Raw genomic sequence first — 72089 nt, 5'->3', positions numbered from 1 at the left:
TTCCAGTGAATTATCCCACCTCATGATGTGTCCAAAGTATGACAGGCTAAGTTTTGTCTTCTTGGCTTCCATGAAGATTTCTGGTTTGATCTGACCTAGTACCCATTTGTTTGTCTTTTTGACTGTCCATGGGATACTCTTCTCCAGCACTGTATCTTGAATGAATTGATTTTCTTCTTATCTTCTTTCTTAACTGGCCAGCTCTCACATCTGTACATGGTAATAGGGAAAACAATAGCTTGTGTGAGTCTAACTTTTGTGTTCAGTTGTACAGTATATCTTTGCATTTCACAATCTTTTCTAGTTCTTACATAGCCACCCTTCTCATTCTTAATCTTTTGATTTCCTTACTGAGTCCCCGTGTCTATCAGTGTTTGATCCCAGGTATGAGAACGCTTTTCCTAATTCTGTTTCTACATTGTCTAGGTTGAATTTGTCTAAAATCTTCATGGCCGTTATTTTTGTTTTCTTTATATTTAACAGTAGTCCTGCCTTTGCACTTTCTTCCATGATCTTCCTTAGAAAACATTCCAGGACTGGGAAGTTTGGTCCTGGTATTATAGTATCATCTGCATACCTTAGATTGTTGATATTCCTTCCTCCTGTTTTCACTCTTCCTTCTTCTGTATCCAATGGATAAAACAGACTGCCTAAAATGCTAGATTGGGGCTGCCATGGAACCGTGCGCCATGGCACTGCAGCAACCAGACATCGTGACCCCAGTCTGGCTAGCTTCCAACCCAAATAGCAGTGGGAAAAGTCTGCTCCTATTTAGGGTGGAAAAAAGCCACCCCTTTGCTGCTGGAGTGATTCTATGGTGTGAATGCCATATAAACGCCATGGCCCCGATTCGCCCAGAAGCCAGCCAACGCATAATTACCAGCATGGCTTCTGGGCAACTCGACGGCATGGCATGTTTAAATGGCATGCCCTAAAGCCAGCTAGAAGCCAGCTTTACTGGGTCATTTATTTTTGTCCTAAACCTGTTTTTCTTAGAATATGTTCAGCATTATAAGTTAAACAGGTAGAGTGATAAGATGCAGGAATAAGTTGAAGGCATACGACAGCAGCAGCAACAACAACGTTTTAGCAATATGACTCAGACCAACAAATGAACACATTTTCTTCTATTATTATACATCAGACCATTTGTAGTGAAATATGCCTGCATAGATTAAAAGCACTTGTTTTTTTCACAATCTTTAGCCAATTAAGACACATATAGGTAAAGTATATATTTGGTATTTTTTTAAGTCCTGGAAGCCCTGCTATCAATTTTAAGAGGAATGTTGGATGTACCATTTGCACAGGAAAATGGTCATTTTCTTTAAACCAGTAATAAGTGGTACAACAGACAGATGTTTTACAAATCAACAGTGACTGGAACTCTAGGGATCTTGAACACCAGGGTATGGTCTATTAAGCTTTCTAACCAAAAGTTGACTAGACATCTGAATTTCATCCAATAAAACACAATAAACTCAATTAGGAAATTAATATTGTTAAGAAATACCAAGTTTACTATGTTAAGCAGTAACTGGGGAAAAAGAGAGTAATCATTTGTGGTCTTAAAATCAGCTAACAAGGAAAGACTTTCTTTTCATACTTACATGGTTAAATATAGTCATCCCTCCATATTTGCGGCTTTGATATTTGCGGATTTGATTATTCACGGATTTCATTAATATGTTCTCTCTAGGACTGTCTAGGTCCTCCAGTGCAACTCTGTGGTCAACTTTAACTAAAAGTTGTACTGAAAGACCATTTGTAGCTACTCCAGTGCCATTCTATGGTCAGTGTATGTTGGACATTGACCATAGAGTTGCACTGGAGGACCTAGAGATTCCTAGAGAGGTGTCCTCTCAGCTAAAAACAGTGTTTTTGTTATTTGCGGTTTTTCCATATTCATGGGGGTCTTGTTCCCCTAACCCTAGTGAATATGGAGGGACTGTACTAGCATTCCAGGGATTTAACAACCTAAACACACCTTCCTTCCTTCCTTCCTTCCTTCCTTCCTTCCTTCCTTCCTTCCTCCTTTTCTATTGCATACATGTATTTTGAATCTCTAAGAGATGAAGCATTTTGTGTCATCCAGCAAAAAGTTGTATATGTGGTGTTTATACAACCTGAATACTGAGAAGGAGGGGGAACTATTGTAGAAGACGAATGCAATTCATTTGGATGAACAAGAGAGAGAAGGAACATATATTAGTCCATTCCTTAGGATTTGGGGGCAGGAGAGGAGAGAAGGAGAAAGAGGACAAGAAAAGAATAGAGGAGGAAGGGAGACGATAAATCTAGGCAGGGGTTCTGATGGAAGAAAGGGAGAAAAGTAGGTTATGGCATGGGTCGTTATCACACCACAAAACTTCCAGTCTATTCCAAAGTCATCCCGGAGTCAATCATGGGTATTCACGTTATCACACACAACCACTGTCATTGTGGAGTCATTCCGAGCCTGATCCAAAGTGAACCCCAGAATAGCTAAATCTGGTGAACTACTGACTTCACAAATCCTTCTCCCAGGCTGATTCACATTCAGTTCAAGGTTGTATTGGTGTAGAATGCATGTTTGCTTCGATCCTGGTATTTCCCCCCCCCCCCCAACTTAGAAGCTACTACAATTCCCATGAAGCTTCACTGCAATATTGCTTCCACTTCTAGTGCTGGTGAGGGGGAAAAGCAGATGTTTCTGATGGTATGGGCGGAGAACTAGTGGAAAATGCATATGTGCTCATTTTAACATGAACACAGCAGTGTATTGTTTGTGTCTCCTGCCCCCCCCCCCAGATCTGCAAATGGGGGTTTCCTTTGAGTAATCATATTCTTATCTCCCCGGGCGCATTGCCCAGCCAGTGTGATGGGGAGGGATGTGTCTTATTTTGCCAACACATGTCATGTTTGCGATATATATATATATATATATATATATGAGCGATGTATGCATGTGTGCATGCACGCATGCACACACACACACATATACATATACATGTGCATATGTACATACATACTCGTACACACACACACACACACACACATAAATATGTACATGTATATATACATATGCACGGCCATGCCCATGGCACACCCATGGGGGAAGTAATGTGTATATGTGTGTGTATATATATATATATATATATATGTGCGTACATATATACATTGTTGTGTATATGTGTGTGTATACACACACACACATATGTATACATATATGCATCTGGAGAAGCTGAAGCACACACATTCTATTTACAACTACATGTGCTCGGAGCATAGAGTGGCATACTTGCTGACACTTTTCCTGGTGACACATCTGTGCATATATGCGTAGGTACGTCCATCTATATGTGCAGATATACATGTATAAAGTGCACATAATTTATTTTGCACTCACTCCGCTTTGCATTTGTAATGTCCACAGTGTCGCTCTTCACATGTGGTAATTAATCACGTAATTTGTCTTATTTTCGAATTGGCCCTGCTTGGCATTTCCTTCAGAATAGGGGCACATATCCCATGTTTGATAAAGGCCATGGAAAGATGTTTTGCCGGGAAAGGGAAAGAGAAAAGAAAGGATTCAAATCAAAGAGAAAGAGACAGAAGTAAAATCAACAATTAAAAGAGAAAGGAATTTGGTGCCTAAGCAGAGCTGCACAAGAAAGAAATTCAGAGCATGATTTTTGCTAACAATAGTGCAACCCACATGCACCTTAGACCAAGAGAAACAAATTCTACTACAGCTCAATCTATTGAGAGCAGGATGTAAAGAGTAGGGAGAGAACTGGAAAAATGAATAATAAGAAAGGAAAGACCACAAAGCAGAAATCTTGTAGGACTACATACAGTGATTATACCTTTGTAATTTGAGTTATATTTATTTATACTTGCATTACTGAAAAAGGGATACATTCCTTCTTGCTATTTGTAACTTTCTAGTTCCAAGCTCTGGGAAGGCCCTCTCTTTTATTCAAGGCCAGTAACACAGGCAAAGCAACTAAATCCTATGATATAATATTGTTGTCAATGTGGGATCCTTACTTGGCCTTAAAGGCTCCCATGTCCCTCATTGCCTATGGAATCCTCTGGATGACTAAGCCTCTTTGGGGCTTAAGTATCTTTAGGATTTTAGTATCTTTCCACCTGCCTTACAGAGTGCCTGTGAGCATAACAACAAAGATGAGTACTATGTATATCATCTTGAGATCCCTGGAGAAATGGAGAGATATGAGCAAGTAATAACAATGCCAGTAAAATAACCTTGCTTTCATAAGTAAATCACTTTTCATGGCTACATTCTGGAGAAGAAGGAAACCATCAGCTTCACCTGATTTTTCTGCAAAAATACTTTGACTCATACCCTTCAACATTTCACAGAAGGAAACTGAGGCACATGTGGCTTAGCAATGTCAAAGTATGGTCAAGATTGCAAAGTGTATTAATGAGGAAGCTAGGAGAGGCTGCAGATGCTTGCTTTTACCTCAGCCTACAGGGAAAGACAAAATTTCACCCCTACCTCTTCTCCCCACCCTGCTGAATTCATCGAGTGCAAACTACTTTTGCACACTGAACTCAGTTTGCAGAAATTCAAATATGGCAAGGATGAGGGGGGACATGGTGGTGTGTGGACAGAGAAACCTGGGCATTTAAGAAGCAGTTGAAAAAGTGGTACAACAGAGGATTAATCGGAACTCTCATTGGTAAATCAGGATGACTAAAGGATATGTTTGAACTGGGATCATCTCAGAGTTTCAGATGAAAAGAGAAAGAACAGTTGCTTCCATACATGTTCATGAGATCAGTGAACTGGCCACAGGACATATGCTTTTAGTTAATGCAAGAAATGTGTGTGTGTGCGCGCGTGCGCATGCACGCTTCCAACAGCCAGAAGCTGCAGAAGCTAGAACATGGAATATTTGGTTCTGTGGGCAACTGCCCTGAGTAGAGAATTATCTGGCAGTGAAGTATCATTCTCAGGTTCCGGATGGGCCTTGCCCACCCAGGTTGGCTACTGGGCACTCCTTAGACAGGAAGACCTATAAAAAGCTTCCTGTTTGGATGAAGACCTTGCCCAAGCAATGAAATCTTCCTGGCTCTGATTCCCAGCTTCTGATTTCATGGTTCAGTCCCTGACTCAACTCTGATTGTTACCAGCAGCTGTCTTTTGATGGCACTTACCCATGACATGTGTCAAAATCTATATCAATGGCTTTTCTGAGGTAACCTTTTAATATTTATTTAATGCAATAGAGCAGGATTTGGAGGCATAGGTCCAGGGGGCTCTACTAAACACAATGGAGGGCCCCAAGATGCAGGAAGTCTAGCTTACCATAATTTAAAGCAATTGAAGTAATATATATTGCCATCAAAAAATAGCACCACCATAATACTGGAGTATTATGACTGGAGTAAAAACATTTTCCAGTTGTGCCACTGCTTTCATGAACTACTTTATTATGTAGGAGTAGGCTTTACCTGTGAAAGCTAGAGTGGTGTAGAGATTTGAGCACTGGACTATGACTCTGGAGATCAGGGTTTGATTTCCTGTTTACCCATGAAAATTCACTGGGTAACCTTGGCGAGTTACATACTCTCAGCCAGAAAATCCCATAATAGGTCTACTTTAGAGTTGGCATAAATTGGAAATGACTTGAAAGCACAGAACAATCTTTACAATGGGAACTATTACAGCAATGAGTGGAGGTTAAGAACTGAGACATATAGAAGGAGTCTCTGGCACTTTACAGACCGCCCAAAAGGGTGGTTCTCTGGCGCCGGTGTTTGCTGCACCAGGGAAATGCAGCGGACAAACTGCGCGGTTCCCTGGTGCAGCAAAAACAAGCCACAAAAAGCGGCTTCTTTTTGCAGCGCGCTTATGACACCGCAAGGCACCAATGGCACACTTGCGGCGTCATTTCTGTTCCGCGACGTGTGGACGCTAAACTTCTGCTACGTCAAAATGGTGGCGCCCATGTAGAATGGGTGCCGCCATTTTGTACGTGCTCGGCATGTACTAGGGTTCGGGGCATCCAGAAAGGACGCCCCTTCCTAACCCTAGTACGTGCTGAGCACGTACTTTTTGGCGGTGTGTAACCCACCTCTGTAATAAACTGTATAATTCCCATGATGAATGTGCTAATCACCATTCCCTCAACCTCAGCTCCAATGCAAGGGTAATAGGATGCTATAAAGCAAGACAACATAACTTTCTGGGTTATGGGGCAATATTCGAAACCCCCACCACATCCATCATGCACTACAGTACAGGTCACTTCTGAAATATAGTATCCACTGCTGAAATTTGCAACTGTAATATTGTCAGTACACAAAGGAACTATTTCGCACATTGGGATTCAATGACATCATGGCCTGACATGACCTGGACCCTCTTATCCTTAGGACCCTCAGGTTTTGGGGCCTGGACCCTCTTATGCAGTCTTCAGGGAGAGAAGGAGAAATATCAGGTGAGAGAGCTGCTTTGAAGAGGGTACATGTATTTTTCCTCATTTTTTAGACCTAGTGTTTCTGATTTTGAAGGTATTCTTTGGTAAAATGTGGTTGGTGCTTAAAGTATCGTGCTTAATGACATCACAAAGTCACTGATATCACAAGGGGTCGTCCTTTGGATTCAAACTTTGTCCCTGAAATATCAGGGCCTAGGATAATCCTAACCTAGCAATCCTGTGCACCATATTCATGCATGCACAGTTATCCTTTAAGGCAGAGTATCTCCTTACCCTCTGTAAGGAAAGAAAAGACCCAGTTTGGTTTGGTTTTGTACTACACCGCTGCCAATTTTCATGAGTTTTGTTGTGACAATAGCAAATCAGTGAACAGCAGCAGCAGAATTATCAAAAATAGCTAGGGGACACACATGGTCTTCTGTTGCATGTTACTCACTTACCAGGGGAACAGTTAACATTATCTCCACATAGGCAGAAAATATCCAGAGTGAACGGAGTAACAGGGAAAGATATGAGTAGTTATGAGTGGGGAAAACTAGTAAAGGTGGTGTCATTTTTATAACCTGCAAGGAATTTATAGATCATTTTGGTATAGATTAAGTTAAGATCAAGAAGATTTTACATGGGTGGCCACCCAGAAAGGTTTTTTTTGTTTGTTTGTTTGTTTTTTACTGTAACAAGTATCCTAAATTTTATACAGGTATGCACAATAGAAGTATTTGAACGTTACTCCAAAACTGCATTGTCCATGAAATTTACTTGCTGGAGAATATCTATAATGTTATACATATCTTATGCATGTGTCTTATGCATATGTCTTGTGGGGCATGTATATTAGACTAAGCAGTTTATCACACAGGGGAAAGCCCATGCAAAAACGGGATTTAAAAGGTAGGAAAAACCCACAAAAGCGGGTTGATTTTCACACATGTTGCTGTTAAATTTGTGTTAACCTGAATGGAAAGTAAACAAAAGCCGCTCCTCTTTACTTTCAGGATTTTGCGAAATTAAAAAGGTGAGGCTTTTGTCTACTTTCTCTCCACTTTCTGTTCATTGTATGCTTCCTCTCTGTACCATACAGATGCTGCTATTGAAGAAGTCCTATTACTAGGCTTCCACCAGCTGCAGAAGGCCTGTGTCCCACATTCACCTATGACCAGGAGGTATAGAGTTTATGATGGAAGCACCATTTCTTCCAGAAGCTGTCCCCCTGAGAAGTTCACATAGCCCAAGCATGGTTTATACTTTGCTGTTCACTAAAGATGTTACCTTTACAAGAAAAAGTGAGTGGTGCTTGTCTGTTGCCTATCCTTTGTTGCTAATAAAGTGTTATTTCCCAAAATTTTCTTCTGTTCATAATAATCTATTAATATTATTATTTGTGTTGTTGTTGTCATTTTAAGACTGTGTTGTTAGCCTCAATGAGATTTCTTATGACAGAAAGATGGATTGACCACCATGAGAATGTAAGAAAAGTCATGCTGAATAAGACTAAATACATGTCTAGAATCCTACAGCTACATATGGGAAGTCCATAAAGAGAATATAAGGGAAATGGTCATCCCCACTGTTATTCTAGAGAAATAGGTACTGAGAGGCATGCTCCCCTGAAGGTGGGGGTATTAGATACGATTCCTGGCTATTTGTTGTTAATCTGTTAATCTGACTATTTGTTGTTGTTGTGTGCCTTTTAGTCATTTCTGAATTATGGCAACCCTAAGGTGAACACGACATTGGGTTTTCTTGGCAAGATTATTCAAAGGAGAATTGCCACTGCCTTTCCCTGAGGCTGAGAGCATGTAACTCCCAAAGGTCACCCAGTGAAAAATTACATCCCACCTTTCTTCCAGCACAAGATTCAAGGCAATTTATCCTCCAGGAAATTGTCTAATCCTTAAAAGCCATCTATGTTGGGAGCCATCACTTCATCTTATTGTGGTTGTGAATTCCATTGTTTTAGTATGCATTATGTGGTGAAGTACTTCCTTTTATTAGTACCTGTACTTAATGCTTCACCTTCAGCCTCATTGCATGACCTTACATTCTAGTATTATTTAGCATGGGAATTGTCAAATAAAGAAGATATTTGACTTATGGTTACAAGGTGCATCTATGTCATCTGCTTCCAGGTGTGGCCATTATCTGGCACCTACTTACTCTTATTCTTGGTAGTTCTTTTGAAGATATTGTTCTCATTATAACCTTTGAAAAAATATGGCATTGTTTATCCTCTGTTCCATATCTCCCAGCCATAGATGGCACTAAATGAATTTCCTGTTAAACATAACCATGGAAGCTTCAAAATAAGTCTTCATAAAAATGAACTAAGAGATACAAGTGAAATATAACAAAATACAATATTTAATGAAGCTGGCAGCTAATGTTACATTAAGCCTGGTAGACTAGTTTGCCAATCCAATGATGAGCCAACCATAATAAGAAAAACTAACCTTATATCAATATGCCAAGGTATACAGTTGAAGCTGTTACAAGGTTTCCATTCAATATTTTATATGACTCCTCACTGTCCTCTTTGCCCATATATAAACAGTTTTCTTCCCAAACACGAGGAACATTACATTCAAGCTATTGAACTGGGCAGGTACTTTCTTGGCTTTGGGAAGCAACATCTTGTGTTCCATCGACCTGTTAAAACTGTCCCTGTGCCATTTGAGGCCTAAGAGTAGTTAGTATTTTTCCCATCTATTTTTAATTAAACTGTGGGTCTACCCTTGAAAGTACGTGAGGAGTGCCACTGTAAAATTCCATATTTACTTATCACTTCTTATTTGTATTTGTTATGTTAGTCATATAACCAAGCACAAGGAATTGCTGAATTAAGATGTATATCAACATATTGTAACCGAAGTTTAATTCACAGACTGGAACAGAGCACCTAATGCATTCAAGCATAGGTTTATAGAAACGGTTGTGGAAAAGATGGATAAGGAGTGATTAATTGACCAACTAACTAACATAATCTACCCTGACTTCCTAACCGTCATCTGTCCTGCTTCAGCTGGGACAGAAATTATTTGTTTCTTTAAATTGTGTGCTCTCCTATGTAAACCCTGACTTCTGGTAGTCTCTTACGTTCTCCTTCCAAAGCATTTGAATGTGGATTGTGTTGGCTTGGATCACCACTGTCCACCATCCCAGGCCTTTAGGCTGCCATGGTTCAATGTTAGTCCCAGCCATTCATGCACCTGACTGTTTCCAAAGAACAAAAACAATGAGGGGTCCATAATTCACAATTAGGGGTAATTCTTCACTAAAGCGCTGTACAGACCAGTGCTTTATGCCGGCCTGCATGCGTACTAGAGTTACCTTGGGGCATCCTTTCCAGATGCCCTGTAACCCTAGTATGTTGTAATGGCGGTGTCCTTTCTACATGGGCGCTGCCATTATGATATCACGGCCACGCCGCCTCCAAATGGGGTGGTACAGACATGATGTCTTGGTGCTGCGGAAGGGCGCCTATGGCACCCTTTCCGCGGCGCCGGAAGGAGCTCCATTTTGGAGCTCCTTCCTGGGTTTGTGTTGCTGGTGCAGCCTTTACATGGCTGCGCCAGCAACACAAAGGAGAAAGGGGCCTGAGTCGAGCCTGAGCCCTGACTGGTACTGAACCCACAACTGTATGGTTTGTGAATGAGTGACAGCAGTACAGGCATTTAACCACTGTGCCACTAGGGCTCTTTTGAGAAGTACTGCCAAGGAAAATAGAATTATATGGGGAATGTATGGGATTCTGGATGCGTCAGAGTGGGGGATATTTTTGTTTGTTTTCATACTTTTCATTAGCTTTCTGTATAAGAGGGTTGCAGTGGCAGGGGCTTTAAAGACCACAAAAGTAGGATGCATGCAACCCATGAGCTCTTCTATACCCACCTCTGAAAAAAAAAAAAGAGAGAGAGAGAGTCTCACAGATAGAGGCACAAAGATTGGGAACAGTAGAAACCCAGTCACCAAAAGGGATATGTATCGGTTTTTTGTTTTTGTTTGCAGTGGAAAGGAAGCTGAAAATAAAATATGGTTCCTGGATAGTCAGCCTACTGTACGTGGAGGATGCGGAGGAACTAAATGAACTCCTTTCACAGTAGGTTACAGTTGGCCACAGAAGTAGCTGACATTGGAAGCTTACTAGAGAGGTGATGTTGTTGGCAGTTTGTTGACAGCTTCCCAAACAGCAGGGATAAACAGAGCACTAGGTTTTAATTTTAGGGTGTATTTGCACTAGAGACACCAAATGATGTTCATCTATGGCAAACTTTTTTTTTTTTAAAAAAAGCATTGTTGCTAAAAGTTCACTTAAAACAAAATAAGTATACATTATAGTATGTATTCTATTACACAGAGACTCTGTCAGCAACCACCAAAAATCAGACAGCAGTGACGTTTTGTATTTATTTGCCCTACATTTGGATGTTATTTAAACAAAAGATGTGTGTATGACACTATATTAACTGCACATTTGTATTTTATGAACCAGTTTCTGTAGTACACTAAAAACTTTTGTATAAAGTAAAATATTCCTTGACTGAGTGGAAAATCCCATGGATTTATTCTTCTGCCCCCGCTCTGACGATGGACAACAGAAATCCTACAGGCTGCTGATTTGGCAGCCATCATTGTTGTATCCTCAACCCAGTTTGATAAAACAACTCAGTGCCCCACACCATATTTTCTGGACTGGCTGATTTAATTATTTATTTAAAGATATTTTAATCTCACGTTTTCATTTTTTTAAAAAAATGTTTTTAAGATGGTTTGCAACCTTAATCAACAATAAGAAATAGGAAGAGACAACATGGAAAGGGAGAAGAGGCAGCCATAAACACTTCAACTAACAAATTGTAGAGATCAGATGAACTGTTGGGCAAGATAAATGCTTGTCAAAAAATAAAAAGTCCTTGTCCAAAAGAAGACAGAGACTGGCCATCAGAGAAAGGGACTGAAATCTCAGAGTCTAGTACAGCAACAGAAAAAGGCCATTTCTTGTTCCCAACCAGAACCCTTATTTTGATGGGGTAGGATACAAAGGAAGGCCTCCATTTAATATCTCAAAGGGTGAGCAGGTCTGTTTGGAACAAAACATTTCTAAAATATCCAGCTTTCTATTTGTTTAGAGCTTTAAATGTCATACTCAGCATTTTGATTTGGAAACTATATTGGAAGTTAATGGTGTTGTTATAATAAAGAAGTTACATGCTCTCAACAGCAGCACCATTCAGCAGTTTGGCTATGACATTCTGGGTTGACTGACATTTTGGGACACTTTTCAAAGGAAGTTACAGATTCATTGGATAACAGTAATCCAAGTTTAAGCCAGATCGCTCTGGCAACCTATGTTGTGCAAAGTCAGTTCTGTACCTAGCCACAGCCATCCAGATTCTGTGCCCAAGACAATCTAGTACATGGCAGAGCTCCTTTGAGTCAGATCAAGGTCTTACATTTGTATAGCAGAAACTCAGTACTCTCTTCATTACTTACATTTGTCTAACCACGGCATTGCGCTGGCTCCTGCTAGTCTAAGAGCTTTAAATAAGCTGCCAAACCAGGGGCACCAGCAAACGTTTTTTTGTAAATTCAGAAGTAGTAGGCTTGAATATTTTTTTCCTAAACATGTCTTTTCATGATTGATATTACAGTTCTGTTAGTCTGTGGGCTCTGCTTTAAAGTTACAATCATAAAATCATAGAATCATAGAGTTGACAGAGACCACAAGGGCCATCCAGTCCAACCCCCTGCCATGCAGGAACTCACAGTCAAAGCAACCCCAACAGATGGCCATCCAGCCTCTGTTTGAAGACCTCCAAAGAAAAAGACTCCACCACATTCCAAGGGAGTGTGTTCCACTGACAAACAGCTCTTACTGTCAGGAGGTTCTTCCTCATGTTGAGCTGGAATCTCTTTTCGTGTAGTTTGAATTCATTACTCCGTGTCCTGTTCTCTGGAGCAGCAGAAAACAAGTTTGCACCATACTCAATATGAAAACTCCTTCAAATATTTAAACAGGGCTATCATATCACCTCTTAACCTCCTCTTCCCTAGGCTAAACATACCCAGCTCTCTAAGACTCTCCTCATAGGGCATGGCTTCCAGACCCTTCACCATTTTGATCACCCTCCTCTGGACACACTCCAACTTGTCAACATCTTTTTTTGAATTGTTGTGCTCAGAACCAGACACAGTATTCCAGGTGAGGTCTGACCAAAGCAGAATAGAGTGGCACTTCTCTTGATCTAGACACATAAACTACAACAGAAAAGAATTATAGCATGACGTATTCCCAGACCATTCACTAAGAATTTTGTCTGCTAGGTTATGCACTGTCTCATAAAACTCTGCAATCCATTCCTGACTTTCACCATCACTATAGATTTTATAGTGTTCCAGAAGAAACCAGAGTTCGATCTGGATTATGATTTACAATACAGAGTATGAATATACAATAATTTGACTTTGCAGGAACATAAAAGAAATGCATATGCCTAAAGAAAAAGCTGCATGCTTTCAGTATATTAAAGGTTTTTTTTATGTGGCAAAGACACAGCAGACTGGTTTTTATACTAAATGAGATTTCAGTACAAAATTTACTCTCTCGGCATCTAGCCAAAGGTACATTTTTGGAATGTCAAAGTGAATGAAAGAGGTTGAAAAGCTTTGTGGGATTAAGCATGCACAGGGGAAAGGTGCTTTTGTGGTGCGCTTTAAGCTTTGACTGTGCCATTTAATATTCTATTGAAGACACACACAAAACCTATGGAGAAATTGTTTCAAGACAAGAATTTATGAAAACATACTGCCCTAAGATAAGCATTGTTGTTGTTGGGTTTTTTAAAAAAAAAACACACAAAGTGGAGGAAGGGGAAACTAAAAGACAATAACTGCATAAATTATGTTATGGGTATCTTGGCCTGGTCTAGATGTTTTTGATTAGGCCTCTCTGGTTTTCATTCACTTTGCTCCTCAATAAATACAATTAACAATATCTTTGATAGCATGTAGGGATTCAGGATTGTCTATAGAAGAATATAGCAGGCTAGGATTTCCCTTTATTATATGGGATTGATACAGCATCTTCAACCCTGTTGGGAAACATTAGACCCTTCCTCAGTTATTCATGCACTGGTTGCATCCTGACTATACTCTTGCAGTGGTCTTTGCAAAGGGTTATCTTTGAAGAGAGTCATCTGGATATTGGTAAAGCCTGAGCATTCACATTACCTCAATTCTGCATCAACTATACTGACTATCTTCTGGGTCCAGTTCAAAGCACTTAAGAAACTTTAAAATGCTAAGGGTTTGGATACCAAGGGCTGTACATACAGGCGGCTCAGCGCTGCCTCTTTGTGCCCCCGATGGAGGTTGCAGCAACCGCATGCTTTGGCCTCTGGGGGAAGCAAAAAGAAGCCCTGAAAAGGGGCTTCTTTTTGCATCCTGGAAGGGCATCATAAGTGCCACATCATGGCATCATGATGCCCCTTCTGCACAGTGTCATTTGGGCATTGCGCCTGGTGTGTATCAGCACGGCACATGCCATGTGGACAGGTGTGCATCATAATGGTGACTGGGCAGCATGGTAAAGACTTCAAGTATGCAGACGCTTAGCCCTCACCGTGCGTACAGGCCGGCACAAAGTGTAACCCCCCCAAGTCACTACAATACTCCTGTCAGAGTGCTCATCTGGAGGAATTAGGTTGGGAGGCAGAAGAGATAAATTATCTCTGTGGTAGCCTCTAGGTTATGGAACTCCCTCCCTTAGGATATCGTTTTATCCTTTCTAATTGTCTTTTAGACAAATTCTACAAACATTTTTGTTCCAGGCCTCTTGAATTAATGGTTTATTATATTGTTCACCTTGACACTGTTTTTGGATTTATGGAAACAGGAAATGGTTTTATATTATTCTAGACCATTGGTCCATTTAACTCAGTATTATCAAATTTGTTTATCTATGACTTTCCAGAATTTCAGGCAGGATTCTTTCCTAGGTAAAACCCTGAAGTTTGGTCTACAATCCAAATTTAACCAGACCTGATCCTGCTTAGCTTCTGACATCAGATGAGATCAGGTGAATTAGGAGTGGTATTGAAGTAAGTCATTCCTACCAACTTAACTAAGAGGTATACATTCTACCTTTGGTCTAACCAACTATTTCCTTCTCATTTCAGCCCAGACATATCATATTCTCAAACTGTCACCATTTAACCAAGGACAATCTCTATTTCCCATTACCAGATTATGCACATCCAACCTTTTGCTTAACATGGCAACATGAATTCATTAGGCAGTAAGATTGGGCTCCTTAATAACAAATTTGTAGGGGGGAAATTCCTCCTGGTGAAGGATTTGAAGAAGAGATGTGGCATCATCCAAATGTCCTGGGAGCAGGTCCAGTCATATGGGGCAGCAAGGGAGAAAGGGTAACTTTGAAGGAAACAAGAGGCTTCATAATCTGAATTTTGAGGGAGCTAGAAGGCTGAAGATAACAGGCAGGGACTTTTTTGGATATAAGAGAAGAGGTACAGAAGACAAAGCCTTAGAGCTCTGAAATGGATAGATCTCACTTTATGTACTTGTGGAATCTATCTCTTACCTGTATTTTTAAAGATATCTGAATGCCTGGGGCAGTAAGCACTCCCAGCATAATTATCCTGCTTTCTAACAGTATTCAGAATCTTCCACCTTAATTCTGGATACAAATAAAGTCCTTCATATATCCAGGGGTTCACAACAGGCTTGCAAGGTTCTCAGCTGGAATTGTATATGCCATGGTATTCCTTCACCTAAGAACCAGTGTAGTGTAGTCGTTTGAGTATTGAACTAGGATATTGAGAGATAAGGGCTCAAATTCCCATTCAACCATGGAACCGTACTGTGTGACTTGTTAGAGGAAGGCAATGGCAAACTCCTTCTGAACAAACCTTACCATGAAAATCTCATGATTGCTTTGCCTTAGGGTCACCATAATATTGAAACAGCTACAACAAATTCTTTCACCCAAAAGTTTCATCTATCTATCTATCTATCTATCTATCTATCTATCTATCTATCTATCCACCCATCCTGAATTAAAATTTATATGTAACTACAGATTTCTCACTGATTTACAAGGGAATTTTCATCTCCTTTGAAAATTTGTACATTCAGACCAAATTGTACAAAACACTGGAAGTATTTTAGCCAATTCCTTCTCTCCTATCTCATGGAAAGCCTGGTGCAGATTAAAAACTATACAATGCCATAGAGACAGTATTACTGAAAGTCCAAAGCCTTGCAACTGAACAGCACAGTTCTTAACCAGCTTGACATTTTTATGTGGGCAGGAGATCTTTTTACATTTGAAAAACAAATATTGCTTTAATCACACATTACAGATATTCTAACCACAGCTTTCTGAACAGCACATCTGTTCCTATATGCCACAGTGACGCAGCATGTGGTGACATGTCCCTTCTATTTATGTCAATCAGGTAGGTCATTTTGCATTAGTAAGGCACAGTATGCAGCAAAACAGATTTTAATAGGGATGGCTGCCTCTCTGTGGAGTTGTATAGGGCAGTTATGGCTTTAAAACACATGCTTTGCATGCCAATAGCCTTGGGTTCAGTCCCCGGTCATTTCAAGTTGAAAGGACATCAGGTAGCATGTCTGTAAACAGTCCTTTACAAAGAAAGTAGAGCCATAGCCTACCAGTGATTTAAAATCCTGTCTTTCATGCTACTTTTTGTTTTTAAACAAATCCAGGATTGTGATTTAGGTAATCATGGCCACACTAGAATCCTGTAAACCTGATTCTTGCTTTTGTTTTATGGAGCAGCTGTCATTGCCAGAGAGAGAGGGACGGGAGTAGGCTATCTATTGCTATGATCCTATTCATTGGCTAAGAAAACTGGAAGGTGAGAGTAGGTTAGTTACTTACATAATGACTGAGCACAATACCGGTTGATTATTTTGCCTCATATCAGAGCTTCTGTAGGAATTAGTGGCTTGCCCTTTTTTAAAAAAAAAGAAGAAAAAGAAAAAGAAAGCTTGTCATCTTAGAATTCTACTGGATCTGACAAAATTGTTCCCTTGACCTCATTCTGGGTGCCTATCACTAGATTTATCGAGCATAATGAAATTCAGTACACACTTCCAGTGATTGTTTCATTAATGTAGACAGCTGTTATAGGATTGCCAGTTTCAATAACAGTAAGAGCTGTTCAACAGTGGAACATACTCCCTTGGAGTGTAGTGGAGTCTCCTTCCTTGGAGGTCTTCAAGCAGAGGCTGGATGGCCATCTGTCAGGTATACTTTGATTGAGATTTCCTGCATGGCAGAATGGGGTTGGACTGGATGGCCCTTGTGGTCTCTTCCAACTCTATGATTTTATGATTCTGTGGCCCGTTCCGCACGGGCGTAAAGTACATCCCCAGGACGTACTAGGGTTAGGAAAGGGCATCCTTTACGCACACCCCTAACCCTAGTACATCCTGGGGATGTACAAAATGGCGCCGCTTGTTCTACACAGGCGCTGCCATCTTGACGTCGCAGACGCCTAGTGTCCGCACGTCCCACAACAGAAGTGACATCGCGAGTGCGCCATTGGCCACTTGCGGTGTCACTTCCGGGGTGCAAAAAGAAGCCGCTTTTTGCAGCTTCTTTTTGTTGCATCCAGGAACCGCGTGTTTTCAGGCGGTCTGTAATGCGCCTATGATTCTAATAAAAAGACAGACCTTCTTTTGCTTTAAGACTTGGCAGATCTTTAATCAGGAAGCCTTATGCTAAACTTCCATTAGGTGAAGCTATGGCACATTTCCTTCCTCTCCCCTCCCAATTACACCATTAGCTGATGGAACACTCATAGCATGCTTATTTATATATTTGTTTATTTAATTTATACCTTGTCTTTTTCCCAAAATGGGATGGGGTCATTAAAGGATTTGTTAAATGTTAAAGCAAAAGAAGGACTGCCTTGTATTGAACCTGGCAAATCTATAACAGCTGTCTATTGTTTTATCCAGAATGTTCACTGGAAATCTGTATTTACTGGCTAGTGGAACTTAGAGAGACAGTGAAGGTGAAACAGGCATCTCTGTTCTTATTGCTAGATGCACAGTAATGACATCAGCCTGCAGGACCTCCTGAGAACTGCTTGGGAGTCATGGAGAGTATCTCTTGCTGTGCCATGTTGCAGCCCTACCCTGGCTTTGTAGATAGTAGGTAGATGACTAAAGGTATGTAACAAATGGCAGTTTGCCTCCCATGCAGATCTCCATCAGGTAAAACTGTGATTAATTAATTATAGGTGCTAAATTATTTATATTTGCTTCTGAGATTGAACTGTTGCTGTTGTTGGGTCCTGGCATTGGTGGCACTGGAGCACTTTGAGGATATTTCTAAAGAAAACTCTTCATTTTGTTTTTCCTTTCCCAGCTTTTCAATTCACTTTCCATATTATTCTATTTATTTTCCAAACTTCAAGTAGAGTTTGGGATTCTAAAGTTGGGAACAAAGTGAAAAGGAGTTTCCTCTCCAGCCATAATTGTAAAGACCTACACTATATTATGGAAACTTTAAAGCTAAATAGTCACTTAATGTTTGTAGACCTTGGCTATTACTGACTACCTGCAACCAAAATTATTATTATTATTCTGCCAAATCAGGCTCTGTGTCAATAGCATATGGCTTTCATGTGATTCTTCTTCAGTCTACCAGCTAAACCAGGTGAAAGAGCAGCAGTCTGAAGGAATGTAAAGGGCCAGTGAACTCTCAACCAGTTACGTTTCATATAAAAATATAGCCATTTGGGGGGGGGGGGGGGGATAGAAAAAAAAACTATGGCAGGTGGGTGTGCATACTCATGTTGGGGAGAGGGTTGATGAAACAGATGGCACATTAAGGCCCACTTCTGGGCATCTTGGGAGTGTGGCATTTACAGGCTGCATGCTCCAAAGATGCCCAGAAGCTACCTGGCTGCCCAGAGGTAGGTGGCTTCAAAACACTTCAGCAGAGCAGTGTTTGCACACTCCATGCCACCAGAGCATCTTGAAGCTATCCTGGGGCTGTGGTGGAGCCAGAAAAGGCAAATCCTTTCCACTCCTATTTGGGCTGACTCCAGGGCAAATTGGGGCCCACAGTATGTGGTTGCTGTGGTTCCAGAGTGACTGGCTCTGGGATGGCCCCAACGTGCTTTTTTCAGGCAGTCTGTTCAGCCCCATCAGACTTTGGAAAGGGCAGTGGTTTGGGGTTCATTTGGACTCCCAATGTACCAAGAATGTCAGTCTAAAGCTTCATCTACGCTTTAAATGCCATGACCCAATGCTATGAATTTCTGGGATTTGTAGTTCTGTGAGTCATTTAGCCTTCTCCATCAGAGAGCTCTGATGCCACAACAAATGAGAAATCCCAGGATTTCATAGGATGGAGTCATGACAGTGGTGTCAAACGACATTAATTCTATAATGTAACAGCAGCCTAGGTTTTCCAAGCTCTGCATCAGGCAGAGGAAAGGCAGTCTGCTTTAATCTATGAGGTAGGAAATCAATGGTTAAAACAGAAAATGCTTCCTTAATGACACTTGGAGCACTGAGTTACATTTTGATTTCCCACCGCTAAGGTCAATGACCAGAGTTAATATGAAACAAACCCTTATTAAAACATGCTGAGAGAGAGTTAGTGCTGTCTCAAGTCTGGGGCTTTCTACTTCTCATTGGAATGTAAACAAATCAGCATGCCTGCCTCTTGATCCTTCTCTGTACAGATCAGAGACCAGGCACCATGTCACCAACTGGAAAATAAAGCTGGATCATCTCCAAAGTTTTTGAATTCATAAATACAGGCTGCCTTAGCAGGCAAATGTGGGGGACTAATTCCTGTCAAAATTATCGTTTGTAACAGTGTGGAAGCTGAACTGCAATGACTTCACCTTTGTACAAAACAAATGAGGTTTTTCCAAAATGTAACATTGCTAGCAAAACTATGGCTGATGAAAATGCTTAGTTCTTGTGAAGGCTGAAACTTCACAAACTTCATTTTTGTTAAGTATGCAAAGGGATCTTGCAACTCCTTTGTGACTTACTGAAAGAAAGAAGCCAGTAGCATAAGCTTTCTTTGGCGGGGTACAGATGGCAGAAAAGGGGTGGTCTGCAGCCGCTCCTTTTCCTGCCGGGTTGGAGGCAGGGTAGCCTCACCGGCAGCCCCTGCGGTTCCAACCCGGCACTTTTCCAGGCCATGGGGAAGCGGCAAAATGCTGCTTCCCCGTGGCCTGGAAAGGGGTGTCCATGGGGCATCATGCCCCACGGACACCCTGACAGGCACAACCAGAGGAGAAAGGGGCCACTCGGTCCCTTTCTCCCTGGCTTCATTTCCGCACCAATCCAATTGCCGCGGGAACTAGGCGCCCTCCCAGAAGGAGTTCCGATGTCAAGCGCGAGCCGGTCCATTTGGACGCGGCGCACATATGACAGCATCATCACATGCTGCATATGGAGGGCGCCATGCCTAGATGGCGCCCTCCATACCTAGTAGGGCTGGAGAGCGTGTGGTTGCTGCGCGCTCCCCAGCCCTATTTTTGGCCCAAGCATGGCACTTTCGCTCCATCTGTATTGGGCCCTTGACTGCAGCCTATTATCTCAGATGCATTCTTATAAGCAAGTGCACAAGAGTCCATATAACTCCCCATTGGACACTTTTGTTGCCTTTAAACTACATATCTGGGTCATATAATAATTTCTGTGGTATATATTTATTCAGAAGCTTTATTTATTATTTGTTCTAATGAACCTGTACTTCAAAAGATATTCAAAATAGAAATAATGAAATGGATCAATAAAATATGAGAAAAAGAAAGAAAGCATCAAGCCCAATTAAATCTGTGAAGGGTTAAAAGCCTTCCCCCAGAACAACAGAATCTTAACTTCAAAATTGACTCAGTATATGTTTTTGATTAAGTGAATTTCAGGTCAGAAAAAATTCCACTAATCCACTAAGGCTAGTGTTAGCAGGAAGATATGCAAGATTCCTCCTTGGATAACCTGCACCATGGCAAATAAGCGTTTTGTACATAAGGGATAGCAGTGAAACAAACCAAGTCATTATCTGTATGATCATTGGTAATTTAAAATCTGTAATTTTAAATGCAAATCATGGAAAGTGTGTATTATTTGATGGGAAAACCAAGTGCTGCCTTTTCTCAGTAAGTAAAGATCTGTGAGGGTAAAGAATCAAAGCACTCTTTTTTATAATCATCTTGCCTCTCTTCAGTCCAGAGTTCTTCTGGGTCCTGGTCAATTAGGCTTAATATTTCAAATCTATTTTTACATTATTTGTAAATTATATGGTAATGTTCTTCAGGCTGTATTTGAGCACAATGGTTGGTTTAATGTTCTTCTATAGTTTTACTCTAATTTTTGATAACAGTAGTTATTGGTCTGTGCCACAATCTCCTGGTCTTCTTGTTTTTGCAGAGAGAATGGAACTTCTCCCTCTTCTACTTAAAAATGTGTAATCTATATTATTTCTATATTAGTAATCAGGTGGTGTCCATATATATAGATGCCTCTTTCATTGCTTAAAGAACATATTTGTGATGAACAAACTGTTGGCCTTGCAAAAGTCAATCTGTTGCTTTCAATTTTTTGATCCAAGGCCAAGTTTGCCTGCAGTTTTTGATTCTGCACTGTTTTCTACTTTTGCATTCCAGTTAGCTATTATTAACAACAAATTCTGTTTTCATGTGTAATTAGTTTCCTCTTGGACTCAAGCACAGAATCTTTCAATTTCTTCTTATGCCTCTATAGTTGGAGCATAAACGTGGATTATTGATCCCTAAACTGTGCAACAAACCTGCTGTAGGGGAAGGAGCATCTTTGTTTGGCCCATTTAGTCTGGCTTCTCAATAAAGACTGCCTGATATGGGAGACCTTACCAGCAGCACTATTACCATCAACTCTTGGCTCACAGAAGCACGCAATCTCTCCATTGTGGAAAGGTAGTAACATTGCTGGGAAAATACTAATAATTTATTTCTCCTTCATCAAACCTGATCTTATGTGAACCTGTTTCATATTTCTCTAAAATACCTTTCTTAGGTAAGGAATTCTGTAGCCTTCGGGGATCAAAATATTGGAATGATAACTACTTTACATAAGAGCTTGTATAATCTTCAATAGCACACAATAAGATTATTGTTCCTCCAACTGAAGTTATGAAAGAAACAATAGGAAACCGCGGGGTGGAGGGGGGAGAGAGAAAGATTGTTATATCTATGTAGTTTATAAGAGAATATTCCTGGTGACTGAAAGAGGTTTAAGATTTTTTTTGTCATGATATGCTAATCAGGTATCGTTGCTCTTCTTGTGCAACAGACTGAGCACATTACCGTGGTACTGAACACCCTGAATGTGTCAAGAAGTACTTCTGTTTGTCCTCACTCAATGCAAGCCAATTTTGCTGAGTGACTACAACATCTGCTTATGGAGATTATCAGATGGGAAGGCGGAGCCGGCAGTAAAAGTCATACTCCCAGCAAAGTAGTGCCATCATGCTGAAGATTTTCAGACACATCACGCTTATCCAGGACTTAACCCATGAAGATCCAGAAATGCTCCAGAAACAAACCACGCACAGGGAAGTCCAGGAAATGGTTTGTTGCTGGAGCATTCTTGGATCTTCATGGGTTAAGTTCTGAATTAGCATGACATCATCTGAAAATCTATAGTGCGATCGCACGATTTTGCCGGGTGTATTCCGTTTTCTTCCCTGATTTCTCCCCATCTGACCATCTCCTGTGAGAGAGGGGGCAGAACACAAATCTAGAATGATAGCTGAGATTAGAATGTCCATCTTCAAATGATGTATACGCCAGAATCCAAAAAGCAAAGGACAAGTGGTTAACTTTGGTGGACCTTCAGTCTAATCTTTCTTGCCATTTCTTAAATTCTTATCTTCATCTCAGTTTTCATTAGCAGTATGCTTTTGTAGCAGAATGTATTTCAAATTTTAACTAAGCAGTTCATTTGTAAAATAGATTGTATTATGATATGTATCTCAATGTAGCTTTAGATATATTGTTAATGTGCTAACATTTTGCACTTCAATAAGGAGTAAAGTGAGGACACCTCATGTTCTTTTGCTTGCATAAGGCATTTTAATTCTAACAACCCATACTGTTTTTACTGTAACATCAGACTTATTTTTAAATTCAGCAAAATACTTCAGCTTTTATACAGTTTATTATAACAGCAAACCTTTTTTCCCTCAAGAAACCTTATTAGAGAGTTATCTGGCTTTGCTGGCAAACTGGTTTGCTTATGTTGGAAGATACTTATTTACCTTTGCTACTCACATTAAGAAGGCTATTTTTGCTGTTTACACAAAGTGTGTAGTTAGATGATATTTTCCCTGAGATTGCCAAAGAACCAGTATCGAATGTAAATTAGATTGCTTGCATGTCTTTTTTTAAAGGACATAATGCCTTCAGCAATAGAAGGAAAAGAGGAAATAATTCAGACTAATCCTTAGGCTCAAGGTGTTTGGTTATGCCAGTGTCCAAACATTATGCAACTGCTCCCACGAGAGAATGAAAGCTTTTTCGAGCAAGAGCATCCATGACAAACAATGATAATGACCCTCCATTAGAGGGATCATACTCCTTTTTTCATTTGGATTTGCCTTTGTACAGAGAAGCCATATTTCGTTATGTAAAACATTCTCAGCGGATTTAATAATTTGTACAAATGAAACTATTGATGTGCTCTCCTCTTCTTCCTTTTTCCCCCTCATGGACTATGGCAGCTACCCATTTAAGATAAGGAACCAACCCAAGTGATGGCACATTTTGATTATGGCAGATGGCAGAGACTAGAAAAATTATCCTTGAAGAAAACAACTCCCAGAGTACTCAGATACCACGGACATAAGTTCTGGAACATTTGTTCTGTTTTAGCAGGTTGCAATTTCTCAATTAAAATGTGTTCACTTAAGAGGTCTCACCTCTACATTATATAATATTAGATTTATTCTTGTGCCTAACTCAGTATGTCAAATTTGTCCTCTATATTTCTTTTATATGTTTCATTATCACACAGCTCAGTTCTCTACTCCTCAATCTTTTCCCATCACTCCTTCTTTCTCATGGCTGGCTCTGAATATCTCAGTTGTTCACTAGTGGCATGAAAGAGATGGTTTTCCAAAACAAATAGAAGGACAGTAATCACACTAATATCAATATGAGAAATTACTAGGCTCATTTTCCTTAGATGAACACTACACTGTTTATGGAATATATCATTCTCCTTCACTAACTTGAGAATACCATTTATAGTTCAATAGGCATAGCATTCTACAAAAAAGTATGCACATCATAGCATCAACTCTGCATGTGTGTGCGACCAAGGGAGGCAGGCCAAATCAGCAATCTAGCCAGAACAAAAGCCTATTAATCACCCCATTGGAATTTAAGCTTATAGCTTTACCATCTTCACATTTAATCTTGAGGAGGGTCTGCCTGCATCATCTTCAGATAGGCATTATAGCTTTGTGTAGGTGATGTCAAATGCATCCCAAGTGAAAGTTTTATCTCCAACATCAATAGCTATAATAGGCCTGAGACAAGTAGCTATGAGGAAAGTGGTCTTGATCTAAAAATGCATACCCTCAAACTGTTCCCATTTGGCAGGGACAGTTCCAGTTAATCTTCTATTGTCCCACTTTTCCCAGCTGCTTTAAAAATGTCCCAGTTTCTCTTGGTCCTTCTATTTTCCCACTCATCATTTTCTGCAAACTGAGTTCAAAGTGCAAAAGTATTTCCCATTCAATTAAGAGAAAAGGAGAGAGAAAAGGGTGAAATCTTGCCCTTTCCTGTGGACCCAAGTAAAAGGGAACTGTTGCACATCTCTTACCTTGCCTATTCTCATTTATTAATAACTTTGACCATCTTGACAACAGTCTGATATTGTTATGTGTATGTGTAAAAGTTTATTCGGTCATTGACCAGCAAATTGATATTGTTTAACCACAGGTGTCCTAGCCTGAGATATGTCAGAGGATGTGAAAATGTCTAAGGAAACTCATCAAAAGAAAATTCAGAAGGCAAACCTATCTCAGAAACCATATGTATTACCTACCATTTTACCATACCAGAAGCACCCTATCAAACCTCATCCTCAAGGATCTGTGAGATGAGAAAAACAATGTTCCAGCCAATAGTCAATTTAGGTCAGAAAGCTACAAAATTCTTATGTGGCCCCATCAACAAGAAGTCAGTTAACGTCACTGATCCAAGAAAAGGCAATTGGATACCAAGACCAAATGACAACAGGCCGAGGTATTTAAGCATGCTGACCTCCCTTTTTTCTGCATGTAGTTCCTGCTTTGTTTCCAGATAAACCTTCTTTTGCTTCTCCTTGGACTAGCAGCAAAAGGCCTACTACAACCACTAGCTAACTTGAGCTGGGGAGAGGTGACCACATTGCTTGAACTGGTTTGACATCACAGAAAATATTGGAAGATAATTCTAAAATGTTTTCACTTTCTATTAGGGACATAGCCAATTTGGCTGAAATTAAGACCATCCGTATAAGCTACATCCCATATGTAGCAAGAAGTCATGGGATTTAGTAAATCTAAAAGACAGGAAGCTCCAGAAGGAAGGAGGGGAGGGGAATGTGTTGAAATAAGGAACTGAGGGGAAAAAAGAAATAAGAAAATATTCCAAATAAATCTAGTACTTGTCAGAGTATGGCATGTGCCATACCTTCTGTCACTGTAGCATTGTGTCCTGGCAACTCTAGTAAAGGATCAGATGCATTACTAAGAGAAATGAAAAAGAGATAGGCATTGAAGTTCATGCACTAACCTGCATTAACTGATAGTGTGGTGGACAGCTTCCAGTAAAGTATACATGATTAATTGCAAAAAAAATTAATCCCTTGAATTGCAAAGAACTGTTCTTTGAAGCTGACTAAATGGCATATGGATCTATGTTTTTTCTTAGTATTTCCCTTTCTCTAATGAATCAGGCCTGTGCAGGGTCGAGCCTGTGATAACAATATTATATTAAATTGAACCAAGAAAGTGATTTGTCTAAGGCTTCATAGGCGTTAGCACTTTGTTTGTTGCATCATTAAAAAATGCTGTGTTTGTCTATTAAGGATACTTTCTATGTTTAATGAAAATACCGTCAGTCTCTGGAAAATGCCTGCTTATTAGTCTGACTGTTTGAAATTACCAAATGGACTGAATAAGAAGTGTTATCCATAATTGATTTAATAGGAGTGATTACCATTTCTTAATCCTAAATACCCAGCGTGCACTCTGAAATCAATTTAGAGTAATGTTTCTTTTACCACTTTTGCTGTAGCTTCTTGCAGTAGCACATATTTGCACACAGAAGGTCCTGAATTCAATTCCTGATCCCTGTACTTCCCTCAGGACCAGAGGCAGGTGATAGAAGAATTTCTACTCAGGTCTTTGGATAAATGATGCCACTAGGTTAAGTGAGCAAAAAGTCTCACATGCTTTAAGAGAATTATCATGCTTTAACCTTGAGCTCAGTTGTGAAAGGCCTAATAAGATGCCTTTAGACCAAATCTATTTTAAAATCACTTGTCCATTAAAACACACACACACACACACATCCAATTTAGCCCATAATTCATGCTAGATTAATGAGAGAGGATCAGAGTATTCCACTAAACCATTTCTTTAGCTCTTGGATCAGTTATAGCTGTGCCAGGGTAGGCATATCACCCCCAGTGCAGCAAGTATTAAATTGGTCTATACAATAGAATCCTTTGTGCGCTCAAGTGGATTTAATCCAGAACTGGAAACTAAGCTTTTTGTTTTTTTTAAAAAAATACCACAAAAATCATTTCTCTGTTTCTGTGCTTAATGCTGCCTGCTGCCCAAAAGATTTTGGAGCTGCTCTGAAACAATAATAGAATTGCTTATTCAGAAGGCAAGTGGTTCCAAAATAAATACAAATAAAATGAGAAACAGATGGATTTTAACAAATAATGAACAAAGGCTTCATAGTCTCCAAAGCAAGTTTTATTTAGTAAAACTGATCATTTTCAGTTAACATTCAAGAATAAAGAAACAGTGGACTCGAACAGCAGGTTAAAATGGAATTGGGTAAACCAGAGGTCAAACCCTTGCTCTTCCTTAATTGTCTTGTATCAATTTGTAAAAGTAATTGTCAATATCATTCTATACTTGTGGCACTTTTTATCATTCTATCACACTCTACCAGGCAGAGGGAAGTCTGTGCAAAGAAAAGAAACTTGATTCTAAGAAGCTGGAATAGTAGGAATCCCATTGACTATATACTTCAGTGTGTCACCAGGCTCATTCTTTTACCTTTATGTATATAAATGACCACCATTCATTCAATTCTCTGGGGAGGGATAAGGCAAGAGCTGGTGGAGGGGACTTTCCTGTCCCCACTAGCAGAAACCAATGGGATGGGAAGAGAATTTTCATTTCTCTTACTCTGTCCAGCACAGCCATGGGAATCCTGGGGAAATATATTTCATGTTCCCTGATAGATGCTTTCAGGTTTCAGAGGGCTCTTGGTAAAGTGCACTGAACAGGCTTACACACAACAGTGTTGTGCAGCTGTAACATAGGTCTCAACAGTAGGAGACAGCTCCTAGATCCTGCTAGAACTGAGCTGGGGTGGGGAGTCATTGTTTAAAGGGTGCCCATGGCAAGGAATTAGACCTGGGCTCTGCATGATACTGATGCTGAACCTGTATCCCATTCACAATGAGATGCCAGGAAGAAGGGGCAACACAGGGCAGTCTCTCTCTCTCTCCTTTCATTCCAATACTAAGCAGAATTCTGGAGCTGGGGAAGATTTCCCATAGCCTAGGCCAGGGGTCAGCAATCTTCAGCACTAGGACCCTCAGCCTAATAGCAGAAACCTGTGCAATTTATCAGTTCATACCTGAGATTTCTGGCAAGAGTGAATGCTGCCTCCCCAGCAGCCCAATAGATGTAGAGGGAACGAGAGGGAAATTTAGAAAAGGAAATAAAGAGCAAGAAGAGTGAGAGGAGTTCCAGAAAGAGAAGAAAAAGTAGTATGGCTCTATTTTTATTTCTGGCCCTGCTGCCATTGAACTTGCAGCACCTCTGAAATGTGTCTTGATAAATTACATCCAAGAGAAAAAATCTACAGACAGATTGAAGACCAAGGAGAACACAGGCAGAGTCAGGTGTGTGGCCAAACTCTAACCTTTGCTCTGTATAGGAAATGGCTTATTGATTTCTGTGTTTAGGGACAGAAGAAAATTGGTGGGATTATGAAAAGGAGTGAAAACCTGTGTTCCATTACCAGCCTTATCTGCCAGAACTGGATGGTCTGTTAGATACAAAGATATATATGAAGTGCTCCCTTAAATTGAGTCAGTAACACTGAATCCCCTAACCAAGCAGAATCATTACAGAGCTCAGTTTCAGGTATTTCTTAGCTCTGGTGTCTGATTTAGATATTTCAGAAGAGAATAAACTAGGGACTTCATGCATGCAAAATGCATTCTCTACTACTGAATTATGACCACTCTTCAGTATTTATATCAGATGTAAGGAGGGAGGGAGTGTGTATGATATGCCAAGCATATGAGTTTGATATGTCAAACATATTTCTACAGAATATGGAAAGGTTACTGTTTTGGCCCATAGCTCCCAGAATCCAAGAACTCCCAGAATAGCTTCTGGGGAGTCTGAGAACTATAGTCCAAAAAAGGTAGCATTTCCAAGATCTGTATTACTGCAGGATTGAGAAAAAGACCCTTTTTTGTCATTTAGTTGAGTTTTATTCAATAAAAAAAAAAAAAAAAAGATAAAAAGATTTACCTAAAAAGCTAACAATATTTGCCTAACTACATGAGGTAGTACATGTAGCACAACAAACTAATACTGTGATGCATGTATAAAGAATTTCCATATCAATGGTAGTTTGAAAAAAATTATAACATTCAAATTATAAAGATACAAAAAAAACCCTCAGAACACAAACAAAAATATTTAGCAGTTTTACAGAGTTATACAATACACTATTTTTTCTGCTATACCACAATATGGTAGGATTTAATGCACAGGGATATTTAACATAAATGAGATCAAATGAAAGAATGGAATTGGCATCATGTCCTGCCCTGCAGGAATATATGACAGATAAAGAAATTAAGATTATTTGGGTTCTATGTTACACATTAATTTACAGTGCAATTCCATCATTCTCCAATATTATACAGGGCAGCATAGATACTATCTGGTGTTAACCCTACAAGCAACATCATGCTTGTAGGACTATTTGTGGGAAGTGACATATTGCAGCCAAAAATAACTATTATTTAGTTTATACTCAGTGCTAAAGCTTTACTTGAATGTCAGTCCTAATAATGCTTGACATGTTTCTAAAATAAAACAACTCAGCTTTAAGTCATATTTTGCACTTCTTTATACAGATAATTATTTCATAGCATGTTAGTAGCTGCTAATTATGTTTTTATTTTTTTAAATGTACAGAAACATAACTAAGTATAAGATTAACATATTTTAAAACATCTGTAGCCAGGGTCTCAGGATCACTTCTAAGTAGCATTTCTTTAAAGATTTTGGAGGGAGAGGGGTAAAATTATGTTGTTGTGTGAGTTTGTTTTTGCCTTTGCCTTCTTCTGAGGCTGAGTGTGTGGCTTGCTTAAGGTCACCCCATGGGTATCCATGGCAGAATGACAATTTGGACCCTGTTCTCCAAAGCCCTAGTCCAATGCTCAAACTACTACACCACCCTGGCTATTTAGCAATAAAACTAGCAAACCTTAATTTTTTTTTTGGGGGGGGGGGTTCCATGCTGATATTTCTATGGTAATATCTGCCACTGCTTGCTTCAGGGCATCAGTTTTGTTTCCCAAATTTAAACCACAGGAAAAATCTATATATAGGGGCTTGATGTTCTAGCATACAAATACCTTTATATTTAATATTAGTGGCGTATATAAATATCATCATGATACTATATTCAGATTTTTTAAACTGTGAAACATTTGTGAACTTTGAACTGCATAGAAAAATGCTAAGAAAATATAGCAATACGTATTTAACACAGGATTCAAAACATGTTATTTACTATTGTAGTTTCTTATATGTGTTTTCCCATGTTTAATTTTATAGATTACTCCTCCCATTAAGATTTACATGAAGTTAAACACTTTTTCAATCAGGAAATAGTAAATATCTTCTGTACAGCAATATTACACCTTTATACAAACTCCAGGAAGTGGATGAAATGGAATTTTATTTCTCTTCTTCCAAACACTGTCTTTTGATATTGTTTTTATAAGTTTTATGGTAGCCTTTAAACCACAGCAAACACTCTGAATGCTTTACTTCCTGGCGGATTCTGTAAACTGCAAAAGGAAATAAAATAGAATATTGTTCATATATGCTGTTACTTTATAAAATTCCAACACTACCATGCACTCTTGTTTTAATCTTGCACTGACTTACAGTACATACTTAGAATATCCTGTTCTGTTTTCTCTCCAGACCTTAGAAAAGTTACTTTTTATGACAATGCCATGAGTCCCCTATGCTGGCCAGGTATCATTGGATTTGTCATCCAAAAGGGTAATGTTTCCATGTTCTGGCTCCCCTATGAGATGAGATGCATAGTTATGTGGAACATGATCTTTTCAGTAGTAGCACCATGATTCTGTAATTATTTGTCTAGGAAGGTATATCTTATTCTAATCTCGTTAAATCTTTACAAATATATTAGATAAAACCCTTTTTGCTTCAGAAAATTTTGGGAAGAAACAAATTATTACTCACTGACCGCCAAGCTTTTGTTTATTTTATAGTTTCCCTACTATTATTTCCCTACTATTTAATTTCTACTTTTTGTTTAGTTAAATTATTGTATCATTTTTTGTATAATTACAAAATCAAGATAAAAATACCTCTTAAATATATACACCTATTCCTCTGTAACATGGCAGCTTTAATTCCTTTGGAAGAGGTAACTAAGGGCCAAGACACACTACAGAAATAATCCAGTTCGAGGCTGCTGTAATTGCCCTAGTTCAATGCTAGGGAATTCTGGGAATAGTTTGGTGTGGCATCAGAGCCCTCTGACAGAGAAGACGAAATGTCTCACAAAACTACATTTCCCAGAATTCTCTAGCATTGAGTCAGGGCAGTTAAAGTGGTCTCAAATTAGATTATTTCTACAGTGTGTTTTGGCATTAAGGTTGCAAACATCTCCCAATTCGTCTCAGAAATTAAAAATTAACAGGTAGTTCAATTTAAAAAAAAAAAAACAAATTTTAAAGGAGATTACAGCATAAAACTCTCAGCACCCATCTGTCTACAATTTGGCAGGCATAATCCCCTGCTAAGCAGCTTTTATTTCTGCAAATTTTATTCAATTCTGATAAAGGGAAAATAGTTACAGCCAATTATTGGATTTCAAGTTATATTCAACACTAGGCATGAATATTTGAATTTCTGATTCTCAGATCAAATTTGAAATCTAGCTCAAAGCAGTCTGCTTCAAATCAGTCTCAGCTGAAGTAGGCTACTTTCCAAAATGTTGCCTCAGGACCCAGACCAAATCTGTTTGTTTGTGAACATCCCTACTTTATCTAGTTTATCTGACAAACTGAGAAATTCAGTTTGAAATCTGTAATAAAAAATAATGAAATTCTCTCATTAGCTACCACTACACTGTTACAGAATCAATAAACAAAAGAGTTGTTTTTATTCATAAGCAACTCTTAGAGTTATGATTTTAGGTTAAAGGAGACAGTCAGTTCTCATACTACGGCATCTCTTCCTGGCACCACCTACTGTTATGCAACAGACTGCTTAATTGTCATGACATAATGACTGAATTACTTCAAAATGAAATGTAGGAATACAAAGAATGACAGGTGTATGCAGATAGATAGTAAATACATTTCTTTAAACGTGTACTTTATACCTTTCTGAAAAAATGCCATTTTGAAATGAAGCAATGTACATTCTTCTTTTATCCACTGGCATGATATCAACAAAGCCCCCTTCATTGCGAATTACCCCAGCATGTACAGCTGTCCGACAGATGCTAGATATCTGAAAAATTAAAAATTGGATTTTTAAAATTGAAGATCTGCATTGGCTTGATTTCTGTAATTATTGGCTGCACTGGTGCCTTACAAGAAGCCAGATCACACTTGCTTGATGTCCTCTGCCAATGCAAATAGCTAAACAAATTATGGCACTTCCACCTATGTTTGGTTATAATGAACACATGAACAAGGAAGTACAGTTTGTCTTTCCCCAGATATAAGCCATGATTTTGAATTTTGCTTATGATTCTGCCTTGTCAGGAGAGGGACAAACCAGGGTTCCTTATTCACGCATCATGATCAAGCAGCCACCTATGGAGCATCCTCAGTCTTTTTAACCATTCCTGCTTGCTGGAGGAATCAAGATAATCTAGCAGTGTGAAGGGGATGCAGTGGGTTCAAGCCACACTACTTGACACCCAAAGTGGGGGAATAACCCCAATGCTCCCCCCCCCAAAAAATCTGCATTTTGGCAGAAGCAGGCTATGGTGTTCACCTGTGTCCCTTTAAAAATCCAAATAGATGGCGTGAGTGGAGCGAGGCACAGTGGGAGGAGAAAGAAGAAACCTCAGTGGGTTTTTAAATTTAATTTTTTAAAAGATTTTTAAAAATATTTTTTAATTTTTTAATGTTCTTAAAAACGACATAACTTACAAAATTTTCACTTTAACCATATAAAATTATGTACATGTAAATAAATTTCAGGCTGTGCATATGATACTGTAATTTAAAGGTATAATTTTAATTTTGCTAGCTGTTTATGTCACAACTATTGCCATTACATTCATTGATATATGGGAATTATGATTTATGAATACAAAAAACATTACTAAGTATTCTGCATGTGGTATGGGAAGAGGTCAACTGGAGGGTGGGGGTGACACAATGAATTACCATATCAGGTGTAACCAACTCTAGTGATGTCACTGGCAGTGTGTACCAACTCAGTAGTCAGAATCCTTTAGAATTTTAGATTATTTTGATGTACAAAATATACACAGCCAGCATGTTGTTGTGCTTTCAGCACTGGACTATCGTTCTGAAAACCAGATTTTAAATCCCTACTCAATCATGGAAACCCACTGAGTGACCTTAGGAAAGTCACACTGTCTCAGCCTCAGAGAAAGGCTAAGGCAAACTTCTTCTGAACAAATTTTGCCAACATTCAAGTTAGGGTTATCATAAGTCTGAAATAACATGAAGGCACACAAGAGCAAATAAAATTCAACTTTTTCCCCTCCTTTAATTAGCAATTTCTCAATATGAATGTTGTAACTGATACAAGGTTATGTAAGTTTTGATCTCTTGCTTTGTAATCCATAAGGGATTGAAAAGTGATTAACTTTTGCTAAACAGAGACAAACTTGGGATTCCAGTGAAATTCAGGGGACATTTTAGTTATAAATAATGCAATTTCAACAGAATTTAAATATGTTTAATGAGATGGGTGTTCCATTTTTCTTCAATATCATGAGCACCACCTTCATATTCAGCCCACAAACCATTAATACGCACTCTAAAATAGCAAATAAATGTTTCCGTTTTTAAGGAACTTCTATTTTATTTCAAGTCAATTTGGAAAAAACATAAGTGTTTAATCTCGAGTGCATTTTTCCTTTTAGAAACTACAGTCGGTCCTTCTTATACACGGATTTTTTATACATGGATTCAAGCATACACGGTTTGAAAATGTTCCAAAAAAGTATAAATTTACCTTCATGTTCCATTTTTTATTAGGGACACCATTTTGCTATGTCATTATAATTAATGGGACTTGAGCATACACGGATTTTGTTATACATGGGGGATCTTGGAACCAAACCCCAGCGTATAACAAGGATCCACTGTAATTTTATTTTGAGCTCTTTCTATCTTTGGTGCTTTACAGAGCACCCAAAAAGGGCGCTCTGCCGGCGCCCATGTTTGCTGTGCCAGGGAACCACAGCGGACAAACCGTGCGATTCCCTGGTGCAGCAAAAAGAACCCGCAAAATGCAGGTTCTTTTTGTGGCGCGGTTATGACGTTGCAAGGCGCCAATGGCGCACTTGCAGCATCATAACCGTGCCACGATGTGCGGATGCTAAGTGTCCACAACGTCAAAATGGCAGCGCCCATCTGTATAGGGTGCCGCCATTTTGACATACCCAGTACGTCCTAGGGGTGAGGCCTGATTGGACGCTGCATCCTCAGCCAACCCCTAGGACGTATTGGGGGTGTGGCAAAGGCTTGTGTAGAACAGGCCTTTATTTTATAGCAGTGATGGTGAACCTTTTACAGACCAAGTGCCCAAACTGCAATCCAGATCCCACTTATTTATTGCAAAGTGCCACGTCCCTCTGGCTTTCTAGTAACTAACTCTGGCACACTCTGTGCTAGGGCGACAGCACATATGTCCATAGAGAAGGCCCTGAGTGCCACCTCTGGCACGCGTGCCATAGATTCACCACTACTGTGATATAGTAAAGTGAGGACAAAAAACCCCTACTGATGTTGTCCAAGTTGTAATCTGTAGTGAGACCACCATAAAAAGCATGTTGTATCTTATATATCTTGAGTTGGGGTTATTCACATTAATTGGGGGAAGGGATAATGCACTTATAATAAATATATTTATATCTATAAATAAATGCAATGCACAAACAAATAAAGCCCAAGTATGCATACTTTGTTGACCCTGAAAGATGCTGCATCATTTATAAGCTGCATATAAACACTGTTTACTGCAAAAAATAAATGGCATCACTCGTAAAGGAACAATTTCTTCTTAAAGTCTGACACACAACTTTGAGCTGATAAGGTTACTGAGATATGGTATATGTAAAATAGCCTTATGTATTTTCAAAGCAAGCCAAACATTTCATGCAGTGTTAAAACACCTTGCTTCATGGTTGTGCTTTGGCATGTACCAGTATTTAACAGGTCAAAGAATCTGAATACCAAGCTGCTTAATCATTTTCCTTCTTTTGCTACTCAGCAAAATGTCAAATATCTACTACAGCATACTATTAGCCTGCAAAGGCATGTTACACACATTTTAAAGGCTCTTTTAAGCATTCCTCTGTACAGATAATATTTGTTTCCATTAGTATTCACATCACGTGTTGTTCTTAATCATTTTTCTTGTCCTGTACCACAAGATCACCAACCAGCTTTCATATATTTAGAAACATATAATCTAAACTGTAACATGATCTTCTGTTGGCATGTAACAGTACAGCTGGTGTCAGCCCATATAGTAGTAGACTACTTCAGCCACAGGCACACACATTGTAAAAAGGCACTGCTCAAATTTCTTAAGAAGCCAATATTTCTACAGTTATTCATTAACTAACAAGTGATGACAAAAACCAAAAAAATGAGCTGTAGAAAAAAGAAGTTGGCAAGAAACACGTCTAGCTTATTTGACTGGTTTCCATGCCACATTCTTGTGACCTCAAAGTGTTTGAAATGGCTTAGAACCACAGCTTTTTCAAACATCAAAACAAACTATGCAATAAACAAATGTCTAAATCCAATATCACAGCAGCACTACACAATGCATAGTAGACAAGGGAATTGTTATGTCATTGGAAATACCCTACTGGATTCTGTTCAATTCTGTTTTATCTGTATAATAAATAAATAAATAAATAAATAAATAAATAAATGCTTTATTTATATACCGCCCTTCTTTCAATCAGGGCGGTGTACAACATGATAACACATACAGAGCAGAATACAGTATACAAAACAATAAAAACATCTTAAAATATACATTAAAATCACATATTAGCACATGTGTATGTAGATCTGTCTGAAGACCTTATCAGGACAGTATTCTGTATTTTATAATTTCATTCTTCATTAAGTAATACAAAAAAGGAAAACAGACTCTTTAATACTTTACTGGATAATTAAAATGGGGGAGGGGATACAAAAGGTAAACAGCAAAATCAAGTGCATGAACTTAAAAATGAGTAATAAAATTTAAATATGACAAAATATATAGTCACTTGAAAACCTTGAATGGCTTTATAAACTATCAGGCTGAGAAACTACTATATGACTTGTTTGCCTACCAGGTTTCCTAAGCAGGTAACAAGCAGAGCCTATCCTGAAATTCATAACATACTGTATCAACTGACTATATAGATCTGTATGTGTAAATAACAAGAAATATTTTTCTAATCTGTAGATACCTGTACCTCCATTATTGTCACTACTCAGATTTATCAGGCAAATTGATCTAGGCCAGATATCATATTAGAATATTTCAAGAAATCAGTTTATCATCCCAAACTGTTCAAGCACTCCTTAGTTTTCACCTGTCTGGTGTAGCCTATTGCTGGTTCCTGGGAACCAAAAATGCCTGGTACCTGTATTTCCTCTGTTTACTGACTCCTACCTGAAAACATATTGAAAAACTTTTATCATGTATTGATATTGATAGTATTATCCACATGGATCTTTGTGTAAATATGTGCTGTGAGGGGGAAAAAACAAACATCAAAAAGGCCTCAGTACTGTTAGAGTTGCATTTAATTGTTCAGAGGCAGGCTTGAGGGAGATCTAGGAAACTACCACAGCTTCCTTCCCCTCTTCCTTTACTATTTTGCTGCGTGTCTCTGGCCCAAAACAGATGGACCAAAAAGTGCAGCTTTCGGCCATTTCAGGGGCATGGCATGCAGATGACACATGCCTCCAATGCAGCTGAAAGCTACTCTCAGGCCGCCCAAGGCATCCCGAAACCAGCCAGAAAAGGAACAGCAAAAAGCCACTCCTTTCCAGCAGCCCATTTAGGACTGCAACAGTGGCCAGCTTCAGTACCAAAACATTTGGTCTCTGTGGTCCTGGGACAATCAGGGCTGGAGCAGCCAGAGGCTGCTCCAAGCTGCTTTGCCCCTTTGTCTGGGTCCATGCTTTCAATCCATTTGAAGTATAACTTCTAAGATAAATTCTAGAACAACAGAACAGCCAATTTTCTGCAGGCTTCTGTTGCTTCAGCTGGCCAGGTGGTGCTACTGATGCACATGCTATTTTAGTAAAACACTACCATAAAGTATCCAGATATATCCATATGTGCAATCACAAAAAATTGAATTTTGCAGTATTTTATTAATATGTACATGTATATATCAGTAAAACACAATTTTAAAAAGCACCCTAGATCCACCCATATCTATGACCATACAGAGAATGCTGATATGTTACAGATGGTGGAGGAATTTGTGCAAGTGAACATTCTGTTTGAATTCTGATAACAGGAATTCTAGTTTACTTATACTATTCATTTGACATATCCATATGTCTCAATGGCAAAAAGCATACTTTTATCAGGGATGTCATCCTTGTACAATACATCAAGACAACCTTCAAGAGAATGCAATTGCCAGGAGATTTTTCAATTTCTGGAACTTGTTTTGAAGGGGGGAAAGGTAGTCCAAAAAGCAATGCAGATGACATTGTTTTTTGTTCTTTTGAATTTTGCAGAAAGAGCAAAGTTTTACAGAAAGAAGTTTTATGAAATATTTCAAAGGTCCTAAAATGTGAGAAGATTATGAAAAATGTATAAAAGTTTATTTCAGCACATAGCCTTTCATATATTTGTTTCTTGCACCCATAAACAAAATAAGTAAAGACTGACATCCTTAACATTGGGTCAGTTTGAGAATGCATGGAAAGGTGCACTGTAATCCTTGACAGGGTTTCTTTCCTATGAAGAACTGCTATTAAAGTCCTAGAATTCCCTACAAGTTGCCAACTTCCATACATCATTTCTTCAAGGAAAAATTAAGCAACAGAAAAATAGTGGAAGCAGACATGGAAAATGGGCACAAAGTAACTTTCCCAAGAATTTGCTTCAGCAATCACCCAGCCTGACCACATATATGTTGGTTATGTAGGGGTGGAAAATATTAGACACTGATATTTAGCTCAAAAGCAGATATTATGCATACAAAGAAAATGCTAATGAAAGTGATATCCACAGGCAGGCTTTTCTCCCTATTCAAGTATACCCACTTATATTTAATGTTCACCTTGTATAAACACAGGCCATATTGAGAGTATTCTTGGCCCCAGTAACAGTGCTCAATGATTTCGAGCAAGGTTAGAAGACTTACAGTACAACATCATTATGATATGGTGAATATTATATTATGGTGGAATGGAGAGAGAGCCCAAGATGTAGATTCCATTTTCACCAGAGCCTCATTGTAGCTACAAAGTTTTGTCCTGCTTCCTTATGGAGCTCCAGCAAAATGGGGCTATCTTTAAAGATGGAAACTCAAAATAGGGCGATTTATTAAGAAATATAAGCTTACCAAAAGCATTCAACATTAATTCTTCAGCAAAAAAATGAGATGCCTACCCACATCCACCTATCTAAAGCAAAAATTTATAGCCAGTGATGCTCTGGTGAAAATGAAATCTACATCTTGTGCTCTCTCCCCATTTCACCATAATATGATATTCAACATACCATAATGATGTTGTTGTACTGTAAGTTTTCTAAACTTGCTCAGAATCATTGAGTGCTGTTACTGGGGCCAGGAATACTCTCAGTACTCACCAGCTTGAGTCCCTGTATTGGGAGAAAGGTGGGATATAAGAAAATAATAATAATAATAATAATAATAATAATAATGTGTACTCTTACTTACATCAGAATAAATTTGTGTTCCAATTACTCGTGCATAGTGTGGATTTGCCTGCATGCAGTTGTGAGGACAATAGACCCTTAAATCATAGGAAAGAAGAAAACAAAAACATTTTCAGATATAAAAATAAAAATAAATCCACAAAATAAAAAGGATTATAAGTAAAATATCACATCACTTTTTCCTCTCCCTGCCTCTTCACCTCTGCCAAATCTTTTCAAGACAATCGCTGAAGCTACCACAGCAGATTTTGAGGGTGAGGATAGGTGGGGCAGGGACGTAGCCAGGATTTTAGGAAGGGGGGGGGTCCAGACTAAGGGCCACCATTATAATGGGGCTTGGGTGCGGCGGTGCAGCAGCACACACCATTCGTTTTTCTAATGGAAGGGGGGGGGTCCGGACCCCAAGACACACACCCCTTGGCTACATCCCTGGATGGGGGAAATGTCTGTAGGCTCCTTTTTCACTGAGATGAGGACACAATAGGCAGAGGAGCCTTTAAAAGCTGCCTTGCTGGTCTACAACTCTCCAGCAAAGCTGAATGGATGCAGATGAGCCTTTAACGGCTGCCTTGCCAGTCTACAACTCTCCAGCACAGCTGAAAGGGCACAGAGGAGCCTTTAACATCTGGCTGCTAGTTCCAAGGATGCTGAGCCATTCTTCCACCTGGGCCAGAGATAGTGGTGGCAGAACAGTCAGGAGGCTGCTTTCTCCCTTATTTTACGTGGGACTCAGAGGGAAGATACTTCATCTGGGTGGTGACTGGGTGAGAGGAGGATGATAAAGAAGCATAGCCATGTCCGCCCTTAGCTGTCCTATTTCATTTTCTTTGTTTAAATTGTTCTAATGGTTTAACTATTGTAACTGTTATTGTGTTTTATTATTATGTAATGGTGGGGGTTGTATGCGGACAGTATAATGTGACTATTGCTTATATTTGTATTTTTACTTTATGTGTAATATTGTTAATTATTTTATTATTGTTTCTGTTGTAATCCGCCTTGATTCCTCTGGAAAAAGGCAGAATATAAATTATATTATTAATTGGCTTGTTTACCTTGGGCAATGTGTGGCTGGCTTGTAAAATGGACATAATTGTTCAACAGTTGTTTCACAAGTGATTGCTTGTACTGCAATTTAAAACAAAAATAAAAATTACACAAAAATATGTAATTAAATGACAAACAAATAAACTAGTAGAATTATATCATATAAATAAATGCGCACCTGTTACTTTAGAGACTGTGAAGGAATTAGCAGACTGGTACTTGCTGCAATACAAATAGCAATAGTATTAATTGTTGTTTTGCTTTCCACAAGCAACACAATAATGGCATATCATGATGATGGTGATGTACAATAAGGCCATAAAACAGTAAAATAATAACATAATTCAAAGTGGTATTGTGATATGAACAGTTATTTAAAACAAGAAATGACAACAGGAACAGCTGTAAATAAATTTCTAAGCTACTGTTCATATTGACTCTTTTGTGCTTTTGTCTTTGCTTTTCAAAACTGATTTTCAAATCATAGGAATATGGAATATCTATGATTTCAACATTTCATTCTTATATCACAAATGGCAGATGGCAGCTGGAGCGAAGGGAAAGGCCAGCAAAGTATGTCTGCTGCTAGCTATCAGAGCCAGTACTATAAGAGCTTTGGTTGCTTATGCTCCCAACTTTCTCCCACCTGCATGGCAAGGTAGTGCCTATGTGGATAGGAGGGACAGGGGAGTGAGGAGGCTTGCCAAGTGAGGAGGCTTGCCTGTTGCTCGCTATCATGGCACATGATGGGTGATCCTCCTCTTGGCTCCACTGCCCCTTTCCACCTGCACAGCTACAGCCATGTGCCAGTTGGAGGGAGACAGTGGACAGCTGATCAAGAGGGCTCATCCAGCACTGGCTAGCTGGCTAATCTTCCCTGTCTTCTCCCACCCACAGGGTCATGTAATGTTTGTTATGTTGGGAAGCAGAAAAAAGAAGAAGAAAATATCAGAAGCAAAGGAGAAGAAAGAGAAAGAGAATGTGCATTTTATAAAGAGGGAAGAAATAAGAAAATGGAACAGAAAGAGTTCATGGCTGTGGATGGAAAGGGAAAGATCCTAGGGGAAAAAAGAAAAGGAAGGTGAAATGACAAGGAGAGACTCAGAGGTCATTTTGCTGAGAGCTGAAAGTAGAGGGGATTCTACTTTGAGAATACCACGAAATGTAAACATACAGAAGGTAAATGAAAAGGGAGCTATGTGGATCTTGGAAAGACTGACATGATTCTAGTGTAATCTCTTGAATGAAACCCAAATTTCATAGCTATTATATTATCATTCAAAACAAAATACATAAAGGAGCCCTCCACACTTACCTGGGGGGGGGATTTTGATGGCTATGGCTGCAGTGAGGACAGCAGGGAGCTGCCATCTTCTCCACGTGGTCCAGCTTCCCCTTCCCAGGATCATTTGCATTTTTCATATATCCAGGAGGGAGCAACCAATCAGTGTGCAGGAGAGGTGCTGCTTAGGCACCCAACTTGAGGGAAGCAGTTTTCCCTCAGGTCTACCTGAGCAGTATATAAAAAGGAGCTCTCTGCTCAGCTAGGCACTCTGGTTTCAGTATCCATTCCACCCTCTGTTCCTAGCTTGCTGAGGGTTGTCATGGACATTCAATGGATTTCTTTCCTTGTTAATGCATGCTCATAGGTTATCAGTGTGTTTATTCCTCTGCCACAACTTTGAGGCATTATGGCATGGTGCAAGATCCAGGTGCCACAACAGTTGGGCCTGATAGCCAAGTATCTATCAGTTCAAGGTGTCCTGTTAGGGGACTGCAGGGGAGGAGGCTTAGAGGCAAAGCTCACCATAGGTGAACCTCCCTCACCATTGGATGGCAGAAAACCACACAATAGTTGTGTGTCTGAGTGGCTTTCTCATTGGCTGATTCCTGTTCTGGATTAGGAATCCTGCAAAAGGTGAATGTCTGGGGTCTTTCAGTATCAGACTCTGGATCTTTGCTTTATGCCAAGCCAAACTATGCAGCTGTTAACAATAAATTTGGGGCATTTACTTTCCAATAACCCATGTTGTAGTTTGTTTTATGGTGGCCTCAATCAGACTACACAGGCCTTTAGTCATTAGCCTGCAATCAATATTTACCATAACATTTTAATGGATTTTGACTAATTTATTTTACAATTATTTACTTTGTGTTACTAAAATAGTCTGAAATTTTATAAACCTGGTACTCTAGTATCCCGATACAATGGCCATCTTTGTACTCACCCAATTGACTGTACTCCATTTCTATAGGACTTAATAAAATAGTGTTTTCTTCCTTGTCTGGTAACATCAACCCAGCCACCATCATTGTCAAGGATTCCATAATGTATTGCAGCTCGGCAAATGCTTGATTGCTATGAAAGAAAAAGAAAAAACACAGAAATCAATACCTTTTAAAATATTTCTCCATTATATTTCTAAAAAGTAGGAAATTTGGTTTTTTAAAGAAAATACTGACTGTTAAATCTACTGTCCTAGAATGTAACTATAACTTAGCCGCCATTAATTTCAGTCTGACAGAGGGGAGCTAGGTGATACTGTCAGAAATACATATTACTCTGACTATGTTTGTGAATTATATTCCACCTGAGGTGTAAACTCAGGTCTACAATCCTGAATGGGCCCATTTTGTTAAGTCAGATATTTTTTTCAAGATAAGAGATTGGATAGAAATTTGTTCCCATCTATTTTTGACCACAGCTTATCCACTTTGCAGCTCCCCTTAACTGAACACTCACCTCAATGCAATTGGTGACTGAAAATCTGTACATTTATGAGTATTCAGTCTGATCTTTCTATCTTAAATATGTGTTCAATCAATGCACAGTTTAGCATAATATGTTGAAAAACGTGAATACGTATGAAAAATCCATAGAATCATGTTTAAATCTATTGGGGGAAAGTGCATTAACTTTTAAAAATCTGGTTCTATAGTGCATTTAGAAAATATGAGATTCTCTATGAAAGTGAGAGGACTCATAATCTGATATGAATACAAATTAGAATTAGTTTCAAGACAGAAATCAGAAAAGCTAAGCGAGCTCAGATTCTGATTAATCACATTTTTATTGCCAGATATTTCTCTCTTCAGAATTTTTTCTTTTTATCTTATGTTTAAGCATATTTTGCTCCATATAATGTTTTGTCAACTATAATATATATGAGTTGACTATCCTAGCTTAAAAATGAAATCAATTAAGTTTATACTGAATTATATCTTTACCATGTCATAATGAACACTTCCCACAACTTTGGCATTACTGTCCAAACAGCCAGCAGGACATTCATACCTAAAAAGAAAATCAAAACAGAAAAAGCTTTTAAAAGGATGATAGGAAAATGGGCTTTCTTAACAAAAAAAGATGTAGTTAGTTTCATGGGTTATTGATAAACTGTCACATTCATCCTACCTATTACAAGTTGTTCCTTTGCATTGGTCCCTCAGTCGCACTTCACATGAAACAATTTGAGCTGAGGGAAAAGCAGTCAACATTATTGCAGTCTTTCTGTGTGTTTTGAGATCCAATTAAAATGTTAAGCCTGTTAAAAATAGAATTTCCTTACACATTTGTTGTTTGCTGATGACATCATTTCTTTCACTGTCATCAGAGGAAGACAAATGAGACCTTAATCGATTTTGTGATGTCTCCTGCACATGTGGCTGCTGTCGTTCAATCTCATTGGTTTCCATCTCTGGAGAATAAACTCTTTCTGAACCCTCTGTCAAAGCAAATGAAAGAAAGAAATACTATTCTGCTGTAGCAGGCCACACTGAATAACTTAAAAGTGTAAGTGGTGAAAATTTCAGATGTGTCTTTACTAATCACTAATGAAGGGGAATCTTACAAAGCAACCCCAGACACATTTCTCTAGAGTTTTCTCTCAGGAGTTTATAGCACTGAGGTCTTAAGCCAGGGGTAGGCAACCTGCGGCCCACGGGCCGGATGTGGCCCGGCGAGGCCTTGGGACCGGCCCCAGCCCAGTCCTGCCGCCGATTGCCGCCGGGGCCTTTGGGGGGCAATTGTCTATAGAAGCCTCAGAAACATGCATTTATATTAACATTTTTTAAAAAATCAGCAAATTTTTTCACATGTCCTCTATTTTTTTTAAAAAAAAAAAGTGTCTTCCATTTGAAAATTTTGTCCTACATTTGTCCTGGTTTATTTATATATTTATTTTTTTTAAAAAAAAATTAATTATTTATTTTTTGGGTTCGGCCCCCCAGTTGTCTGAGGGACAGCAACCCGGCCCCCGGCTCAAAAAGATTGCCTACCCCTGTCTTAAGCACTTCTAGATTCTATTTTGTACAAACCTATCCCACTGAAATCAATGGTACTTTAAGGTCACAATCCTATACCCATTTACCTCAATCAATGTCTGATTGAGATCAGTAAGGCTGCATCCATACTGCAGAAATAATCCATTTTGATACCATTTTAACTGCTATGGATCAATGCTATGGAATTCTGGGAACTGTATTTTGGAAGCAATTTAGCCTTCTCTGTCAAAGAGCTGTGGTGTCAAAAACAAATTATAATTTTCAGAATTCTACAGCATTGAACCATGACAGTTAAAGTGGTGTCAAACTGGATTATTTCTCCAGTGCTGGTGCAGCCGAAGACATTCTTCCAAAAATGCATAGTTACAACACAAAACACAGGTAGACAATGTGTAGCCAGATACTGTTGGACTGCAACTCCCATCATTCCTCTTTGCTAGCTAGGGTCACTGGGAATTGTAGTCCAACAAAATCCAGAGGGATACACTTTGCTAGCCCTGCTTTAAAAAGTTAATACTAGATGCCTTGTAATAACAGTAATACCAACCATTGTGAATTTAAACTCCACCCCCAAAAGCCAACATATACATCTGTTTAAACAATGGGAGATTATTAAATTCTTTTGAGGCATGCAATCTGGGAATAATGACTGTATTCAGAAAGAAGAATCACAGTGGCTGGCTACCTGTGATTTGCGGTGTAACTATGCATCTGTAAACAAACTTTTTTGACATTTTTAAGTGCGGATGTGATAAGCGAAACCAAGGGCTAAAGCAGACGAGCAGTTAGGAGCAGCCTCTGACTGCTCCAGTCACGACTGGGCCCCAATTGAGGTCCCAAACTGGCCACTGGCAGGAGAGATTGTTACTGCTTCTTTTTGGGGTGGGTCTTGCAGCCTCTGTATGGCTTCACAGAGGTTCTGGCCACTCCAGGAGTATGTGTCATCTGCATGTCACACACCCAAAGTGGCCAGAACTGGCTCGTTTTGGCCTGTGTGTTTCAAGTCTCCGTCACCTTTTGTTTCAGGGTTATTTCCATTTCTATTAGTAGAAGAACTCTGACCCAGAGAACACAGCCTATTGGAGTTACTGACATGTGAGACAAAAAGAAGACCTAACACATTATAACAGCTTCTGTTAGTTAGGCCCTTCTTCTCAATGAAGCCTCCTTGCACAGCTCAAAAATATGCAGAAGCCTTTGCTCAATACATACTCTCCCACATTAAGTCAAAGGATTCCCCTTAATGTCAGACTCCCAACGAAAGTGCAAAAAGTGCAAAAGTAGAGATGATTGCTACAATTATTTAATATTGTATTTAAAAACATTATTCACAATAGCACTAAAAATACATACCTTTATAACAAAGGTTTTCTCTACAGCCTCCTCCAAAACTAGGTGGACATGCAGAACATGGGCGGCCATGCTTATATGGTGCATGTCCCCACCAATTACCCCTAGGAAGAAACATGCTATTTTGTGAAATAGGTTCACAACATCTATTCTGATTTACACAACTGAAATGGGTCACAACTGGCCTAATCAGTACACATCTAGTTGTTGTTCCGTGCCTTCAAGTTGTTTCTGATTTATGGCAACCCTAAGGTCATGTTGCATTCTTGGAAATTTTCTTCAGAGGGGATTTGTCATTGCCATCCTCTAAGCCTGAGAGAATATCACTTACCGAAGGTTACCCAGTGATTTCCATGGCCAAGCAGGGATTTGAACCCTGCTCCCCAGATTCATAGTCCAATGCTCAATCCACTATACTACACTAGTGCCCAAAGAAAATGCTTTGCCATCCACTGTGTCTGTACTTTTTATGTGGACTGTTTTTGGGAGCACTAGTATTTCTCCTTTAAAAAGAGTGGCAGGAATTGTAGGTTGCAACCTAGGCCATGAGCAATTGATAAATTAGCAAAGGGTTGCATTTAAAGACTTACATGCACAGTAAGTACACTTTGTAAACAGAAGAGCATAATGAATAGTTAACAACATCCACATCTGTTCCTGAGGAACAGGGTTTTAAGCCAGGGGTAGGCAACCTGCGGCCCGTGGGCCGGATGCGGCCCGGGGAGGCCTTGGGACTGGCCCCAGCCCGGTCCTGCTGCCGATTGCCGCCGGGGCCTTTGGGGTGCAATTGTCTATAGAAGCCTCAGAAACATGCATTTATATTAACATTTTTTAAAAAAATCAGCAATTTTTTTCGCATGTCCTCCATTTTTTTAAAAAAAGTGTCTTCCATTTGAAAATTTTGTCCTACATTTGTCCTGGTTTATTTATATATTTAAGTTTTTTAAAAAATTATTTACTTATTTATTTTTTGGCTTCGGCCCCCCAGTTGTCTGAGGGACAGCAACCCGGCCCCCGGCTCAAAAAGATTGCCTACCCCTGTTTTAAGCCAATCTCTCCTGTTATAGGATTTGAAGGAAGTCAAAGAATGAAAACAGAATGCTATTCCTATGACAGAGCACTGGCAGAACTCTCCAAGAGAGTTTTGTTACTGAGGCTGGGGAAATAAAATAAGGAAAGCACAATTTCCTACTCGGGTAAGCAAAGGTGAGGCACTCTATTGTAACTGTTGCCTCTCTTTATGTGCAGGATCACAACTTGGATACAAGAAACAGAACAAACCGTCACCAAACACATACACTTGCATTGCAAAGTCCAAGGGGAATTTATACTCACATATAAGTCTCCCCATCCTCTACAATGGGAAGGCTGGACCACAAATACTGAATGAAACCCTGCTCTTTCTTTCCTTCTCTTCTACTTCTCTCTAAGCTTCTCATAAATACTTGTGTGTCCAATTACAAGGATCCTGGATTTCAGGTGTTTCCTGTTGCTCTTTGTCTCCCATTGCTCTCTTTCTACCACTGTTTCCTACAGGTAGTCTGAGTAATGGATTCTGGCAGTGTTCTTATAGATTCTGGGAGCACATTTCATTTTTAACCCAAATTGAGAAACCTTTGGGTGGTGAGATTTGCCTCTGTCTTCTTGGCCTGCATGGTTATAGAATATGGTGTGCATTCTACTGATGTAACCAGTATGTTCTCCCTACCACCACAACACAAATATAAGATTGTTCTGCCAAAGCTGTTCCAAAGCCAAGCACTTATGCAGCTGAGTGCAACCTTATTTAACACCACGTAAGATCTCCATAATTCAGTTGAACTGCTGCCAATCAGATCTCCTCTAATAATCTGTTTCAAAATGAGCAGATTACCTTCAAAAATAGAGCTGGCAGATTGTGAGGAATGCTTGGAATGTTGTGATTTTGGACTAAAAGACATTTAGGTTGGAACCCTCAAAATTCAGACTGTATTAGTGTTGCACTGTGCCAAAGTTCTACTAGAAACAATGCCTTTTCTTCAACAACATTCTCTAAAACTTTTATTGCCTTATACTGTACTTTCTAAAACAGTGGTTCCCAAATTTGAGTTCCCAGCTGATAATGCAGTACAACTCCCAGCAGACCTAACCCCCCCCCCAAAAAAAACAGAAAACACAGCTTCATTTATATACTGCTTCATACCAAACTAGCAGTGTCTAAGCAGTTTACAACTGTAAGCTAATTGCACCCTACAATCTGGATACTCATCTTAGTGACCTCAGAAGGATGCAAGCCTGAGTCAAGCTGGAGCCCTTTTGCTGGTATTGAACTCGCAACTTTGTGGTTTTGAGTGAGTGGCTGCAGTACAGGCATTTAACCACTGCACCACCAGGCCAGTTCAATAACATTATCAAACCCAAGTGTGGGAATGACTGATCTTATGTAAATATGAATATCCATAAATCATTCAGGTACTGTTATGGGAGCAGGTTCTTTGTGACCACTTCCCATTTAGCAGGCAAAATATTTCCATGAAACTCAGTACTTGGGCAGTGATTAATCACAGAGGTCTTCATGTTATAGATACCAGTGCTTTTAGAAAAAAAGATTGAGAACTAGTTTATAGAGGAAAAATCTGGAGTAAAGTGATGACAAGGAGAGGGGATGCTTACCATTCAAAAACTCACATTCAGACCTTCATATACTGCAGTAGCTTGGGACAAGGGAGAATTTGGAGTAGATAACAGACAGACAGTGATCCCCTTATGTTGGATAAACTACATTTTTAGTATAACTCCCAGTGGCCATGTTGGTGGGGGGATTCTAGAACTGTAAACTTAAAATGTAACTTTTCTAATGTCTGTGAAGTACTAAACCTTTGGACTTTCTCTACTTCAAACAGAACTAGAGCAGAAATGCTCCATATAGTGAATCCATTTAGTTGCTGTATACATACTTACTTGGGTGAATAATTGCACACCAGGTAAATTGCTTTTGGCCATATCTGCCCCCAGACATTCATGTTATGGCACAAGTTAACAGCACAACCTATTCTGCTACTTGTTGCCCATACCACCTAGAAGACAAAAAGATTGGGGACAGGAGTTAAATATCTGATTCAAATAATACAAGTGAATACAATAAACACAAGCACAAAAAAGTTGTGACAACTAATCTTGCTTTATGTAAAAAATGTTCAAATGAAACAGCACCCATAGAGAGCCAGCATAATATAAAGGTAATATAACTAAAACAGTAACTGTTTCAGGGAAATTGATAGACAGTAGATAGCACATCTGGGACTATCACAAGTGGATTCTAATGGGATTCCACTGATATAGATAATCAGACAGATTCACTAAAAGAAGAAGAAAAAAACATGCATAAAATTTGTTTTGGATCCAAATTAAAGGCTGGTACAGATGGACCAAAAGGGGCAGATTGATGCTGCCCCTTTGAGTGCCAGAACAAGGCTGAGGTAACTGCACACTGTGGCCCCAATCTGGCATTTTTCTGGCCCAAAAAGAAGCAGCAAAATTCTCCTCCTTTTTTAGGGCAGAAAAAAGACCAATGTTTTCGCCACCATCACAGCTCTCCTGCACTCCAGCAGAATGTGGCAAAGTTACCAAAGTGAAACCAGAGCATGAGATCAACACTGGGCACCCTGTTATCTCAGAGTGAGCAACTCATGCCAGTGGCCATGGTGCCCAGAACAGGAGGATGTACATACAAGCAGCCACCCAGTGCCACAACGGAGGGGCCAAGGTAATGGAGGGAAGCCAGGGCAGCTTTGGGGCCAATATATTCCAGGCTTCTCCTGGAGTATTATGGCCCATGTGATCCAGCATGGGTTTCTTTATATTGTTCAATCTCTTTTTAAATTTTGTATTTTGTGAATTTTTAACTGTGTTTGTTCATTTCTTGTAAGCTGCTTTCCTCCCAAAAAGGAGGAAAGGTGAAAAAGAAGGGGTGATGATGATTATGATATTGTTATTGTTGTTGTTACCACATTTCTATCTTTGTAAAATATATGTATCAAACTAATACACTAATTCACATAAAGTAATTATTAAAAAGTGCATACCCACCTGCGTATAATGAGTGCATACGGGACCAGAACATCTATAGGGGCAGTAAGGGTTGCATTCTTGAGGATAAGGATAGCTAAAATCTCTCACTTCATCATACCACGCTTGGACATGAAATGTTAGTGGTCTATATCTACAAATAAAAGTGAAAAGAATTCCAAAATCATGTCAATAACTGCTCTGATTTTCAATAAAGACAAATTACATGTGTTTTAAACAATTATATTTTCAAATTATTTTCTATATACCTTCCCCAATGTGCTCCCAAGTTCTGTCCGATGGAGGGAAGAAGACTTGCAGGACCATGTTCCCAAAGACATGTCTCCGCCCAGGATTGTGCTGATCTTTCCAACTCTACATCCCATGTCTGGAATGGGAGAAGTCAAAAAACAAACAATCAAACATTTATTCCTGTTCTAATATATTTTAAGCTTATGAAAGGCTCTTATTTTCTTGTCTAAAACAGAAATCATTTTGACATTTTTTGAAAAATTGCTGTTCCTCTCTCATACTGTCTGAGTGGGGAGGTGGCAATTAAGTCTGATGTTTGCTTCAGGACAGCTTCAGGACAATCTGTCAATCCATATATACCATCCAGGATCACAAACAGCAGGAATGTCAAAATATGGCACTCCCAGAAAAATATTGTGGGAAATGGGAACACACTAGAAGTAGGAACATTCCTCCCCAAACTTAGATAAGACTGATATTGCAAAAGAAAACCCAGTGTGCCTTCTCAATGAGGTGTGCCCATGCATCATCATCATCATCACCATCACCATCACCATCACCATCACCATCACCAGCAGCAGCAGCAGTCATCTTTATTTATATCCTGTCTTTTTTCCAGCTATGGGACTCTTCACTTCCCAGCCTGTTCTTGGGGAATCTATGCATATAGCACCCCTTTTATAGTTGTAAAACTCCTTGATCCTATTTTCCCCCTAATGAAGTAGGACTCATACTACGGTATGGAACACTCTTTCATTTAAACAAAGGCACAAGTGACACACAAGAATGAAAAACCCTAGACTGTCCTTCAAATATTATTTCCTGTAGTTTTGGATTCCCAAAGATCCTTAGTTTTAACAGAACCATGATAGCTATTCCGGCAATTAAACATCTAAATTGTTAATATAACATGAAGTCGAAGGCTTTCATGGCTGGCATCCATAGTTTTTTGTGGCTTTTTCGGGCTATGTGGCCATGTTCTAGAAGAGTTTCTTTCTGAGCGGGCAATCTTCAAGGAAGATGCCAGCACATATGCTGGCGAAACTTCAAGAAACTCTTCTAGAACATGGCCACATAGCCCGAAAAAGCCACAAAAATTATGTTAATATAACATTTGTAGACATTAGGTTTTATGCTCTGTCCCTGCTAAACTGAAAGGCATATTTATCCAGAATGAGTGATCTCACTACAACTCACTAGAACTAATGTGTGTGGTGGCTTGTCAACTCTAAGGATTCCCGGATGAGACTGATTATCTAGATCCGTCAGCAACTATTTAATAATAATAATAATAATAATAATAATTTTTATTTCTATCTTCCCACCTCTCCCCATGGATCAAAGCGGGATCACAACAAGGTTAAAATCACAAAGATAAAATTACAACAACATTAAAACCACAATAAAATAAAAACATAAAACCTAAAAAAATCAAATCTAAAAACAATAGCATCCATCAATCAGGGGGTCAGCTGGACTCGTTCCATACTAATGATCTTCATAGGTCAGGAGGATAAGCACGGCGAAAGAGTTCTGTCTTTACCGCCTTCTTAAAGATTTCTAGAGATGTAATAAGGTGGGTCTCTTCTGAAAGTCCATTCCAAAGTCTGGGGGCCACTATACTAAATGCCATCAGGGAAGTAGAAACATGTTGGATGATGGTATTTCCAACAAATTCTTCCCACTTGTTCTAAGAGTGTGGGGCGGATTATATAGGGAAATGCGTTCCCGTAAGTAACCCGGACCCATGCCATGTAGGGCTTTAAAGGTAATGACCAACACCTTGTACTGTGCCCGGAAGCTAACTGGGAGCCAGTGTAGAACTTTCAAGATAGGTGTTATATAGTCAAATCTCGAAGAGTTAGTGACCAGCCTGGCTGCCGCGTTTTGCACTAATTAAAGCTTCCGAACTTGATACAAGGGTAGCCCCATGTAGAGCACATTGCAGAAATCAAGACGAGAGATTACCAGAACGTGTACTACAGCTTCAAGATCCTTTTGGTCGAGGTAGGGTCGCAGTTGGCATATCAACCGAAGTTGGTACCAAGCACTTCTGGCCATCGCATCCACTTGAGATGACAAATGTAAAGACGGATCCAGAAGTACTCCCAAACTGCAAACTTCATCCTTCAAGGGAAGTGTGATCCCATCAAGGAGTGGTGGACAAATTTCCCTCCCCAGACCTAAGGAACCTATGGCAAGTAACTTCCGTTTTCTCTGGATTCAGCTTGAGTTTGTTTTTCCTCATCCAGCCATTTAATGGATTATGTAGATCCATGTCATTCTAGTTTCGGGCCAGGTTATAAGACAAAAACAGCTTTGGTCACCTTGTTGGATGACTTGTGCAGGAACTGGAAAGAGGGAGTGTGTTCCTGTAGGCTCAGTAGTTTTCAATACCAAGGGCCACGGTACCCTTCTGAGTTGCCTCTCTGGGATGGGACTTGAAGGTAATGTTTTACAGTAGTTGTGTTCCTTCTTAAAGGGACACTCTCAGAGGGTGGTACTGGGGGTTGACTCCTTGGCCATAATCCTGTGGGGTCACTCAAGGTTGAGCGTTGTCTTCTATGCTATTTACATGAATGGGGGAGGTTGTATGGAGTTTTAGAGTAAGGTGCCACAAGTTTGCTGATGATACACAGCAATAGGGATTCAGCCTGTCTTGGATGGGGTTATGCTCCTGGAAACTCAGGTTCACAGTCTGAGGGTCCTCCTGGATTCAGCTCTGATCCTGGAAGCCCAGGTTTCAGCAGTAACCAGGAGCATTTTTGCACAGTTAAAACTGGTGCACCTGCTGTGCCATTCCTGAAAAAGTCAGATCTGGCCATGGTGGGTATGCCTTGGTTACATCGCCATATGGATTACTGTAGACATGGGGATGCCTTTGAAAAGTGCTCAGAAACTTCACCTGGCTCAAAGAGCAGCAGCCAGGTTGTTAACTGCAGCTTGCTAGAGGGACCATACAACTCTTTTGTTGCAACAGCTCCATTGGCTGCTGGTCCATATCCAGGCACAATTCAGAGTGATGGTTTTGACCAATAAAGACCAATGTGGCTTAGGTCCAGGTTATTTGCAGGACCATAGCCTCCTCTACGAGCCCATTAGAACACTGAAATCATCTGGAGAGGTCCTTGATTTGTCCCACCACCTTCTAAGGCTTATTCGATGGTAACAAGGGATTGGGCCTTCCCAGTGGCAACTCCCAGGCTCTGCTCTGGAACTCTCTCCTTAGAGAGGCCAGGATGACCCCACCCCTGCTGTCCTCTTGGTAGCTGGTAAAAACATTCTTGTCCTATCAGCCTTTTTCAGACTAATGAGGGTTGAGCTTTTAAATGCTGTGTAATTCAGATTTTAAGGTTTGTAACAGAGTTTTTTAATGCAGTTTATTTTTTAAAGTGTAATATTTTTAACTTTTTAAATTGTTTAATTGTTTTTAAACTTTATCTCTACATTTTAATGCTTTTGTAATAGTTTTACTTTGCATTGTTAACCACCTTGAGTTCCTATATCAAGAGAAAGGTGGGATATAAATAATTGTAATAAACAACAACAACAATAGTCCATATGTCAATTCTAGTCCATTAACGTACATGCATCACTGTGTATATACACATCCGTGACATTATGGCAATTATTTCCACAATTACATCTAAGAGATTTATTATCATTTATTCCAGTGGTTTTCAAACAGTGGGATGGGACCACCAGGTGGGGTGCAAGATTCACTCAAGTGATGTGCAAGACTTTGAAGCCTTGATCCCTCCTCCTTCTCTTCCTAAACGTTTGTGTGTGTAAAATTTACATGTGTGTTGTATTCAGTAAAACTGTTCTAATTTGAATGATGTTATTTCCTTATAAAATGTTTAAATATGAATATACATGAATGTGTGAATGAAAATAACCAAAATATTTTATTCATATAGCACACTGAGTGGAGGTGCACTCAGGTAGGTAGATATAAACGGGGTTCCAAGTGTAAAAAGTTTGAGCACACTAAGGCGGGATACACACCGCCATATAGTATGTATAGGATACGTACTAGGGTTAGGAAGGGGCGGTGCTTCCGCACCCCCCTAACCCTAGTACGTATCCTATACGTACAAGATGGTGGCGCACCTTCTACATGGGCGCCGCCATCTTTACGTACTGGACGCATAGCGTCCAGACGTGTCGTGGCGCCTATGACGTCGCGAGTCCGTGCCAGGCGCCTCGCGACATCATAGATGCGCCACAAGAAGAAGCTCCGAAATGGAGCTTCTTTTTTGCTCCGCGCGGGAGTCGCGCGGTTTGGCTGCTGCGGCTCCCGCACGGAGCAAATGGCGGCGGCGGGGAAGCGCCACAAAGCGGCGGTTTGTACCCCGCCCATGTTATTCTGTTCTCTGTGCTTGTACAGTGTATACTTGGTTGACTAAGCAGACAAACTCTGCCATCTTTGCACATGCTCAGATGTTATTTATTTATTTATTTATTATGGTATTTATACCCCACCCTTCAGCCCTAAAGGCTATCAGAGCAGTTATGAATCTTTGCCAGTTTTAAATTATTAAAGGATGTAAAAAATGCCCAATTTTTACAAACACCTATGTTTGTAAAAATGTTGTGTTTTTAGAGTATGTTATGACACATAACATTGTTACACGTGGTGATAGAAAAGGGCTGTTTCAAATGGATGTAACATTAAAAAAATCATTTTCAGTTTATAATGCTGGATTGAAAAATTGCCTGTCAGATTCCACATTACTATAATGTCAGTTCACTCATCATGACCTCCAAAACTCTAATTACACCTACATCTTCATTAGCCAGCTAGCAATAAGTCACCTGAAAATTCCCAAAGGATTGACATGGTAGGTCCTAAAGCAAAAATAAATAAATAAATAAATTAAAAAATTGTTGCAACACCTAAAATTCTTAACTAATCTTTTATGGTATGTGCTTCCATAGGACTCTTGAGGTTAGCTCTGCACAGAACACAGTGCAACAGTCTAGTTATCACTGTATAAATTACTGTTGTCACATATTCAATAAATGTCACAATTAGTGAGCTGATCAAAACTAGTCAAAAGCACTCTGAGCCACTTTGGAGAATATCAAATTTATTTTAAAGTGACTTATCGTCAATGGGATAAAGTTATATTTAAATTTAAAAGCAGGTGTTATCGCCCTCAGCTGCAGCTGGGTGAGTGCAACCCATCTGCAGCCCGGACACCAGCCATGCTTATCCAGTGGCTTTTCAAAAACGGGAGCCTGCTGTTTTTGAAAAGGCAATGGATAAGTGCAGCTGGGGTCTGGGCTGCAGACGAGATAATCTCCTAAAGGTATTTGAGTCTGGCCATAACTGACCAAAAGTACTCTGAGCCTCCAAAGATATTGGGGCACCTATCCTTCAGGTCAATATCTAACATCTCCGCTTCCTTCTATTTTGATTGTTTAAGTAATGGTTTTAATGATTTATTTTATATTTTATGATTTATTTTGATATTTTGTTATATATGTAAAGGGGGGAGGGAATTATTTGTATTGTATTGTATTGTATTTTATGTGTCTATTGGTTTTTATTGTTGTATTACTGTATTGTATTTTACGACATTTTATGGATTTGCTTTTGTAATTTTGTAAACTGCCTTGATCTTTTGGAAAGGTGGCATATAAATAAAATGTCTTATTATTATTATTATTATTATTATTATTATTATTATTAAGAGTGTAGCCTAACATTCACGATTTGATGCTACACAATTCCTGGTCCTAGTAGCTACCAATTCACAGAGAATTCATCAGGTTAATTTTTGTTCACTGACAATCGATCATGAAATTCATTACAACTTGATTTTTTTTTGGGGGGGGGGGGGCTTTCTTTTAAATGTTTCCCTTACAAAATATCAATTTGTTTTAACTGTTATTTCAAAATTGAATTTTGATTAACATTTGGAACTATAGCACAATCCTACATATATCTACTCAGAAATAAAGCTTATTACTTTAACAGCATGATTTATTCAGTTTATCAGGAGGATTTATTACAATTATTTGAGGAGTCTCAATAAGCTTTACTCTTAAGCAAAAGTGTACGGATCTGCAGTTGGTATCAAGTCAATTAGTCAATAATTTTTCCAAGCTACAATACAGTCAGACAAGCAAAAAAACTAGTAACTGAAACAAGTATATAGAACCAAATAAGATCCTGAAAGCATGGCTGTGGCAGTAAAATTAATTACTGTGAACATAGAAGAAAATCTACCCTGCAAAACATCCTCCAGTCCCAGGAATATCTAACTAGCCTGCCTCTAATCTTTTGGTGGAGAGGTCAAAAAAGGAGGCATTACTTTTCCACAGGATCCAAACCTTTCTCTTTTTTTTTAATTGGACACATCCCCTAGATTGGGCACAACTTTGCTGCCCCTGAATACAGTTGGCCCTTCTTATACACGGATTTTTTATACATGGATTCAAGCATACACGGTTTGAAAATGTTCCAAAAAAGTATAAAGTTACCTTGATATTCCATTTTTTATAAGGGACACCATTTTGCTATGCCATTACATTTAATGGGACTTGAGCATACACGGATTTTGTTATACACGGGGGATCTTGGAACCAAACCCCAGCGTATAACAAGGGTCCACTGTATATGAAAGCATATTCTATGCATTCCAAATTGAATTATATCCATTCAGAGCAACAAAAAGTTATATGTCGGGGATGTGTGTGTGTAAAAAGCCAAAAAAAAAAAAAAAAAAAGAACTCTTCCTTCTTCTTTCTGCCTTACCAGGAGATAGAAACTGGAACTTTGGTTGTCATCAGTTCTTTCTTTCCCTTCTCTACTGGATTGTTTTGTACATTAATCCATAATTAATGTTCCAAAAGTTAACTAATTCCAATAAAAAAGGAAATAAGTTTGTAATCTCTTTCCCTTATCATTGGTGGCAAGAAACAGCATCTAGAGCAAGAATGTAACTAGTAGGTGACCATGAAAGATTCAGCATAGGTAATGGTCCCTCAGGGGAGACATGTGGTGGTGATAGGGACTCCCTGCTGAGCGGAACAGAAGCAGTCATTTGCAGACCTGACAGGATGTGCTGTCTCCCTATGATAAAAATCCATGATTTGACAGAGAGACTGACAAGACTCATCAAGCCCACTGATTCTTATCCCCTCCTTTTGGTCTATATGGGGACCAATGACATTGAAAGGCATAGCCTTCATAAGGAATTATGAAGGTCTGGAGAGGAAGCTGAAAGACCTTGATGCACAGGTTGTCCTTTCATTTCATTTCTCCTCCCAGTTGAAGGACACAGCCCAGGAAGGGAGAGAATAATGGACATGAACAACTGGCTCCATAACTGGTGCCACCAAGAACAATTTGGCATCTTGGACCATGATCTTTGATTTCATGAAGATGGCATTCTAGCAGAGGATGTGTTGAACTTCACAGCAATTGGCAGAAATATTTTTGCTACAAGGCTCACAAACATGATTGGGGTTTTTTTAATCTGAGTTATATCGGGGTGGAAGACAGTATTCTTGAGGACAGGATTTCATCAATTGCTAGGAACTACAGCCTGAAAAAAACCCACCCTTTAATAGTCATCAAGGGGGATGGCTGATGGTCTGAGATATTTTTACGTTAACATAAACGTTTTAGTGGGAAATGAACAAGATGAACTTGAACTCTTAACACAGCAAAGGATATATGATATAATAGGTGTCACTGATGAGTCCCATGATTAGATTTGTAATAATAGAGGGGTATGACTTTTTCAGAGAAATAAACCAAACAGAAAAAGAGGCATAACAACAATATATGACTAGGGTGTTTACACCTGTGAAGAGATCCATGACTTAAATCCTGGAAGCCAGGTTGAAAGCATTTGGGTAAAAATTAAGGGAGCCAGAAACAACAAGGATGCCATTATGGAGGTCCACTACAGACCCCCATGCCAGGACTTGGATGGTGACTTCCTGGAACAAGTGACCAAAAATCCAGAAAAGAGGTACTGTATGTAATAATAATGAGAGATTTCAACTATCCTGGTTTTTGTTGAAAGTCAAACTTTGCCAGGAATATAACGTTCAACCAATTCCTTACTTGTGTTGCAGACCATTTCATTGTCCAGAAGGTGAATGAGACAACAAGGGATCAACTATTTTACATGTTAAAAATCATACAGGAGAAAAAAAACATGACAGTCTCAAGCCTGCATTAATTTTCATGTGAGGCTGCTGGTACAAACAATTTTTAATCTGCATCCAACACATTTCAGACAAAGAATCAGAGTCCTTATATTGTGGCTTACAGAAAAGAAGAGAAATCTATCAACACTAGCTGTTAAAATTTGTAACATTAAATTAAAAAAGCAGAGATTCAGACTTCGTAAAGATAGTAATGCATACTATTGGCACAAAAAAAGTAAACATTTACTGTGGCATGATGTAAAGCCTCAATGCTATATTCATTCTAAATATAAGAAATAGGCTGGCAAAGTAAATAACACAGTACAGTATGGTACTTATTTATATTTTAATAGCACCCACTATGTATGCAATTACAATGCGTAAAGAAAAACATGCTTGTAAAAACTGGGTAAAATATACCATAGGAAAGTATGTAATATACAGACCAAGAATCTGTGCACAAAAGTATACTTCCAATTTAATAAATATCACTAATATAATTTAAAACTATAAAATGTATAAATCTGTTTTGTGTCACCAAGAAAGGAATAGGTAGGCCATTGCTAGTGAAGATGCACATAGAACAGAGCTTGGGAAAATTATTTTTGGAGGGATAGTGGCAGCCAAGATCCCAAAACTAATTTTTCCAAGCTTAGGTATAGACCTGTAGACATGCCAGGTTGCAATCACTTTGTTAAAAAGTCCTTATTGTCCTTATTCAAAAAAGTATAAACCAAATTTTTGCTATAGTGCAGCAGATTTAGCACAGATAATATTAACTTTAAAAAATAAGCATATACACACAGATTAGCTAAACCTCGGTACCAACCTATCTGGGACCAATTCCCATTGAAACTAATTAAACATATGTCTGTGTAGCCACATATAATAATGCAAGACAGATTTTCATGGAAAACATTAAATGACCCAAATATCAATGAACATACCTAGAAGTTTCAGCTTGTTTGTGAAACTGTAGAAAGCAGAATAATATTTGCTTTTCACTGTACAAATATTGTTCCTGTACAAATATTGTTCCTCACCACTGAGTAAATTTCACACACTAAACTATCTCTGCATTATAATCATGGATGCTCATATATTCTAAACTTTAAAAATCCAAATGCTGTGCCAAGAGAAGCTGGATTTGCATACTTACTCTCGGCCAGTTTCACCAGGCAGAATCTATTGATGAAAAGTCCCAGATAAGAGTAAGAGAATAAGTTGACATTGCACCAGCCCTTTGATACCATGTCAATAGCTCCTAGCTGCAGGCATGGAATCTGGAGCACTTCCGCCAAGCTTTGAAGTAGAGCAGGAAAGTGGAAAGCCAGAGAGGAAGCATTTTCACTTTGAAAACTCTAGCTAAGTTCTTGGTTAAGTGTTCCACTTATGAAAACCAACCACTTAAAACATCCCACAGGCTATAATACTCTGTACTCTAAAAAAATGAGAATTGTGTTCATTAGATGTGCTTGAAAACCACTAGCAAAGTGGATATGAAGAAAAGAAAGCAGGGCAGAAAAATATGAAAAGCCACTTTTTTTTTCAGTAAGTGGAAGGCATATTGCAATCCTTTGTGTGTCTACTCCCATTAATTTTTATTAAGCTTGTTCCAAGATAAATGGATTTAGGACTGCATTCTTCATTCTTACATCAGGCTCTTATCTTATGTCTTCTCCAGTTCCTCTTAGTATCTGTAAACTTTCTTTATGTCTTTCAAACAATATAAACATATAGATATATACAATATGAGGCATACCTGAATGAGCTTGTAGACACCAGGCTCAGTGTCCCTGCTTACTCTCAAGTTACTTTAGCACTACTTTGTGATTTCCAATGGCAGCTGTGTTTCCTAGCCTTCCTCTCTGCTTACTCATTTCTTCTTTAATATTTTCCTTGGCTCACCCATCTCTTGTATTTAGAGCATTGCTCATCCATTTTCTTTCAGTTCCTGTGATCTCCAATGTATCTTTCCATTGCCTCCTACTCATTGCTGGCCTTACAGCAGGTTTCACACCACCACATTTTCTAGATCTTTATCTCTCCTATGCCTTTTGTCAGTCACCTCTCTCCATCCCACACTTCTCTGGGGCAGAGGTAACACTAAGGGGCATGGGGTTGTGCAGACCACAGAGGGTGACACCTGGACAGGCCCTTTGTCCACTTCAGCCATAGGGTGGGGGGGGAGATGCAGTGCTGCTACTTGGTCTGGTAGGGCTGCTGGCCAGTCAAGAAAGGGAGATGCTGCTATTGGTGGCAGCAGTGGCACATCAAACTGTTCCCCTTCCTGCTGTTATTGCCTGGCTTTCCCACCCGGCCAGATGCCAGGCGACAACAGCAGATCACAGCAGCTGCCAACACCTACCTCTTCTTTTCTGATGTTTCGGCTCCTTCAGCCAAGAGAGTAATGGCTACAGAGAAGCCTGAATTACAAGCCTCACCCTCCTTTCCCTCTCATCCCATTGCCTTGCTTTCCTGGCCAGCCCTCCACCCATCCTTTCCAGGTTTGGCTGGCCAGTGGGCGGGCAGACAAGTGAGTGGTGAAGCAAGGTAGCAGGAGTGGATGGAAAGGTAGGTGGGATAGGCCAACCCCCCTCCCAGCATTCCTTTCCAGGTCTGGCTGGATGGTGGTCAGCTGGCTGAACACTTACCATAAATGGTGAAGGAAGATATTTTCCAGCACCCAAGTAAGCACAAAGATTAGCTAGCAAAGTAAAATTAATCCCTCTCCTCTTGTCAGTGGAACAGCACTATGTACTGAATGATCACATAAACTACTACACATGGCTGCCAAGGTATAAGAAACTTCACATTCCAGGAAAATTGGGGCATATTAGCTTACAGTTGTAAACCGCTTAGAAACTGCTTAGGCAGTATGAAGTGGTATATAAATGAAGCTTGTTTGATATTACTAACACTATTACATAAACAGGATTAAACATGCACTAATGTATGCACAGCTTAAAGATCTTTTCTTAAACACTGAATAGAACTTCATGATGGGATACAGCATGTTCTATGCTGTGTCCCTTATGAACACAGCAAAGACTCCAACCCGAATTTATTCAGAAGAAATAAACAAGTATTTATTTTTTTGTTATGTGCCTTCAGGTTGGGTCCGATTTATGAAGACCCTATCATAGGGTTTTCTTGACAAACTTTATTCATAGGTTTGTTGTTGCCTTCCTCTTAGGCTGAATGAATATGTCTTGACCAAAGCCACACAGTGGGTTTCCATGGATAAGCAGGGACTTGAATCATGATTTCTTAAGAGTCCTAGCCCAACAGTTAAACTACTAAACCATGCTGTTTATGTTGTTGTTGTTTATAACTTTGTAGTTATAACATAAGCTTGGATTGTGGTTATATTGCTTATATACTGGCTTTCCATGAAATCATCTTGATTCTATTATATCAAACTGTGTATTATATCCCGATTTCTTTTGCTACATCTTTCCTCCCTACTAATGCCAACCTATGTCTTTGGCCCTGTACAGACTGGCCTTAAAGGCCAGCTTGGGAGCAGATGCATGCCCTGTGATGCATGCCCCTATTCTGCTCCTGGGTGGCATGATGCTGTGCGCCGCTCCACATGGCATGTGGCATCACAGTGCTCTTCTGGTGCTGTGTCTGCATGACACAGTGCTGAAGGAGCGCCGTAAAGCCACAGCACTGCATCTATCATGCCCTGCAAAGGCCATATATACACACACACTCACACACTTTTTCCAGGCAAGCATTCTCTGAAGATGCCAGCCACAGATGCTGGTGAAATGTCAGGAAGAAACACTTCTAGAACATGGCTACATAGCCTGAAAAACACACAAAAAACTCTCTGATTCATGTTTCTCAGGATCCATGTCACTATTATATTGGAGTTTCCTTTCGCATCTAACCATAGCAACAGCTTAATGTCCTTTTGCCTTGAATCGAGTTGCAGCATTAATAATAATGATAAAATTTATTTCTATCCTGCCTCTCCAATAAGATCACTAGACACAGAGTTAATTGTAATTGTCCTCTGTTCTCCTGCAGTAGCTGGTTGAATACCTTTTGACTTAGGAGTCTCATCATCTGGCACTATTTTTTGTTTCATTTTGGATTGTCTCATCATATGGTTTTCATGGTAAAAGACATTCTGAAGAGGTTTATCTGTGCCTTCTTCTGCACAATATTAACAGGAGTTGGTTAAAATGCCACTACCATTGTCTTGGACAGATCCTTTGCCAGTATCACCCCTGCACACATGCACTGCTGCTGCCTAGTAGAGGTTTGGTACATTGTGCCTGGCTTCTTAGCCAAATTCTATCAAGTGTGGGCTTTGCTACATAACTTCTTGCCTTAAAGAAGTATATAATCCCAGCACAACAAAAGAGTGATGCCATGGTGGAGCATCTTATATTTTAAAAAGCACAATTGCATACAATCAAAATGTACAAATTTGGGAGGCTTTTATTCTGTATACCATTCCTTTCAAAAAGAAATAGCAGTTTTATTTTTCAGTGGCTTCTCTTCTTTCTGTCTGAAGATAACATGGCTACTATTGAACTTTTAAAATTATCCAGCATTATTGCTACCCTCAAGTTACAGTGGCTGCCTTCAAAATAGCCTGCTCAGCAGCACACAACCAGGAGCCAGGGAATTCCTAGTTGCATTAAGAAAGCATTTCTATTAAACAGAACTGGGAACAAACACAACTTTACTTCATTTTTGAAGTGCCACTTCAATAAAAGGAGAGTCTCGTAGGAGTTGCAATTAATCTACTTGTTCTATTTCCCCACCTCCATCCCTGACCCAGAAAGTATGACAATTTGCTGCAAATTAGAAAACACATGAAAGGAATAATAATCTTAGAGAGAAAAGTTCAAAAGTTCAATGCTGTAATGCAACTGCATTATAACATCTTCAAGCTCCACCCATTTCCCTAGAAAGTTGCAAGTTGGACAGGCTCAGTTTCATTTCCTCAAAGTCAAGTTTATATCTACAAGCAAAGAAAACTCCAAAACTTCATTGTGCTGTACACTCCACCTGATAGTGGGCTGAGTGCAGGTTTAAATATGCATAGAGCTGAACTACTGAAATCAGTGACAGATCAACTTATTTCACTGGCTCTATTCTGAACATTTTTTTCTGTGCAGAGCAGTTTTCTTTCATTTGCTCCTCTATGCTTACTATAGCTATAGGAGATGGGAATAAAACCTTGGCTTTTGCATCCCAATGCCCCTAATGAAAGAAGGATACTACTTGTATCTACTACTGTAGCCCAAAAAAGTAAAAATCAGTGGAAACCAATGCGAATATCATTTTCCTTCTGGGAACACTGATGTATGTAATCCCTGTGTGTTCTCTCAGAAGGAACTCAGCTGGGCAACTAAGCCACCCCAAACCCTGGACTCCTTAGTCGAGGAAAAGGGAGCCTGGAAAAGGGAGAAAATGCTGGCTCCTGAAGTATGTATTTAAGGTGAAGCAGGACCTCACTCAAGATGTGCCTGTTCACAAATAATAAGACATGGCATCTCTGCCTTTGGTTTCATGATTGAAATTTCAACCAAACATTAGAGTAACTGTACCTGCTTGAGTGAAAGTACTCCCAGGTGTCAGACTCCTCACTGTTGAGGACAACAACAACCAGCAAAAGCATACCAGGAATTATCTAACAGATGAGACACAATATTTCAGAACAATTGCTATTTTCCATTCTTCCTGCTATTAAGTTTAGAAAAGCGTTGATCAGCATGACTTGGGGCACTTCTGAGATCTAGGAAATGAACAAATCAGCATTCCAATCACCTAAAAAAGCACTATGCTCACTGGAGAAAATGGTCATTATCCAGACATTTTCTGCCTTCTTCAATTTAGTATGCTTCCCACTTTGATGCAATTATGGAAACTTGTCCAATTTATCAATTTATTCAAGGAACAGAACAATCTGCAGCTCAGCTACAAAAATGCAATAATGATTTTAGAAACAGACAAAAAGGAAAGGCTATGTGAAATCATTCACCACAAAACCTGTATGTACTAACATGTACCGTATTTTCCGGTGTACAAGATGACATTTTGACCCGATAAAATTGGGTCAAAAGTCGGGGGTTGTCTTGTACGCCGGGTTGAGCCCGGCAGCCCCGCAGCTGGGTGGGTGCGCGCGCTCTCGGGGCCACCGGCCTCTCAGGCCTCTGGAGGCCTGTGGAGCCGGCAGCCTCATGCCAGCTTCTAAGGGGCCTTTGGAGGCCCCTTGAAGCCGGCGTGCACGTGCACAGCTAGCTGCCGCGCTACTTAGGAGGAGGGTAGCCTTATACAGTGAGTATAGGCTAAACCCCAGATTTTTATTTTAAAAGTTGGGTGTTGTCTTATATGCCCGGTCGTCTTATACGCCGGAAAATACAATATGTTACCTTCTAAATCTGTATACAGAGTAGCATAATACAGACTGATGCAATTTAGGAACTGTATTAAAAAATTTGGTTCCTGAGATATGAAATATTAGATAATATTAGACAAAAGTTCCAATTTCCATGTAATTAAGAAGTCACTGATTCTGCCTACTTCTTCTTTACTCTGCTTCAGTACCTTTATCAGGTCTATGTACCTACCTTTTTACAAACAGCATGATAACTTATGGAAGAAGCTGTTGCTGAAATTATTGCTGTCATGGGACGAGACCAAGGTCAGTCACAAGTATATGGTATGTAGGCATAGGATCAGTCCCTTACTTGACCAATTAAAAGTGATTCAGGGAACAGATGATAAGAAAGATGATTGCCTGAGAACCAAAAGAATCCTACTGGGCACTGAAGATAGACAACGCCATGCATGCCCATGCTAGAAAAAAACAGTTTCTCCTCATATGGTAGCATATGACTCTTACAAAAGCTAACCATGTCCAAGATACTTCAAACAAAACCTTAGCTTGACACTGGAGAATTTCATGTCCACAGGCATAGATATGCTAGATCCTCCAACATTTATGATTAGTGTATCCTAAGACCTATTATAACAATAAAGATATGTCTTATTCAGAACATGACATTTCAAGTTGAACAGTTTTATGGATCAGTCCCAAGGAATGTCAGTACATTGAAACCATCTACAGTTTGTTTTTCCTTCTGGAGTTACAACTGCCTAGAGATATGAAGACCTGGGGGGGGGACTGGAAAAATGCAGGGAGCAGGGGTCCTGCCCCCCCCCCCCAAAAAAACAGATAATATATTTTCTTTTAGAACAATGAAGGAAATGTTTAAGATATCCAGAGGCCTTGGCAGATGACCTCAGTTTTCTCCCCAATGCTTGTCTGATAACCTTTGGTCTCCATCAGTCAATAAATAATAGTGGAGAGAGGACTCCTGCAGCTATAAGGTGGCTTGTGGTGGGAGGGGGATATAGCATAGGTCCACATGTGGAACATATATGCTATATCCCCATGATCTTTGGTGTACTTACTTATAAATGTGCAGTTTTTATATTCTGCCTTTGCACACACTTAAAAGTAGTTAATAAAGGTTGAGTAATGAAAGTTGTATTTCATAAAATCTGGAAAAAATCCAGAAGAATAAGGAAGAAGACTAATCAAGAAAGCATCTTCTCTTGAGTTATTTTGTGGTATCTTAGAATTACAAAGCTAAAACTAGCACTTTGATCTAGGCCCAAGGGCACACTTATAAACAGTGCAATTACCACAAAACAAAATGTAGTCTACATGTATCCACACCACTGCTGGAAATATTTAGATGACAGCAAGCACAAGGATCAGATATGTTTTCACTTCCAGTGTCAGCATTACCAAAAGCAGCTGAAGAAGTAGACTGAAGTGTATTAAAGCTTGTGCTGCCAACTTCTTTCTTTTAGTTAGTCTCAAAAGTGCTACAAGGTCACTCTACATACAGCATTAGAATATATTTCCTACATTGTCCAAATGTTGTTATACAACTGCATCCTCTCTGACCTTTTGAATGCTAACTGAATCTAAAGGAAGATGAGGCTGAATGAATCTATAGTATGTGATTGCTACACTTCAAAAATTATTTGCAGCAGCATGAAATTTTACCATATTACACTGGTTCGTATATCATTGAATATAATGGATATACCAGCTCTGTGATGCTGCCTCACTTTAACTTAACGAGGGAGGTTGAAATATATAGTGACAGAATGCTTCACGTATTTACCTTAACCATTTCCAGAAAAAAATTGGGGGGGATTGGGGAAGGAAACAATGATGACAACACATTTTTGAAATGGGGGCTTTAGAATGTATGCTACAGAAGCTGAGAAATTCATGTCCCATAATGAACTGCACCCAAAGTCTTACCAAGTAAAGAGTTCATAATGCATTTGTTGACAACATCAGTCCTCAGCTCCAACCAAGTGGCAAAGAGGAAAAACTGGTAGAAAGGAAGACAACTTGCAGACATGCTTAGGGTTTGGACATTTCTGAGCATGCTCAAAAGCAAGATTGCCTGCTGGGTGCATGTGATTTGCTTTTTTTTTTTAAGGTTTTCAATTTCATGAATTGGCCTGCAAGGAATAACAAATTAAAGTTCCCAAGATTTCTGGTAGAAAATAACGCTTTTCAACATACTCAGGGGTGCTCAATCTTAAATATAAGAACTTCCCTGCCTCCACAGCTGCCTACTAGGTTCCATAGTCTTCTGGAACAGGTTTTTGAAGTTCAGAGAGAGGGTCTAAAGTGTAAAGGGGAGGGGGGAATGTCCCATCTCATTTCTGCTTGATTCCAGTGTTCCACCAGCAGAAGTTCATAATGAAATCATCCACAAGATCGCTCTCCTATTTCCATTTCATGCTTTCCCAGCTACCTTTTGCAGAATATGTTTGCTTGGCAGTGGACTGGCAGAAATGGCTTAGGGCAAGCTCTGTCATGCTTACATTTTAAGCTTTCTCAGAAAAACTGAACTCATTATGAAGCAAGCTGGGGAAATGTGTCCATCACTAGGCAACAGTAGCCTAGGGCTGCAATCCAATATATGCAAGTCCCCTTGAACACAGTAGTACTTACTTCCAAGTGGATGGACATTCTGAAAAGTAAAATATTTGCAGATGCTACAAACAGAATACCGTATATGAATTACAAATGTCTTAAAATAATTTGTAGGAACTGACTAACATAGAACCATACAAAGCAGTGCACTGGCTCAGTCAGAAATAAACAGTTTTAAGATACTTAAACTTTAATGACAGAAACACATGTTAAAGTCTTTCCCACTCAGTAAGACTTTAAAGTGTTTATCTTTTGGTTGTATCACACCCAAAATACATATCGTATATCCATTTTTTCTTGTTTAATATCATTTTGAGTAGGTCTTAAAAATCACTATAGTATTATTAACAACTGAGAAAATGTTTCAATGTTCCAGAATCAGTACTGAACTCACATTAAATTATGTGCAGCTTTGTGGGTCCTATGCCTTTATGAGAAGGCAAGTGTAAACATACAGATATAAAGCAGAGAATATTTCTATGTTATTCAATGACTGAAATATTACACCATTATTAGTCTTCCCTTCCAGAGACTAGATACAAAACATTCTTACCATATATTCCATATTGGAAGCTTGTGGATAAACCTGACCCCGTAATTTATTATGAAGATCCAAGATACTCTGCATGTCACTGTCAGTGATAGCTCTTTTTCCTCTTTGCTTGGCAACCCACCATTCACCATCTTCATCCATGTATTTTTCCAGTAGCTCCTCAAAGTCTGTTGCATTGGGAAGTACCATAGCAGAAACTGCTTGAACTATGAATAGGAAAGCAGTTACTCTGAACCCTCCTTCTGCTATGCTCTTCATGATGAATGGTCTCAAAACTCCACTCTGTTAACTCCAAGACAAAGACTTCTTCCAGGTCTGTTGGCTGCAACAGCAAAAAAGAGTGAAGTGGTTTTGAGGTTGAGTTACTGATATGAATTGATTTATTAAATAACAAAAGTCAAACTGTACTTGAAAGAGCAGTATTACAGTCTGGGATGTAGGGAGACTGACTAAGAGCCAGCTAATGCAAACACTCAACATTTACACTGTGGGTATGAATGATAACTTATCTTCCTCCTCATGAACTGAAGACTGTAAAAGTGTGCTCTACAAAACTATGTGAATGCACATTTGAGAGCCTGTATGAAAGAACTTCATTTTCCCTGTGAAGGTACTAAAAATGAGGCGATCACACTGAATGACTGATTAATTCTGGCCTCTTGCAATGGAGCTCTTCTAAAAATGCCTTTGCAATTGCAAGATGCATGATGAATCTAAAGCAAGGAATAAATCTGGGAAATTTGATGAGAATCAAAATCTAGCCAAATCTAGCCAAATGTAAATACTTTAAGGCTGTAATCTTCATCACATTTACTGTGGTGTAAGCTCTGTTAAGCACAGTAGGGTTTAACATCACAATAAACATGCATCCAACTGTGCTTTACATCTCACTGATTTTAAGTGGCAGATAACTTAAGCACATGCTTAACTCTTCCACTGAAATCAATGAGACACAAATATACTGAGTAATTCTGTAAGTGGCTGAATAGCCACTCAGAAGTCTTTCTTCTGAGAAATATATTGCAATATATGTTGACAGTATTTTGCATTGTGTGCATAATACAATTCAAGGTCCATTTTTTAAAATGTTTCATAGACTTTAATCTTTCATAGATTTTTGCAAAGCATCTGAGGAAGCAGACTGAAGTCTACAAAAGCTCATGCTGCCAACTTCTTTCTTTCATTTAGTCTCAAAAGGTGCTACAAGATCTCTTTACATACTGATTCTACTAACATGGCTGTATCTTTGAAAATAGTCAATATAATAATTATTTATTTATTTATTTATTTATTTATTTATTTATTTATGTAACCATTTTGCCATCTTAGGTAAAACATCATTTCACTAATCCATTGTATTTAATGGGTCTTGAGCATCCACGGATGTCATCCAAGGGAGTTCTGGAACCAAACCCCAGCAGACACCAGGGGTCCACTGTATATGTATATATAAAATGTTTTCCCTTATATTAAGCAAATTAAGCAGATTGGTCCAGAGCAAGACACATTATTTTAATGCTTAAAAAAGTTCACCTGTTTGTGAACTTTGCTTCCACCCCACCCCATCCCACCCAGAAAGGTGCAGTGACTTCTCTGCCTTCCTGGTCAGCTTCTTCAGAGAGTAAGGGTCAGAAGGGTCACATGTCCCACATCCTAATTTGGGAAGCACTTTTTTCTTCCACAGAAAGATGCTAAACTGGGACTAGAGAAGGAGAACCTCTGGGCTCTGAGCCTTTGGCTCCACTTGGTGGGAAGGGTAGCAGGGTGACCAGAGGCCCTAACCATAAAAAGAGGACAAGGCACCACAAAATGATGGTCATTCAAGAAAAAATGGAGGTCAAGATCAAATAAAAAGTAAACATACACCATATAAAATATATATATATTCATGCTTTTTAGTCCTGTTCAAAATGGAGGACCTTTTGAAATTCCTCCTGGACAGAAGGCTGAAATGTACGACAGGTCCTAGAAAAGGAAGCTGTACGGTCACTCTGTCCTCACAGCAAAGGAGCACAAGGCCCTGCAAAATGTAGGGCATTCAAGAAAAAATGGGAGACATGATATATAAACACCTGCTTCTTACTCTTACTCAAAAAGGAGGATCTTTTGGAAATTCTTCCTGGACAGAAGGCTGAAATGTAGGACTTGGGCCACAACACGAGAAACGCTAAAAACCACTCATGTAACTATATAAATCATGTTTCTTAGTCCTCCTCAAAATGGAGGACATGATCAAATGTAAGCAGAAATGTAGGGCAGGTCCTGGGGGAAAAGAAGGACATCTAGACAACCCTACCGTGACCCAAGAAAAGCTAAAAGCCATTCATATGAATATGAATGCATGCTTCTCAGTGATGCTCATAATGGAGGACGTGTGGGAAATTCCTCCTGGACAGAAAGAGGTAGGGCAGAAATGTAAAGGAGGCGGCCATCTGGACACCATGACCCGAGGAAAGCTAAAACCACTCATTTAACTATAAAAATCATGCTTCTTAGTCCTGCTCAAAATGGAGGACATGTTGAAATATACGTAGGGAGCACCTTGGAGACCAAATGAAAGAAAGAAATGGCCAGCAGGCGCTTTTGTAGACTTCAGTCCATAGGCAGAAATGCAGGGCAGGTCCTGGGAGAGAGAGGGAGCAAAAGGAGGACGTCTGGTCCCCCTGGCCATGCCCCAAGAAGAGCTAAAACCACTCACCTAACTATTAAAAAACCCCAGGCTGTCCTGCTCAAAATGGAGGACAGGGTGAAATGTAGGTAGAAGTGTAGGTCAGGTCCTGGGGCGGGGGGAGGGGAAGGAGGACATGAAGCAACAAAAGCTCAAACCCCTCCTAGGAATATGAACTCCCCAGGCTTCTTCTCAGTGATGCTCAAAAGGGAGGACTTTTTGGAAATCCCTCCTGGACAGAAGGAGGTAGAAATGTCGGGCAGAAAAGTCCTGGAAGGGGAAGAAGAGGGGGGTATAAAAAGGAGGACGTGTTTGTTCCCCTTGGAGGGGAGAGGAGGGGAGCTTTCCTTACCTGAGGCCTCCTTGGCAAAGAGGAGGAAGAGGAGGACCCCCCTCAGCTCCCACCGAAGTTGGAGGAGAAGCAGCCAAGTTCTCCCGCGCTGCTGGGGGCGACGGGGGGGGGGTCCCAGGGGCTGCCTCTCAGCCTCCCTCTGCTCCCCTCCGCCTCCGAGAGCAGGCAGCCAGCTGCTGGGCTGAGGAGGAGCAGGGCTTCTCTTTCTCCCTCCAGTGCTGTGGAAGCCCCTTTATCCCCAGCCACTTACCCACCCACCATGACGTGCCCAGCCCTCCGTCCCCAGCATCCCGCCTTTTTCCTCCCAGAGCTCAAGGTTGGGGCAGCCCCTGCCAAGCAGAGGAAGAGAAGGATAAGTTCATCCTGCTTAGCCCTGCTTGAAATGCAGGACCTTTTTGGCATTCCTCCTGGCCAGAAGGAGGTTGAAATGGAGGACAGCCTGCCTGGTCCCCCTGTCCTCAAGGCAAAGGAGCACAAGGCACTGCAAAGAAGAAGAAGAAAAGGGAAGATGTGACCCAATAAAAAGTTTTACAAAACATTCCTAGAAATACAAATCCTCCAAGTAGTGAGACTCAAAATGGAAGACCTTTGGGAATGCCACCTGGACAGAAAGAGGCTGTAATGGAGACCAGGTCCTGTCTGTTCACTTTGTCCTCACAGCAAATGCTCTGGTGCCACAACCAAGGACCATTCCCAGAGTCCCAGAGCAGGAAGCTACGGCAGTTAAAGAGCCACCAAATGCATGCATCTGAGGAAGTAGGCTCAAGTCTACGGAAGCTCATGCTACTAATTTTTTCTCTTTCAGTTAATCTCAAAGATACCACAAGATCCCTCTACAGGCTGAGGTATTCTGGTACACAAGACATAAAATCCCACACGTACTTCTTCCCCTTCTAGGCAGTAAAAAAAAATGCAAGGACAGTAAATTAAATAAGTAAATATTTAAATTGCTGCTCTTTCAGAGTATACAAAATCTGGTCTCTGAAGCAAGCTGTCTCACTTTGCCTCATGGTTGGGTTGGAGCTGTGAACTCTACTCCCCTGCGCTAACAAACATTCGGGCTCCCGAAGGGAAAAAAATAAATATATATATTTCTTTTGCTTTAAAAGAAGGGTGAGAATTATGCAGCCCTCTCATTGTTATTGGACTGCAGTGCCTAGCATGGCTCACCATTGGAGTTGATCAGACAAGGGAAATTGGAAGTATAATCCGATGGCAATCCAAATGCAATCATGGGGTTTAATGTTATTGCGTGATAGACTACCACAGACAATTTCGAGCAATGGGAAGCCAGTCCGAACGCAATTCAAATTCACGTAAATTTGCTGAACTAGCGAATTCATGTGAATGCATTCTGGCCCCACTTTCTTTTCATTCGAAATTAAGAGAAATTCCTCCCGTGTGATAAACTCCATTGACTGTGCTGGCTAGGAGTGGTCAGAGTCACCATCCAACTGCATTGATTCTATGATTTTCACCCCCTTTTAAAAATTTTACAGTCATTTCTGAAACCATTATTGTGAGCCCTTCAAATGTTATCTTTTTGAATACACTTCCCATAACACTCCACTCAACATGGCCAGTGCTGGCTGGATCATGGCTGATGAAGTACAAAGAGTAAATTATAACCATAGAACCACAGAATGGCCTCCAGGTGAAACATATAACATTTGAAATATGTTTATATCACTTACCTCACATTGGTGTAGAGCAGGGGTAGGCAACCCTTTTGAGCCGGGGGCTGAGTTGCTGTCCCTCAGACAACTGGGGGGGCTGAAGCCAAAAAATAAATAATTTAAAATTTTTAAAAAATTAAATAAATAAATAAACCTGGACAAATGTAGGACAAAATTTTCAAATGGAGGGCACTTTTTAAATAAAAAATGGAGGACACGCAAAAAATTTGCTGTGTTTTTTAAAAATGTTAAGATAAATGCATGTTTCTGAGGCTTCTATAGACAATTGCCCCACCATGCCCCTCGCGCGAGACGCCAAAGGCCCCGGCGGCAGGACTGGGCTGGGGCCGGTCCCAAGGCCTCGCCGGGCTGCATCCGGCCCGCGGGCCGCAGGTTGCCTACCCCTGGTGTAGAGCTTAGGAAATTAGATTTTAAAAAAATAACTTGCTTTCATTACTTGTTACAGTGTTTGGAAAGTAGTCCATTGCTGTGAT

General features: G+C 39.6%; 1 protein-coding gene across 1 annotated transcript; it reads right to left on the bottom strand.

The window, feature by feature from the left end:
* Positions 1-29711: 29711 nt before the first annotated feature.
* On the bottom strand, positions 29712-70106 carry CRISPLD1 (cysteine rich secretory protein LCCL domain containing 1). The gene is made up of 15 exons (XM_042466339.1): positions 69920-70106; positions 66900-67221; positions 49194-49312; positions 48946-49078; positions 47818-47933; positions 44881-44981; positions 42813-42968; positions 42659-42719; positions 42472-42538; positions 41472-41602; positions 39422-39465; positions 39252-39324; positions 38198-38273; positions 31430-31560; positions 29712-29855 (listed from the first exon to the last, which is right to left on the bottom strand). The coding sequence occupies exons 2-15, from the start codon at positions 67155-67157 to the stop codon at positions 29804-29806; spliced, it is 1518 nt and encodes a 505-aa protein (XP_042322273.1). The 5' UTR covers positions 67158-67221; positions 69920-70106; the 3' UTR covers positions 29712-29803.
* Positions 70107-72089: the final 1983 nt, after the last annotated feature.

The sequence above is a fragment of the Sceloporus undulatus genome, chromosome 4 (genome assembly GCF_019175285.1).
Source record: "Sceloporus undulatus isolate JIND9_A2432 ecotype Alabama chromosome 4, SceUnd_v1.1, whole genome shotgun sequence".
Lineage (NCBI taxonomy): Eukaryota > Metazoa > Chordata > Lepidosauria > Squamata > Phrynosomatidae > Sceloporus > Sceloporus undulatus.
Note: the sequence above shows the minus strand (reverse complement) of the source record. Positions and strands in the feature narration are given on the sequence as shown.

Coding starts and splice junctions, on each gene's coding strand:
- CRISPLD1 (XM_042466339.1), bottom strand. CDS start 67,157: ATGAAGAGCATAGCAGAAGGAGGGTTCAGAGTAACTGCTTTCCTATTC. Junction 44,982..47,817: donor GTGTGCAATTATTCACCCAA/GTAAGTATGTAT, acceptor GTTTCTTCCTAG/GGGTAATTGGTGGGGACATG. Junction 39,466..41,471: donor AATGGAGTACAGTCAATTGG/GTGAGTACAAAG, acceptor TTTGTATTGCAG/CAAGTACCAGTCTGCTAATT.